This window comes from Talpa europaea (genome assembly GCF_964194135.1).
Source record: "Talpa europaea genome assembly, chromosome: 10".
NCBI classification, from domain to species: Eukaryota; Metazoa; Chordata; class Mammalia; order Eulipotyphla; family Talpidae; genus Talpa; species Talpa europaea.
This window is the reverse complement of record NC_140077.1, coordinates 69,017,856-69,087,769: the sequence shown is the minus strand read 5'-3', so window position 1 is coordinate 69,087,769 and position 69,914 is coordinate 69,017,856. Positions and strand designations below refer to the sequence as shown.

The 69,914-nt window shown below is 55.1% G+C and overlaps 3 protein-coding genes across 3 annotated transcripts; 2 read left to right on the top strand and 1 right to left on the bottom strand.

Annotated features, from left to right (window-relative positions):
* Positions 1–3,723: 3,723 nt before the first annotated feature.
* Positions 3,724–7,920, top strand: ATF3 (activating transcription factor 3; the record flags this gene model as incomplete). Its single annotated transcript, XM_084245819.1, has 3 exons — positions 3,724–3,963; positions 6,585–6,692; positions 7,723–7,920. The coding sequence occupies 3 exons, from the start codon at positions 3,724–3,726 to the stop codon at positions 7,918–7,920; spliced, it is 546 nt and encodes a 181-aa protein (XP_084101945.1).
* Positions 7,921–13,538: 5,618 nt separating this feature from the next.
* GARIN4 (golgi associated RAB2 interactor family member 4) lies at positions 13,539–15,221 on the top strand (the record flags this gene model as incomplete). Its single annotated transcript, XM_084245499.1, has 1 exon — positions 13,539–15,221. The coding sequence occupies one exon, from the start codon at positions 13,539–13,541 to the stop codon at positions 15,219–15,221; it is 1,683 nt and encodes a 560-aa protein (XP_084101625.1).
* Positions 15,222–44,605: 29,384 nt separating this feature from the next.
* Positions 44,606–54,785, bottom strand: BATF3 (basic leucine zipper ATF-like transcription factor 3; the record flags this gene model as incomplete). Its single annotated transcript, XM_084244460.1, has 3 exons — positions 54,621–54,785; positions 52,132–52,236; positions 44,606–44,791 (listed from the first exon to the last, which is right to left on the bottom strand). Exons 1-3 carry the CDS (start codon positions 54,696–54,698, stop codon positions 44,606–44,608), a joined length of 369 nt encoding a protein of 122 aa, XP_084100586.1. The 5' UTR covers positions 54,699–54,785.
* Between the last annotated feature and the right edge of the window lie 15,129 nt (positions 54,786–69,914).

Below are 69,914 nucleotides of genomic sequence, written 5' to 3'. Positions count from 1 at the left end.
GCCCACATTCTTGCAGCTTCCAGTTAATTCTGTGTTAAGGGGCTAAACTGCCTGAACGACATTCTAAGTCCCTGTGAAATGAGGAGAGTGGGGCCCTGGTGAAATGGCTGCCCGGAGATGTGCGGGACAGCCTTGAGGGACCTTCGATCTCCCAGACAGCGCTGCGAGGGACAGGGCAGGCAGCACGGGTCATTTTACAGACTTGGAGACTGAGGTCAGAAAGGTGAGCAGCTGCAGGTGGGCGTTCAGCGCAACAGGCCTGCCCTCAGGTGACACCCGGCCTTCTAGTGGCTGGGAGACGCGCCCCCTGATGGCTGCAGAGACCCACTGGCCTCCCTTTGCAAGATGTCTCATGAGTTTCGTGGCACAAGACGAAAATTAAAAGTGAAAATTCAGCCTCGTTGTGACTACTAGGAAATAAAACCTGGGAGCAGAATTTCCAGTTAGAGAAATTCATGAGTAAAGTTTCACTTTCTTGAAAATGATGAAACTGCCAACTGTATGACATGATTTCTGATCAGAAGCTCTGAAGCAGAAGCCCAGGGAGCGCAGGGCATGAGCAGGACGAGTGCCAGGCCCAGGCAGAAAGTCCACCCAGAAACCCCCATGCAGATTCCATGTTCTGAGAGGGGCTCCGGCTTCTGAAAGCTGCCTGAGGATTTCACTTCATTTTCCAAGTGAGAACAGCCTGACACCGACTTGAATCTTGAGAATTAGCCAAGAGGGTCTCAGGAAAACCCACAGATGCAATTTTCTGGGGACTTTTCACATTTTTACAACCCGTTTCCATCCCCAAGTCAGCCCATTGGATGCTTTCAATAAAAGCATTCCACGCCATTGACATGGTCCAGCTTCTTTTATCAGAGCTGCTGGTCTTACACTGTTGGGTGTGGGGATCCCCAACAGCAGATCCCACACCCTGACAGCTCATTAATAAGTTGAGCTGCAGGGTGTGAGAATTCCCAGCACTGCGTGGGAAGCAGGTGTCCCCACTGTAGCCCTAGCACCATCCCCACCCTGTTGGGGTTCAAGATGGTTGGCAAGGGAGGGAACCATGAATGCATGGGAGACTCTTGAGCCTCTGGCTTTAAAAGGTTGGTTTCTCAGAGTTTATCACCTACTCCAGATGCTCCTCCCAGGAACCTAAGATGAGAGGATTAGAACATCATACTGACTCACTACCGGGCTTTGGGGAGAGGACTGTGCCCCTCTCCTGGGCCTCCTTTGTGCTATCCCTTGGCGCCCGAGGGCCCGGAGCACTTACCTCCGTCAGAGTGCCCCAGATATTAAAGGGGGACTGAGAAGCAGGATGCTCTACTCAAAAATGTTTGGGATCAAAGAGTGTGACCACACTGTGCCCTGCCACCTGGACCCCACAGAGCGTCCAGCAGACACCAGTCCCGGCTGAGTGACCCCGGGGGCCAGGAGTTTTGGATCTGCCAGCCACAGCATGTTCTCCAAGACAGATGCATGGATCAGCCCCGCAACTTCCTGCGCAAGCCAACAGGGATCGAGATGGGGTGTCTGCTACCAGCTCTCTCCTGCCGGGGAGAAGGCAGGCGCTGGAAGGGGCAGCATGACCCACGAGTCCATGACCTCGGGCCTAGAGCTGCGGAGCCCAGTCTGGCATTATGTGGGTAAAAGGCCCCCCTCTACCTTCTCCGGGACACGTGCAGCCCTGAGCACGCCCTCAACATGGACAGGCCAACAGGTCATCAGAGAGGTCAAGTGTGACTCCTTGCTCTGCCTCCCCTGTCACTTCAGCTCCAGGACCTACGCCCACCCATACCCCCGAGTTTGCCCCCTGTGGCCGGTTGGTTTCTGCAGTAGCCGCATCCCGTAAGGAGCACTGGACACAACCCAAAATCCAGGACCTGACGCTGCCTCCAACCAACTCTGCGACTCTCTGCTTGTCTAAACCTCTTACCTCAGCTGTAAAATGGGCAGCCCAAGCCCTCTTGTCCACGTGAGGATGAAACGAGCTGATGCACGGGCAGTTCCTGGTTCCAGGAGGTACCTGGTAGATGTTCAAGGTGTGCCAAAGGCCTGGACTCAGCTAGTGACTACAGGGTCCTGGATGGAGAGCCATGCTCCAGGCCTCCCACCACACTCCCCCCAGGAGAGCTGGCCGGAGGAGGGAGAGGGACGTACCAGCAGGAAGAGGATTGTGGCCTCCTATCCCAGAACACCCGTTCCAAGGCCCCACTGGGAGCCTGAACAACTAATACCAAACCCAGATGCACAGTGTTATTTCCTATCAGTACAGACCTAACAGAAAGTTGAATTTGTAAGTCAGGCACCATAAGAGATGAACAAGAACTAAGAATAAAATAGAGCAAGTATAATAGCCTGTCGTAGAAGTCATGTGGAATCTCGTGGTCTCTCTTGAAATATCCTATTGTATGTAGTATTTTTGGACCGCATTTGCCCATGGGTAACCCTTGGAGGATGAATCTGAAGCTGAGGGGGGATTACTGTTTATGGCAGGGAGACATGGGTGGTGGTGCATGTAACTCTTACTATTTCTACCCTTTATTTTCCCCTCATCCCTTTAGGTTCTCTGGGCTGTGGGTGGGACCTCAGAGGCCACTGATAGCCGCCTCCTCCCCAGGACAACCATTCAGTTTTGCCCCTAGGGCTCAGCAGGCATGGGGGTGGGGGTTATAGAGCCCTGGTGGAGACTTCAACCCCCTGGCTCCAGCTCTTGCCAGAGAGGGGCGAGACTCGCTTGAGCTGGGGCACGTGGCTTTTTAGCCCCAGAGCTGGTCCCAGGCTCCCCTCCTGACCCCACGAGGCTGACCAGCACCCCTGAAGGAGTCCAAATTCCTATCTCCCCACTTTGCTTTATTCTGACGTCTTTTGCATCACCGACTGCCACCTTGTCCAGGGTCTCAAGGATTGCCCTTGTGACCTGAGTCCCCCCAAAACCCTGCCAGGGTTTGAGGTAGAGACATACCTGTTACTTTTCCTGTTGAATTTACTTCCCCCCAAGAAATCGGGGGCATTATTTGCTCACTTCAAGGGTCCCCCACTCTACTTTTTCTCCCACTCACTGATAGATATGAGCAAATTTCAGATGCCCTCCAGGTTTCTTCTTGAGGAGAGACTGAAAACAGTGTCGCACAATAGTCTCCCTGCTGTGGGTTGCTCTTCCTCCTGAGCAGCTTGAGGCCATATTCACCACACTCTGGGCACGCAGGGGAACGCTCCTTGGCACCTCAGTGGGCGTTTTATCCTTATCACTGAGCCATGTGTTTTTATTTTTTTTAAAGATTTATTTATTCATGAATACAAAAACTGGGGTACAGGCCAGAGGTGCAGGGGGTGAGAGGATTCACCATAGACAAAGTGGGGAGCGGAACAGGCAGATTGACTGAAATCCACTGCTGAGGGGAGCAGCGGGGAGACAGGAGAGGTCTGCTGCGCCATGTGGGTAGCTCCCTGGCCGGGGATGGAACTCATGCTGCAGAGGCTGCGGACAGCTTCATAGGTTGCGTCTTAACCCCTTGCGCCACCAGGGAAACCCGCTGTGTGTTTTTAAAACCCCTGTGCTCAAGGTGAGGCTGGTGTGAGATGAAAACCAGAAAAGCCAGGGGCTTCCAGGACTGTCCTCTTGGGGGCTCTAGTCTTGGAGGTTGGAGGGGAGGACTGTGAGTGGGGAGACTCCATGCCATGTCCCCAAATCCTTAAAGCAGTTTGGGTTTCTGTGTGTCTTTCAGCAAAATGATGCTTCAACACCCAGGCCAGGTCTCTGCCTCAGAAGTCAGCGCCTCGGCTGTGGTGCCCTGCCTGTCCCCTCCTGGCTCGCTCGTGTTTGAGGATTTCGCTAACCTGACCCCTTTTGTCAAGGAAGAGCTGAGGTTCGCCATCCAGAACAAGCACCTGTGCCAGCAGATGTCCTCGGCGCTGGAGTCGGTCACGGTCAGCAGCAGACCCCTCGAGATGGCGGTCACCAAAGCCGAGGTAAGGGCTTCTCCCATGGGCACCCTCTCGACACTGCCCTCCCTCTGCCGCCCACTGCCCTCCAGGGTCCAGTGTGCACAGGCCTCATCCTCGAACAAAAAGAACAAAACCCAGGAAACCATTGCCTCAGGGAGCATCCCCAAATCAGTAATGTGCAGCGTGAGATGGGCGGGGTCAAGGAGGGAACTGCGTGCAGCAGGAGGGGCCGGGAGTGGTGGGATTGGCTTGCCTTCAATCAGGCGGTTGGGCAGGCCTGGGAGAGAATGGTCTTTGGGCAGTGACTCAAGGAGGAGAGGCATAGTCTTTGGCAAAAGAACAAGAACAGGACCCTGAGGGGCTGTGGTGGGACACGGGGTCAGAGTGGCAGGTGGCGGTGCGGAATGGGGACAGGGAGCAAGTAGGAGCCATGGGAGTGGGTGCAGGGGGACCTGCAGGTCTCGTGGGCCTGTGCTCTGAGAGTGGGCAGCAGGAGCAGTCATCAGAGCACTTATAAATGGGCATCAGGTGCCCACAGCGCTCAGCTTCCATCTTGGAGACCAAGTTGGTTTACTGACCAGTGGGACTGGCAGAGAGGAGGAAGGACTCGGGGTCTGTGTGGCAGTGAGGGAGCACCCATCTGCGGTGGAGGATTGGCGCCCTGCTGCGCCCCGGTGGAGGAGGGCTGGGAGCCCAAAGGACAGTCGGGGCAGAGGTGGGGTCTCAGCACAGGGAGGATATTTAAAGCCAGGAGTCATGTGAGCTCCTCGTGTCCAGTCTGCCACTGTGCAGGTGGGGTTGAGAACTCCCGGGCTGGTGGCCGGACTGCACCCCCAAAACCACAGCCCCTTGGAAGGGGCCCGTCTGTCTCTGACCCTGGCACCGCTGCCTACACAGCCACCTCTTCCCAGACACCTGGGGTCACAGACCAGGAGAGGGTCCGGGAGTTGGTGGCCATGACCTGGATCAAGGTCTTGACCTTGACGGCACGGTTGAGCCGGCAGGCCCAGGTAAAGGAAATGGCCCAGAGACTGAGCTCGAGGCAGCTGGTTCTGTCAGGTGGTGGGAAGACGTGAGCCGGCAGCAGACTGACCTGCTGAGGGTCTGGCCGAGGCCTGTCGAGAGCTGGCCTGTGGGGTGGCCTCGGGGCCAACGGCGGAGCACATTGGGGGCAGCCTGAGGGGCACCGGCTATGTCCCCGCTGGCCTCCAGGAAGGCCCTAGGGCCCAGTCTGACATTGGACATCATAGGACAGGCCTGGGACACCTGAGGACATGTTTTCTAAGTTTCTAATTAAATACGTTGAGGCAACAGGTGAGTGGAGCGGGCGATCCCCGCATGAGGAAGGGAAGCACTGAGAAGGCTGAGCGGTGTGAGCCGGGGTCCTCAGTTTAGTCTAAACCACGCATCTGCCTGGGAGTAAGGCAGAGGCCTCTCCCACATCCCCTGGACTCTGCTTCTCCACACCGCCAGGCCTGCCCAGCAGAGCCAGTGCTGTGCCCCCAGAGGACGCGAGGGACCTGGTGTCCAGGAGCTCCTCGGTGCCAGCTGTGGGGCCCTGTCTTGCTGTCACAGCTGTGACAAGCGACAGGACAGACCCGAAACCATCACCCCTCAGCCACAGTAAGGGCTGCACCCCACTCTTAAAGCGAACCCAGGGCTGGCGTTGCCCCTCCTCCAGGATGCTCCCTGGAAGACCAGCTCTTCAGGCAGGATGGGGCGTGTCCTGAGGGCCCTCAGGACTGACTGGGGGGTGGAGGATGAGCAAGAGATCAGTATTTACTGCTTTACCATGGGCGATTTTAGCTCCCACCGCCCAGCAGCTGCGGGGGCTTCTCCTGAATTCTAGAAGGAGGTGCCGTGAGGCTCCAGGTGAAGTGGAGGGAGATGGTGGGGCTGCCCTTAGGTCGAGTCAAAGCGGCTGGGGAAAAGGTGGCCAGGCTGTTGTAGGGCAGGGAGAGGGCCACCCCAGAACCCCTAAACCTGCCTGCTCTGAATAGTTTCTGCCATCCCCCACATCAAGACAAAACATATAAGACCTTTAATGGAAAGGAACAATTAGGGAACAATACAGAAAAGACAAAGAATATAGTTTCTAAATTAAGTACCCAAAGTTACCTGTTCTCCTAGTGGGTATAAGTTCCACTGAATGGGACTGGCCCAGAGCAAGGCCTGAAAACTGCCGCTGTCTAAAGCACCTTCCAGCGGGGACCCACAGGAAAGGGTCAGAAATAGCCAGGCAAGTCTGGGAGGAAAAGAGCAAAATCAAAATCAAGATAAGTAACGTTCCTGAGATGATTTCAGGGTCTAGGGGGTGGACATATTTATCAAAGGGGGCATGTTTCCTGCTTAAGCGGGTACAGTTACTACCAACTACCAGTTATCAGTGTGACTACCATAATCTTATTTCTAAATCCGAACGCATCTTTAAAGGAAGCTGAATTTTAAGTTACAAATATCACCAGTGCACTCTCAACTAATGGTTGTTTCATTTTCATTGTTCATTCTTAAGCATGGGGTGGGGGCTGTGACTTTCGGAGTCCTTTAGCATCAGGCTGCCTCTGCTTGTCTGATTTTGCTGGCAGTAAGGGCAAGAGGGTCGAAGCCCTTCCTCCCAGTAACTGTGTGCCCTGTGGATTTTCTAGGTCGCCCCTGAAGAAGATGAGAGGAAAAAGAGGCGACGGGAAAGAAATAAGATTGCAGCTGCCAAGTGCCGGAACAAGAAGAAGGAGAAGACGGAGTGTCTGCAGAAGGTGAGCGTGGCCTAGCCCCGGGCTCCTCCTCACCCTATGGCCCAAGGGGCTTAAAAGCCCCCACCCAGAAGTACTTTCCCAAGAAGGGCGTTGTCACTGTTCCCAGAAACGCCAGGGGTGGGAGGAGGCGGCTGCAAAGATTTATCTCAGCCAATGAGACTCAGGCATGGAAGCAGGTGTATGTGAAACCACAGAGTGCCCGGTGCCCACATTCTTGCAGGCCTGGCCCGTCCCCACACGTCTGGCCAGCAGTTCCAGGCCGCAGGCTGCCCGCCCAGTGAAGAGGCTTCACTTGCTCATTTTCCCAAGAAAAGGAAATGCGAGTCCCCTTTGGCTCGCTATGAAAAAGCCTTTAATTAGTCTCTGCAAACAAGTTGTTTCCTTAATCCACAAGCAGCGGTTGCACTTACTTGGATTCCTGTCTGGTTCTTAGCTTAGCTGCCCTTCCTCTTCGCTCATCCCAGAGTCTGAGCCCCTGGCTACCTCTGTGAACCCCCGTCCCTGTGGGTAGGGGTACCCTGGGGCAGCCTCCCCAGCAGCTGTGTCCCCTTCCCCAGTGTGGACCAGCCAGGCCAGGTCTTTACCCCTGTCCATGGCCCCCGAGGCAGTGGTTGTCTCAGCCTGTCAGTGAAAATTCAGACCCTTGTGTGAATTCTTCAGGGGAGGTGAGCTTCTCAGAAATCAGTGACTCACAGAAGCCAGTGCTGGAGACTGATCTCTTTCAGCCCGAGAGGCCTCCGTGGGTCCGGAGGAGCTGTGCCTGGTGCTGGGCACAAAGTGGGTCTGGGCGGTGATTTCTGCTGGGGTTCCTGGCTTTGAGATCACAGCCTGCCTCTGTGGGGGAGACTCAAGGGCCTCCATGTTCAAAAGCTTCTTTGGGGTCTGGATTCCCCCACCTACTGCTGCTGACCCAGCCTGTGGGGCACTGTAGCTGGAGGCCAACAGCCCCAAGGGTCCTGGAGGCCCCTTCCCCACCTAGCCCTCCCCGGAGGCCTGGGCCCCAGAGCTGATGCCTCTGTCTTGCCCCCAGGAGTCAGAGAAGCTGGAGAGCGTGAATGCAGAGCTGAAGGCTCAAATTGAGGAACTCAAGAATGAGAAGCAACGCCTGATCTACATGCTCAACCTGCACAGGCCCACGTGCATCGTCCGGGCGCAGAACGGGCGGACTCCGGAGGACGAGCGGAATCTTTTCATCCAACAGATAAAAGAAGGGACATTGCAGAGCTAAGCACAGGGTGCGGGGGCCAAGGGGGAGTCCTCATCGAACCCTCCTTTTCCATCCAACATCCTGAAGCCATTGGAGATCTGACTTCCTGTGCGCCTCTCAAATCCCAGCAGCAAGGCCTGTCGAGGTGGGGCCCTCGGTGACTCGGGGGCCTCCACTCTGCCCCAGAGTGGACTTGCGGCCAGGGACAGAGTCCCTCTGCCCTCCACGCCAGGATTTAGGCCTGACATAGTGGCCATTCTTGGACCCCCCAGATGGCCCCTTGGTAGGGTCCTGCCCGCTTCTCATCCGGATTCTACCAAAACCAGGACCCCTACCCCTGGATTCACGCAGCAGTGTCTGTGCCTTGGGTGGATGGCGAGGACCACCTCTGCAGCAGCTGCCGCTGTCACAGACAAGGTCGTGGAGTGAGAATGGCACGTAGGAGGCCGAGCAGGCCAGGCTGAGCTTCCTCGCGTATGCGCCATGAGTGGGAGTGGACGTGGTGCAGAACATGGCTCCAGCCGCCTCGTGCTCCTCTCTCGTCTGTGTGCACATCCCGGTGTGACTTCTTCCTGACTTCCTCAGTCCTGGTTTCTGAGTGTGCGAGACGCCCTCTCCCTGAGGGTGCAGTGTCTGACAGGTGGCCGGAAGAGCTGGCTAGCCCCGGCGTCCTGCAGACTACCCAGACATCAGTCACACTCATGGGCAGATGGCGACCCTCAGTGACAAGCTCAGCAGTGGCTTCCCAGGAAGCAAGTCCTGCTCCAGGGGCTTGGGACTCTCGCTCCACCTCCAGGTCGGGGTTCTCGCTGGGCTGGAAGAGCCGAAAAACCTCCCATATTTCTTTCCTTGCCGTCAAAAGCCACCTCCAAGGGCGCTTGAGGCCCGGTGATGCCCAGGCTTTAGCATTATTGGATGTGAATGGCATTGTTTTTGTCACGCAGGTGTTGGTGGCCACTGGCCTGGAGGTCACTTGCTATGGCCGCAGAACTCTGGGCCTCAATTCTGACATTTCTGTGAAATACTCAGAGTGTTTATTCCTATTCAATAGTATTGCTACAGTTTACTGTAAGAGAAGATATTACTTATTTATCCTCGTACTCCTAACCTGTCAAGATAATAAACATTGGACCCAGGCATGGTACATGTCACTGAGTGGTGGCGTCTGTTTGATTAGTGGGTGGGTTGTTGGGACGTGGCCACTCTTCTTCCCCCTGTCACCGGTAGTCTCAGGAGGTGTCTGTAGCATCACATATACTCCAGTTTTGGGCCTTTGTCATTTGAGGTGCTGCAGTCCCAGCCTAAGCCTCAGTCTGTGGCATCTGAGCTTCCATGTCTCGTTGACAGACCCCGAAACACAGCACCATCCACCTCCAATTAGACCCGCTGTGGGCCGTTTAGAGTTCAGATGTCAGCTCTGAATTGCTGAATACCTGACTGTCGGTTCTGTGACTGTCCAGAGGCCTGGCACACACACCTGTGGCTGAGCCTGAGCCTTGGGCACCTTCCGTTCTGCCAGAGAACTCCCCAAGGAATGGCAGGAATGACCTCGTCACCAGGTCCCAGTTGTTGTAAACATGTGCTTCCCACATTGGAATGGGAGGCGGGGAGGAAGCTCCTCCCAGGTGACACGAGTGTGAACATTCCAAGAAAGGCCTTCCACCTAGTTTTCTGGATGCTCCAGGCACACCAGCCACCCCCCAATACCCCGCCCCGCCTTGAGCCTGCGCACCAACATAACAGCCAAGGAATCAAAACCTTTGATTTTGATTTTGATCAAAACCTTTGACACAGTCCTTTGAACCTGTGTCTGGTTCCTTTCAAGCCTCACCTGGTCGCAGGTATTCCTTTGTTGCTTTAATTGCACACCAGGGTTACCTAATCTGTCAAGAGCCATCTGGTGGAAGCTCCCTCATCACCCCTCTTAGCAGATAATCTGCTCACCTCATCTTGGGGGGAGGGGAGTTTGCGTGCATTTCTGTTGGTGGCTCAGGTGCCATGATGAAGCGCAAGGTGATTCTTTTTTTTTTTTTTTAAGATTTGTTTATTATGCATACAAGAACCTGGGTACAGGCCGGATGCGCGGGATTGTGAGAGGATTCACCAGAGAAAGAGCAGGGAACAGAACAGGCTGAGTGACTGAAGTTCACTGCTAAGGGGAACAGCAGGTGAGACAGGAGAGGTCTGCTGCACCACGTGGATATCTTGCCTGCCGGCCAGCTGGGATCAAACCCCTGCTGCAGAGGCTGTGGATAGCTTTACAGCGCTGCACTCAACCGCCTGTGCCATCAACCTGAGACAGCAGCAGATTAGAGAAAGGGGCAGAGGATTTGGCATCTGAGACAAGTGATGCATATGGTTAATGAAGTTTTATTTTTGACAAATGCACTAAAAATAACTTTGTTTTCTGTAGCCAAGGTTATATTTTGATACGTTTATTTTTTAAAAAAAAAGGATGAAGGTGTGTTTACCACCAAATTGTTGAGTTCACCTGAAGGTTGGACGTGGGGGCTGGGAGGATGAACGTGGCTGGCTCTCCACCAGTCAGGCATGCGGCCAGCCGGACAGGGGCTGCTCCTGGGGCCTCCCACAGGGGTGGTGATGTCACACTGGGGGCGCTCCCAGCTCCTGGCCTCAGCCATGGGTCACCGGGCCACTTCCTGAGGTCTGATACTTATTTCAGAGCAGGGAAGGGTTCTGGCCCAGGACCAGGGTTCTGGAACAGAATCCTTTCACTTTCCACCAAGAACCAAGATGGTGTTTTCCGTCTTTATCTTAATTTCTCCCTGTGGGCTTTAACTGGGCCCTGGAGAGCCACCTCAGGGTTTCCTCCTTCCTAGCCCCAACTCTGTAGGCCTGGGCACCGCTGGGCTGTGGGTACAGGGTACTCAGGAATCACAGTGAGTCCACACCTTCCTGGTTAGTCCTCTGCCAGCTCCTCCTGGTGCCCCTGACCCCAGAAGCATCTCTATTCTCTGGTGGAAAACCACTGTGAAGAAGGAATTCATGCAGTGGCAACTACAGAGGGGCCTGATAATGGCCAACATTCACAGAGGGAGCCGACAGGCACAAGGTCACATAGTTGACCTTCATCGAGCTGAAATCTGTGCTTCTGAACTCTAAGGGGGCCAAGCAGGGGGTACATCTAACCAGGGTTCAGCATGATCTCAGTGCTGGGCAAGCACCACCACTACCAATTCCAGAACTTTTCACTTCCCCAGATGGAGCCCCCTCCCCACTCCCTGCACCCCTCAACCCTGACTACTAGATCTGGATTTGCCATTCTGAACAATTCCTATAAATGGCATTGCATACCATGAGGCCTCCTGTATCTGGTTCTTTCCCTGAGCATCGTGCTTTCAAGGTCCGCCCACGTGGTTAGGAAACAGGGTGGTCAGGGTGGGGTGGTAGGCTAGGCTGGAATGGATGCTGGAATGTCCACCCAGGCTCCAGACAAGAGCAACCAGAAAGCCCAAAAAGGCCAAAAGCCAAAACCAAGGGCTGGAGCAGTACAACACCCACTTGTAGGGGCCTGTGGGCTCGAGCCGAACAAAGGACAGTGCCCGAAGGGAGGACAGGTCGCTGTCTGTGGGTTCTCATCCGCGCACACAATTGCACGAGGCTTCAGGCTCAAGGAACAACCCCGGGGTTTATTTTACAACGGGGGAAAAAGAGCTCACTGTGGCCACCAGAAGCACAAGAAGAGCGCCGGCCACCTGTCAACAGAGATGGACCACACTGGCCAGCAGGGGTGGTCACTACTGGTCCCCCAAGGTGGTGTAAGAGACACCCAATATTAATGGCTCTCTGTGAGTTGTTGGGCAACACCAACAACAGCAGCTCTTTGAGACCCCAGGCCAGGGCCCCTGGTGCAACTTTCAGGGCATGAGAGACAGGACCGAGGCCCAGTCTCTGCAAAGGTCTTCAGCTTCTCTTCCTCCCTTGGAGGGCGGATGCTGGACACTTCTTTTCTTCTTCTTTCAAGGTCGGTATCTGGTCCTTCTTTCTCTGGAGGACAGGGACAGTGTCGTCCCCTCCTCTCTCTAGAGGCTGGAGTATCCCTCAGGCCCTCCTGCCTGGCTTACACCCTCTTTCAGGGTGTCCCACCTGAATGGACCATTTTCCAATCCTGTGGCTGATTGGACCACTTAGCACCAATCAGCTCATAGCTCACACCTGGTTGGTCCATCCCATGATCCAGGAAGTATACATAAAAGGGAGGTTGCTGGCTCCCAGGAGCCACAACCAGAACCTGCTTGTGGGGCAGCAGGTGAGAGACCCTCAATGCTGCTACTGGCTCCCGCCACTCAGGCAGCCTCAATTCCAGCATCAGGTGCACTTCTTTTCATGACTGAATAATATTCCACTGTATGGAGAGACTGCATTCCGTTTGTTCATCTGTTGATGAACGGGTCTGAATATTTTAACAAAAAGTATCCTCAAGGAATGACCCTCTACAGTGGGGTCTCAGACATAACGCCTAATGGAAGGTAAGGAGTTGGGGGCAGCATTCTCAGGACTTTCTCTAACAACTGAGAAATCACTTACTCCATGGCCAGCTCTGAGGGAGGCTCTCAGGAGGTGTAGATCCATACTCCCGAAGGTACCATGTGGATATGACTGCAGACCCCTGGAACTGGGGCTCCAGCTCAGGTTACCCCAGCCCAGTTTCACTGGCAGGGAGGGGAGTCTTAGGTGAGAACAAGTAGGTGATCGCGTCTTATCTGAGAAGCCCTGGACGAGCTGGTCCCTGGTCAGCCACTGCCTAAAGCTCTGCCCAGGCCCATCACTCAGGGTGAATCATCGGCTTCTCACAGGGCACTGGTGCAGTCGTTCAGTCCAGTTTGAGCACTGGGTGGGCCTGGGCTCACTCCTTGAGGCACGTCCTGTAGTAGTTCAAGAGAAGGCTCAGAACCGGGGGCTGCTCTGACCAGTCAGCCCCACCTCAGCGCCTGCCTGTGCCCAGGGAGGCAGCTGCACCCCACCTTGGGTTCTCACAGGGACCCCCACCCAGTGCCGAGGGGGAGGCACTTTTCACTGGTCGTATGAGAGGTCGACCTCGTTTACTGAGATTCCACAGGACCACAGCGCCGGTGCCACATCATCTGATACACGTCTACACCTCACGCTCCTGGAGATTTCAGCCAGTTGGCTAAACATTTGCATGTGGGAGAGGAAATTAAGGACCCCCACAAAATATTTCCATCTGAAGACATGTTTATTTGGGCGATCCCTGAGTCCCAGGCATGATCTTTGTGGGGGCCGGGAGGCAAGGGGGCGGGGGCGGGGGTGGATGGCCCTGCCCCAGGGGGCAGCTGAGGTGAGAACAAAGGCTTGTGTGACAAAGATAGGTCACAAAGGGCAGCAGGGGATAAATACGGCCGCGCAGGGGGTCCAGGCGGAGAGGGTGGGCATTTCTCTCACAGGCCTGTGGTCCTCAGCCTTGCGGGGACAGAGCAGGTGTAGACTCAGTCTGTGGTCTGTGCACCTGCTGGGTCCCAACGGCCACCTTCTGCACCCCTCCCCAACTCCTGTCTCTGGGAGGTGCCGATCACCCGATAGAGAGGGGTGAGGCAAGAGACCGCGGGAGCCCTGGTGTAGGTGGGGCAGCACCACCGAGGAGATCAGCCAGAGCTGGCATGGCCACGACCTGCGCGCTACCCTACCACACGGCCAAGAGTGGCTCGGGGGCCGGCATGTTCAACACAGCCATGGGGAAGCTGCAGCGCCAGCTGCACAAGGGGGAGTACGACATCTTCAGGCACGCGCCCATCTTCGAGAGCGACTTCATCCAGATCACCAAGCGGGGCGAGGTGATTGATGTACACAACCGCGTGCGCATGGTGACCGTGGCCGTGGCCTCCACCAGCCCCATGCTCCCCATGCCTGATGTCATGCTGCTGGCCCGCCCGGCCACCGGCCTTGAGGACCACGCGGGCCGGGCCCAGGCCCGGGGCAAGGGCCGCAAGGGGGCCAAGGCCTTGGAGCTCACCAGGCTCCTGCCCCTGAAGTTCGTGAGGCTCTCCATCCATGACCGGGAGAAGCAGCAGCTGCGTCTCAAGTTCGCCACCGGCCGCTCCTGCTACCTGCAGCTGTGCCCAGCACTGGACACGCGGGACAACCTCTTCGCCTACTGGGAGAAGCTCACCTACCTCCTGCGGCCGCCCATGGACAGCCACAGCAGCACCTATGCCCTCCCGGCTGGGGACATGGTATGCATGCCAGTGTTTGAGGAGGAGGAGCTCCGTTTGGGGGAGGCAGATTGCCCAGGCAGGGGAGACCAGGACCAGGTCAGCATCAGGAGTCTCCATGGGGTCCCCGAGGTAGCTGGGGCCACCTCTGCAGCTTTTTCGGGGGGGGAAAGCATCCCCCAGGATACCCCCAAACCCATCCACGTGCACTATGTAAGCACCTCAAACACCAACCTTGCAGAGCTCCCCCAAGACTCAGCCGCAGGGGCCATGACAGAGGCAGTGGCAGCAGGGGTGGTCCTGGACCAGCTGAGCCCAGCCTCCGCGGGGGCTGCCCAGGGCCAGGGAGGAAGCAGAAGCAACACAGCCCCCGCAGGTGCTGCTCCCGCGTGCCTGAAGAGGCTGAAAGCTGCCTTGGCAGGAGCCACAAGCCAGTCCACAGAAGCCATCGTGGAAGTGGTCACGGTTGAGGTGGAACCCACCAGCCAAGCTGTCAGCGAGCCGGCGAGCAGTCCGGGACATCCAGGTGAGGATCGTGACTGCTCCGCCCTGGCCCAGGAAGAGCAGGGGTGTGAAGGGGAGGGACGGCAGCGAGGGTTCCAGGGCACTGGCTCCCGCCAGGGGAGAAGAGAGAGGCGGGAGCGGAGGGAGAAGGAGAGAACGCTCAGGAGCCGGCACCGCAGGGCCACCGAGAGCCACCACAAGGCAGGGGGGGACAAGATGCCGCGAAAGCTCCCCAGCGGCCGGCCCCTTCCCAACCGGAGAGCCTCAAGGGACGACAAGGAGAAGGGCCGCGGAGGCAGCAGGCGGGGCGCCGCACACAAGGGCCTGAGCCTCGTATCGGTCACCAAGGAGTCCAGGTCCTCCCACAAGTCTGCCAGGAGCCTGTCCACCCTGAGCTCCAGTTCCGCCGCCAACAGGCTTAGCAGGGTCGGCTCCTTCCTGCGGAGTGTCAAGGCCAACCTCACTACTAAAGCCCTGGTGTCCTCTTGGGAGAGGGACCAGGACCTCCTGCCCCAGCCCGCAGGGGAGGCCCTCGTCCAGCCGGCAGAGAGCTGCCAGGGGCCCCAGGCCACGGGCAGCGTGCCTCCCGAAGACACGGACACGGTGACCATTGAAGTCCATTCGTAGGCCGGGGGCTGAGCTTTTCTGGCTGCAGTTTAAATAAAGAACCACAGAATCTGAGTGCGCGTGCTGCCCTCTGTCCGGGAGCCTGAGTTTGTGGCAGTGGCGACCTCACAGTGGGCCCTGTGATGTTACCATCTGGGGTCCTGGGGCCCCACACACCAACACACCCCGCACAGCAGAGCCATTGCTGCTCATCTGTCCCAGTCCTGGAGGTGTGCCCCGAGCCAGCCGGAGGCTCTGCCTCTACCTCCTCCCCAGGAGGGGACTCATACCTCCTGCAGCTCCCCAGGGCAGGGAGCGGGTGCAGCAGCACGGGGCACAGCAGCACTGAAACTGGCACCCAAATAATAGTGACCAGCAGTTGCGCTTCTCCTCAGTATAAACTGGCAATGTTCTAGGAGACACCAGGTAGCAGAAGTAACTGGAAACATCCCAAGTTGGGTGGTTTCCATCCATGGGGTTGGAAATACAGAAGGATCTAGAGTGGGATTGTAGAAAGTATAGGGTTCTATACCTGAGGTTCTCCAGGGTGAAAAGGCAGAGACCGGAGGCCCAGCAACCCAGTGATGTGGTGATGAGGCTATTCCATGTGTCCAACTTTGAGTAGTGCCTCCCCTGAGGCCTTTGCTTCCAGTGGGGACGGTAGCCCCAGTTAGTGCACAGACAAATGCTCCGAGAAAGCTTGGGAGACTGTGGCCAAACAGCACCACAGACCCCTCCCCGATGCAAAGCCCTGTCTGAGGTGCAAGCAAAACCAAGAATTCCAGACAATCTGAGGCCAGGCCCTTCCCACCTCCTGTTTCCAAAATGTGACAGGGGCAACTGGGGGCTGGGCACGGGTCCAGACCACCCGGAGCTGTCTGGCTCCCGGGCGTCTACCCCCAGGCGAGGCCAATCCACCTCTTGCCTGGAATTTCAGAGACTGTTCCTGACTGGGAGACCGACCTCCCCAGCTGCTCAGACAATGGCCACAGGATCAGGATGGTCTCCCCACGCCCAGACAACCAGCCCGCCCCATCCCGTGACTCCTGAGGGTGCTGCATGCAGGGTGCAGCCCTTGCTGTCCCAGAGGGGACAGCGGGCCCCAGGGGTCTGTTTCCTCCGGAAAAGCAGGCTCCCCAGCCGGGCAGGAGTTGGTAGTGAGTTATTCTTAAGAAGATGGGAACATGCCAAAGATTAGAGATGAATTGGCCCTGTGAGGAAAACAGCCTCAGAATCATTAACCAGAGCTGGGAGCAGATAGAGCTGCGGGGGGTTTAATGGCTCACTCCCGACCAGCCCTTGGCTGAATGGTGGGGAAGTCTTGGGAATTCCACACAGAAAGAAATGCAATAAAAACATCTGCATGGCACTTAGCCCTCTGAAGCTCTTTAATAACAGCAGGTGGCTCCAGAGCTTCAGGTTAATGGGGTGAGGGGCCCCCTCTCACTTCCTGCAGCACCCACTACCCGCTGGCCCAGTGCTCCACCCCGTATGCAGCTATGGGAGAAGAAGACTGGGTGTGGTCTTCGGGGAACAGGACTCACGTTTGGGGTGGGGGGTCTGGGACCTGGAGCCCTGGCCTCCCAGAGGAATGGGAGCCTGGCAGGGAGCGCCACCAGGCACGAGGGCCAGTGCAAAGCTCAGACTCGAACAGCTCAGCCGTGACAGCGTTCCGGGATGGCTGGTTGCAGGCAGGACAGGAGAACCAGCAGCTGGGCCTCAGGTGGGGCTTGTGAAGGGTTGGAACTCGGGTGTCCACTGATGGGCAGGGAGCCCACAGGAAGCTGCTACAGCCATCCCGGCCATGGATGCGGCCCCCGCCACAGGTCCTTTTCCATCCAGCACCCCGTGTCCTGAAAGACAGGGAGTCACAGTTTGGGCCGACAGGAGAGAGGCTCATGGGGAGCAGGGACGATGGGTTGACCGGAGGTTAAGATACCAGGATAAGACAGAAGAGGGGTGTGGGTCCTCAGAACCCAGAGGTGTCTGGAAAGAGGTTCCCTCTGCATCTGTGTGGGGGTGTTGCCGCCCTCATCCCTGGCTGGGGTTGCCCAGGAGAGCCCCTTGTGGCCATGTGCTGGCACTGCAGCTGGGACTTGAAAGAGGAGGTGCTGGTTAGCACCCTCCCAACTTTGTCACCCCACAACCAGCCTAGTGTTGCCCCAGGTGAGGGCTGTGTGAGGATGTCTTATTCAGGCTCTTGGCGGTGCTGAGGCAGCATGTGGGGTAACCCATTAAATTGGTCCTCTGGGAGGTGGGCTACTCCAGTGTCTAAAAGAAATGTGGGTGGAGATAGCACCAGGTCCCTCCAGACTGGACCCCTCAAGGGACAATTGTTGAGCATTTACTGTGGGCAAGATAGGAAACTAGCGACCGGGAAGATGTCCTCTGCCCCCCTCACCCTCACCCCACACACACGGAGGAGAGATCTGGGCAGAGAGAGGACAGACCAAAGTGCATACACCTGGTCAAGGGAACAGCGTGGAGGAGGAAGAGCAGGGCCTGGGAGAATGGGGGGCTCTGCTCACAGGTGACAGAGAAGTGCAGCATGCCTGGGGTGGGGGGTGAGGGCAGGGATGCAGGGTGAGGGCAAGAATCGGGGGTGAGGGCTGGGGCGGGAGGTGAGGGCAGGGGTTGAGGGCAGGAGTGGGGTGAGGACAGGGAGGAAATTATGCAGCAGGAGGGACGAAGCCACACATGGAGGACAGACTTAGATGCTGCCAAACTCCCTGAACTGCCATCTTAGTCCCTGCACGTGGGACCTGGAATCCAGGGGTGGGGTGCTCAGGGCTGGGTTCTCCAGGAGCAAAAACAAAGAGGTGTCCAGACTCCTCCCTTTGCCACCCCGGAGGACTGGACACTTGACGCACGTCTTCCACCATCTCTTTGCTTTGAACATGAACGTTGTTCATGGCATATGGGGTGAGCTCAGGGCGGGAGACGAGGCCGGCTCCCAAGGCGCCCCTGAGCCCCCAGCCACCGCCGTCCTCACCCCGAGGCCCACAACCATCCTGGCTCCCCGCACCAGAGTGGAACTTCCCTTGCTCTCCGACCCCTTCCCGCATATAACTCCCAAGCTGGACAAGGCTTTCCCGCCCTCCACATCAGTCACGCGGCCTGTCCTAACTGTCTGCACATCGGTGCCCGTAGCCACAGCTGCAGGGACCCCACAGTGTGAAACACCCCGTTATCCATTCTTCTGTGGTTGATGGGCACCTGGCATTTCCAGCATGGGGTGAGGCCTAGAGCCTAGATGTATGGCTAAAATGTACAGCAGCATGAGGGGCAAACACTCGAGTAGACCAATGTGTGCATGTGCCCAGCCACTCCCCAAAGCAGCGTGGGAGGAACTCCTGCGATGTGGGACATTCTGGGTGTTCCCCATGCTCACCAACATTTATGGGTTTTTCAAATCTCCATTTTAGCCCATCCTGGTGAACTCCAGTGCCTTTTTCGTGATAAAATGTACTTGAAAATATAATTTGGTGATCTGTTGTCAGACAGCTCCCCAGCCTGAAAATGTGTAGATTTGCAAGGGCTGCTCATGGCGGCAGGCATGTACCCCAGAATCTCTCCCACCTACCGCCCTGTTTCTGGACCTTGTGTTTTAGAGCAAACTTGCCCCAAACAGTCCTCTTCTGGTTATGCCATGCGTCCTTCTATACCAGGGCAGGGCTTAGCCGGATGATTCTTCTGTTCCTCACAGGATCGAGTCAGGCTGAGCACTTGTCTGAGCTTCACTCACATCTGGTGACTTGGTAGAAGTGGCCAGAAGGTGGGCTCAGCTGGATGGGAGCAGGAATGTGATGGTCTCGGGTCGCCAGCTTGCGTCCCTCAGCAAGTATTTGAAGGTAGCCAGGTGGCAGCTGCTTCTGGCTGAACCTCAGAAGTGACCCAGCATAACTTCTAGCACTTTCCACTGGTTACAAACAAGTCACAAGCCAGCCTGGAGTGAAAGGGAGAGGAACTAGATTCCACGTCTTGACAGGGAAACAGCAAGATGATCTTGTAGAAGAGCACGGCCATGGCAAGATCATCATGATTCTTCACGCAAAGTCCAGTTTATCATCCCGACCCATCCTAACAAAACGAACCTGGCCAGGAAGGACATGAGGGAATCCAGGGTCACCCCCATCTTCCATATCCGCCCTCCCCTTTTCAGCTGCTCTTCTACTCTCCCTCCCCCTCCCTATCCACTCTGTGCCTTCCTTTGCTGTCCCCATTTTGCTGGCTAAGTCCAGCAGGATGCCAACTGGACATTCCCGGCCCTTCCCCTGCCCTGCCCCCTGCCCGCCCCGAACCACAGCTCTGCAAGCTCCGTAACCCCTGGGTGCCTGGGGACGGGGACCTGGCAACCACAGTATTTCACACCCAGAGGGTCTCACTGAGTCCCAGATGCACTTGACAGATGAGGAAGTTGGAGCTGAGTGAGGAGGGACTTTCCCAGGGTCCTCATTCAAGTAAGCAGCAGAGCTCTGGCCGGCACAGCGCAAAAGCGAACCAGTACACTCGCTGCATTTCTGACTTCCTGGAACAAACGGGGCTTGTTTCTGTTTCGCATTCGTCGCTTCATTGCAACGTCCGTTTGACCTCCTGGCCAAGGAGCTGGTGGGCTTCTGTGTCCAAGAAACCTGTCCTAGAATCCAGAGATGACCAGCCCCCTCAGGCCCCTTTCTGACTCTGACATCTGACAGTTTGCAGCCTCTAGACCAGGCTTGAAATTTTCTGGGTCTCTTGGGAAGGTGAATTTATTGGAAACTAGTGATGAAGTTGGGCTGAGGCTAAATCTGAGGTCACGTGGGGCAAGAAGACAGCTCTGCATCCAGGCCGGCGGCCAGCACCTCTGCCCCTTAGTCTGATTCCTTGGATGGCAACTCTGATGACAGATGGTGAGGCCGGAGAGGGGACCCCAGGCTGGCCGCCAGACACCCCTAGCTCCCTGGAAGCAAGAGAAAGAGCTGGAGAGAAACTTAGGACGCTCTTGGGGCTGAGCAGCAGTGATCTGGAGAAAACCTGCTAAGAAATCTCGCAGGGCTCTTCTCGGTCTTTCAGCCACATGCCAACAGCCCTGCTAATCAGAGCTAAACTGAGGATTCCCTGAGGCCGCCCTAGATGAGCCATGAGGGTGCCCGCAGCTGCCTGTGTGGGAGAACAGCATGCATGGGCCTTTGGTCCACAAGGGGGGTGGAAACAACTGTCTACAATTATCGCTTCCCTCCTGGAGTGGGGCCTCCAGGCCTTGTTTCTGTACCCCCGAGTCTAGCATGAAGCTCAGCACATATCCAGAGTTCGGAGATCTTTCTCTTCAGATCCGCAGTGGCCCATGAAGGCAGCCTGGGCTTGCATCCTCCCTGGCCCTGTCCCTTCTCCCAGCAGCTACCGGCCCCACCTGAGGGCAGGGACGGAGCCCATTTGCATGGCTCCCTTGCTGACCACTTGCTAATTCATGCAAATCAAATGCAAAGGACGCAAGCCACTGTGAGTCTGGATTTACCAGAAGTCAGAGGCTCCCCTGACGGGAAGACATAGGGAAATTTTGGAATCTACTTCCTGAGAGAAATTTAAAAATAGAGCGGCCTTCTGCAGGGTTAGGGAGGGACATGGCTGGAAGTCTCAGGGCGGAAGCAACAGCCAGGCTCCCTGGCATTTCCAAGTGACCAGCGGAAGTCAGAGGGAGAGAAAGTGATGCCCACCAAGCCTACCCCTGCTCCTCTGAGCTCTGGCCTGCTCCGCTGCAAACACCCTGCAGTGTGTACCCGCAGGGCTGGGCACCCAGGGTCTTACTTCATCGTTGGAAAAGGTCATTTTATTTACAGCCACTTCCCCTGACAATGCCCAGTTCTGTCCCCTGGAGTTCCCTACGCTGTCCTTCTACTTGTCCTTCATTGGGTCTGACTGGTCAAGTGAATAGAATGTTCTAGAACATGGCAGGGGGCTAGGTGTCTAGATGTTCCTCTCAAGAGGCCTCAGAGGATAGCTCTGGGGTAGGTGGACGCAACACCAGCTGTGGGCACCATCTTTCCAGGAGGAGGGAGAGAGGAGTAGTCCCAGAGGACAGGAGGAAGCAGCCACTACTTCCTGCCCCAACCTGTCAGGCACCACACCAAGTAGCCTTTTCTTTTTTTCTTTTTTTTTTTTTAAAGATTTATTTATTTATTTGCTTGTTTATTTGTTTATTTATTTATTTATACAAGCACTGGGTACAGTCAGAAGCGCAAGAAGGTAAGAGAATTCACCAGAGCCAGAGTGGGGAGCAGAACAGGCAGACTGACGAAATACACTGCTGAGGGGAGCAGTGGGCACAAGCAGGAGAGGTCTGTTGCACCATGTGAGACACTCGCCGGTGGCTGGGGATTGAACCTGTGCTGCAGAGGCTGCAGGCAGCTTTGCAGCCCAGTGCTCAACCGCTGCGCCACCAGGGGAGGCCCCCCAAGTAGCCTTTTCTTAAAGGTTTCAAGAGAAGATTTTCCCAGAATCTACTAAGTGTAATCAATACATGACTGCTGTTCAGCCCAAAGCCATTTCAGTAGGTGTGCCCCCGAGGAAGTAATTTTCTTCTGGCTCCTTCCTCCAGGTAACTGAGAGCAGCTGCTCCTGGCAGCTGGGGTCCTACTCCAGCAAACCCTTAGTGCACATGGTGGCAGCATTTGCACCCCCTTTTCCATCATTCTCCCAATGACCTGGAGCACCGGATACATGATGAAGGTGGGGAGAGCCAAGAGCGCCCTTTACCCTCTGTACCCACACTGGAGATGGCCTGGGGGGAACCTTTACCCACCAACAGTGCGGTGAGGACAAGATCTGAATCCGCATCCATCCTCTCTCACGAAGCTACACTGACTCACAATAGACAAACCCTAACTATACAGAAATATAAACACCCAAGTAATCCCACGGTTCACCTCCCAGCCCTCCACGCCTCTCCCACAACCAAGAACTAGGTTCCCAAAGTTTTGGGAGGAAGTCGGGTTAGCGAAAACACAAACTTAAGCCAGCAAGTGGCAAACATTTGTGGAGTGCGTGCTGCCTGCTGAGCACTAACTGGCTTCTGCTTGTTTGGCGAAACCTTTACAGTGCTCATTCTAAGAAGTCTCCTCCCTGAGAACCACCCCCACCAAGGCTTCACCCGTGGGTGTGGGTCACAAATTTGGAGGACAGAGTCCAGCCTTTGTGAAAACCTGCCAGAGCCATGATCCATGGCTTGCAGCCCCCCACTGCACAATTTTGTCCCTGCCTGTAGCCAACAACAGTGGCGTTAGTGTCACATATAGGCCAGACCGTGAAGGTGGCAAGGAAAACTTAGGTAATTGATCAGTCTCTTCTCCACAGGCGGAATTTAGCCAGTAGGTTTGGCCTGATACAATCAACGCAGGCCAGCTTGTCAAAGAGAGGGAGCAAAAGATTATTGGCAAGAAGGGATACAAAAGAAGAAAAGGGAGTTTCAAATTTTCCATTGAGATAGGAAATCTTGCTGGTATAATTCTCAGGGACTAGGACACCCCTCCCACTTCCCCCTCCAAACATTTCCATCAAGGGTCTAAGCTAAAGAACCAGTTCTTAGAGTTAATACTCCAGCTCTCCCCCTTAAAATGATGATCTCCCTGGAAGAGCACCCCACGCTGTCTGACCAGTCACATCTGACTGTGGTGCAGGAAGGGGTGGCAACTGCTGTTTACTGAGCCCGCATCGTGTGCATGGACGCAGCTGCAGGAGCCGAGACCTCAAGGTCCATCAGTACTGCTATAAGCTGGGCAGGGCCCTGCAGCGGTGAGCCGGGGTACAGCAAGGGTTCCCCACACCCCTATCCTGGCATAGCAGCACCTGGTCACCAACCATCACATGGGCCTGGGACCTGAACCTGTACCCCACTACCAAGTGCCGACTGACCACCGGACCCCCAAGCCAGAGCTTTACCCACGTGGACACCCCTTAGGCCCCCCTGCTTCCATGGGGCCCTGCATCTGGCCCTGGACAGCCATGAGGTGGTGACCTCACCCTTAGCTCTTGCAGATGGGGCAGAGGATCAGCTGGGAGACGGGAGAACCTGTTCTTTCTAGCAATGTGATTCTTAGCCTTGATCCCCACCGGGGTGAAGGATTATCTAATTCTATATTTGAGAAAAGTCTTACAGTCTGAAAAATACATTGTTCTAAATTTCAAATACATTATTTTACCCAGGCTTCACATTTACAGATGAGCAAACTGAGACTAGAGCAGCTTAGTCACGGGCCCTGATGGCTGCAGCAGAAGTGAAACCGGAACCCAGCTCGTCCAAAGTCCTCGCCAGTCTCGGCGCTGGGGGTGCTGAGACAGAGCTGTTCGGGAGAGTTTTCAAGGGAACAGTTAAAAAGACAGATTCCTGGGTCTGACCCAGATTCTGGAATTCCTCCTTGTGGAGGGCTCAGCGATCTGAGCACCCCTCTCTGAACCCCCTCGCTTAACCTCAGGAACCTGACTTCTTTATGGGGGTCTGGCTTGATTTTATCCGCTCGTTCATTCTGATTCTTTGCTTTACTCAAATACATGAAAGTGTCCAGTATTTCTCTTTCTTTTTTTTTTTTAAAGATTTATTTATTTATACAAGCACTGGGTAGAGTCAGAAGCGCGGGAGGGTGAGAGAATTCCCCAGAGCCAGAGCGGGGAGCAGAGCAGGCAGAAGGACCGAAGTACACTGCTGAGGGGAGCAGCGGGCGGCAGGAGAGGTCTGCCTGCCTGCCTGCAGGACCCTCCAACGGTGGCTGGGGAGCAGCCGGAGTTCGAACCGGCGCCGCGGAGGCTTCAAGCAGCTTCGCAACCCAGTGCTCAACCGCTGCGCCACCGGGAAGGCCCACCAGTATTTCTCTTTCTAACTTGCTTTATTTCAAAGAATTCCCTCAAGATCCTTCTAGTTTGCTGTAAATGGTAACATTTTCTCTTTATTACCAAAGAGCATGCCTTGGGGTGGCTAGAACACACCTTCCGGATCCAGTCACCTGCCAGGGGCACCTGGCTCTTAAGTAGCATGGCATAGAGTTGTTTGAGTTCCTGGTTTCATGTCCTGAATGACACTACACAAGGGGAGGCTGCATCGGAAGGTATTTCCATGTTTAGTTTTTCAGATCAAACGCCGTTAGACAAGCTGTTGACACGGTCAGCGAGCCTTCCTCAGGCCTCTGGGGCTCTCCCTGCTCTGCAGCTCAAGTAGGGAGCATTGAGTTGTGGTTCCACCCACAGGTGCATGCGTCACCCCACCTGAGTGTGGAGATGGCCCGGCTCCTCACTTCCAGCTCGAGCTCCAACATCCTGTTTCTCCTAAGTCACAGGCAGGTGTTGGAGGGGAATCTGGGCAGCAGAAGTCGGGGTGCAGGGCATCCTGCATTTTTCAGTTATCCCTTGAGGGCTTCAGTGAGAGTCTGGGATGGGGAGACACTGAAGTGACGAGAGGGTGAAGAGAGCAGTCGGAGGAGGAGGGGAGACACAGGAAAGAGAAAGGCAGAAGAAAAGTTCCAGCAGCTGGGACTTTGGAGGGATTTGCCATTTCTCCTTTCTCACTTCCATGCACCAATCTCCCCACCCGGGCTGCAGGCCTTCTTGATTCTCTTCTCCTCTAAGAAAAGACACTCAAGAAAACACTTAAGGGCCTCGCTGGTGGCACAAGGGCTTGAGCGCAGTGCTGTGAATCTATCCGCAGCCTCTGCACCACGAGTTCAATCCCCGGCCAGGGAGCAACCCACATGGTGCAGCAGACCTCTCCTGACTCGCCTGCTGCTCCCCTAGGCGGTCTATTTCAGTCAGTCTGCCTGTTCTGTTCCCCACTCTGTCTCTGGTGGATCTTCTCACCCCCCCCATACCTCTGGCCTGTACCCCAGTTCTTGTATGCATAAATAAATAAATCTTGAAAAGAAAAAAGAAAATGCTTAAAGTGAACACACACAGACCTTGTCCGCTCCAAGCCGCATCCACAGGGACGCTCATGTCTGTCGGCGGCTCGGGGACCAGGCCCCACATCAGGGAGGTCCCATCCCTGCAGAGGGGCCATGTCCAGCCAGGTGGGTCCCTGAAACTTTTCAGCAGCCCCCTCTTGACCCTACAGGAAAGGTGTGAGCCTGGAACCCGGAGGGGAGCTCAGACCCCCTTCCTCCTCCAGTGGGTTGGCCCCACCGGGACTGTGCTCCCCACGCCTATGCCCCAGTCCTCCCAATGGCACTTGTGGGAGGAGTGGATGGAGGGCAGGAATGAGTGGAGGTGACACAGAGGGGCCAGGGCAGAGGCTGCTGGGAGGAGGGGGCTCCATTCCCACTGACTGACACAGCAGTGAGTCATGGGTGCCACAGCTCCTGGGCCCTCTCTGGAAACCAAGAGCTGAGAGCAGGCCTCAGCTCTGACTCAGGCCCTCTGGCCAGGAGCGGCCTCATGCCCTGCCCATCCCTCGGACCAACAGCCTCCAAGGCCCCAGCCAGATGCAGCCTCTGCAGCCATCCAGATAGGGCCATGGTGGGGGTGGGGGGTACTAGCAGCTGGGAACATGACTCCTGTGGGCCTCTGGCCCCGCTCCAGAGGCTGTGTCACACAGCGAAGGAGGAAGAGGCTCGCCACTGCTCCCCACAAGCATCATGCATGCAGATGCTATCCGGGTCGCCTCAGTCCCAGGAGGCAGGTCTGCTTCACGCACTGTAGCAGAGGAGAAAACAAAGGCAGGGGAAGAAATTCCCTCAAGACCCACAGCGGCTTTAGTCCCAGAGACCCTGGTGGGTTCAAATCGGATCTGCTTACCCTATAAGCCGCCTGCCTCACCAGCCACGAAAAGCCAGGGGCCCTGGAGCCTGGGGCAGGGACCTGGCATCCTGGGCCCGTGAAGTCCACAGCTCAGTCCTTCCCTCTGCCCCCCAAGCGGATGGCAGCAGCTCCTCCCAGGCCTGGAGATAGCTTGGGGTGGGGAGAGGGAGACCCTTTGACACCTCTGGGCATCCCATGGGGGCTGGATGCTCTGGAAGGGGGCCTCCTGGTTCTACCCCAAACCCAAGTGCCTCCTCCCCTTGCTGGGGCCTTGGGAATCAGAGCAACAGCCAGGCTCAGGAAGGACTGAGTGCCGCGGGGGGAGAGGACAGGCAGAGCCATCCTGGAGGAAAGGCCAGCAGGCACTGGCCCTGAGGGGGCAAGCTTGTGACGGTCAGGTGGGAAGTTCAGTCAAGAAGTCAATCTGCCAATCTGCCTGTTCTGTCCCCACTCTGTCTCTGATGAATCCTCTCACCCTCTACACCTCTGGCCTGTACCCCAGTTCTCATATGCATAAATAAATAAATAAATAAATCTTTAAAAAAATTAAAATTAAAAAAATCTAAAAAAAAAAAAGATGGGGCCTCCCCAGTGGTGCAGCATTTGAGAGCTGGTTTGCGAAGCTGCCCACAGCCTCTGTAGCACCGGTTTGATCCCCAGAGGCTCCCGGGCCACCAAAGGAGGGTCCCACATGGCGCGCAGACCTCTCCTGCCGCCCGCTGCTCCCTTCAGCAGTGTACTTCATCAGTCTGTCTGTTCTGCTCTCTGCTCTGGCTCTGGTGAATTCTCTCACCCTCCCGTGTTTCTGATTGTACCCAGTGCTTGTATAAAAAAAAAAGAAAAAAGAAAGAAAAAAACGAAAGAAAGAAAGACGGCTGCTCACACCGGCCCCAGCCCCGTCAGTGTGCTCAGGGGCCTGTAAGGCCACTCCCATGGGCTCTGGCCTCCGTCAGTCGGCCAGAGCTGTGTTCTTGAGCAAGTCATTCACCTTCTCTGATCCTCTCTCAGGAGCCTCCACACATCACAAGGCACTTGTGTGGGGAGGAGCTTCCCAGTGAGCCTGGTGCGGGGTACGGAGAGGAAACTCCCGTGGATGCTTGTTTGACAGACAGTTCTCATAACACCTGATAATGGACTTGGGTTGAAATCCCCGGCCCCTGTCTCCTGTCTCCCTTTTGATTTGTACCTGGGTGGCGGGGGGTCTAGGACGTGCGAGGCGAGTCCTTCTTGATGTCTGCTCATGCACAGATTATACCCACAGCTCCCAAGATGCAAACTAGAAAGGCAAGTTCTGAGCCTCAGAATCTTCTGACGGCTCAGCAGCCAGTATTTCAGTAACTTCCCTACCAATGCTGATGCAGGCTGAAGCCACTGAGTCGAGCTTTTGACATACACATCCTACTTCACTCCCTAAAAGCCTGAGCACACTGTGGATGAGCAATGTGGGGTCGTTAAGGACTTGTCCCTAGCCCTCGACTGGCATGTGAGCCCCGGTCTGTGTCAGCCCCCCAGTGCCTTGTCATATCGCAACAATGCCCCCCAGAAGTGCCAGGTCTTATTCCAGGAGGCAGAAGTGGGGACAGGGCAGCCTGTGGTGAAAACAGGCTCCCTGGCCCGTGACAGGCCTGCTGGCTATTCTTGCATTTTGCCAGCCTGATGGCTGCTGTTTTTTATTAAAGTGGGGACATACTGAGAACCAGGGCCTATCAACCTTGAGCTGGGCGCAGAGGCATCACCCCAATTTGCAATGTTCCCATAGCAGGACCCCTGCCTGGGGCACCCTCACCGTGTGTTTGGCCCCGCTGAGTAAAGCTGTTTTGGAGGCTCCATTTATCTGTACCTGGCAGGTGAAAACCGAGGCCCAGAGGCTCAGGGACAGCAGCTCCAGCAAGGGACTTCCGGAGGCCTGGCTGTACCCACCATTCCTTCCATTCCACTACCCCTCTGAGAAGTAGGGTGTAGAAGCCCAGTCCTCAGAGCCAGGCATAAATCTGGACCTGCCTGCCCCAAGCAGATGCCAACTGGAATACCCACCCCCACCTGCACAGGTGAGGAGACGTCAAGTACCTGAATCAGGGGTGTCCAAGAGAGACTTGTCAAGGCCACACGATGGCGCTGTGTCCCAGGAGACTCGGGGTGCTGCTGCATGATGCCCCCAGACACAGGCTCCTGCCTGGTCCCTGGCTCTGGCTGCAGCTGCTCATGGCGCAGGACTCAGTTGAGGGACTCCCCAGAGACCTAGTCCAGACCCTGCGTCTCCTCTCGTGCACTCTAGCTTCGTTGTGAGCGCCTGAAGACTTTTTTTTTTTTTTTTTGGCAAAACCAATCAAAAAGGACCTCTTCTCTCTTCTTTGTAAGAAACACTGACTTTAAAACAGCCATGGGCGATTTATAATTAATTGTCTGTTTGTTTTTGTTTTGTTGTGTTTTGTATTGTTACTATTTTTCCCCTGATGTCTTATTGATTCCCCTATATTCCTCCTATAAGTAAAACCATCCAATATTTTTGTTTTTCCCTTCTGATTTATTTTACTGAGCATCATCCCTTCTAGCTCCATCCCTGTTGCTGCGAATGGCATGAGTTTATCTTTTTTGATTGCTGAATAGTATTCCATTGTGTATCTAGACCACATCTTCTTGACCCAGTCATCTATTTTTGGGCATTTGGGTTGTTTCCAGGTTTTACCTATTGTAAATAGGGCTGTAATAAACATAGATCAGTGACATCCTGCAGGGGAGGAGGAAGGAGAGGGATCAGAGGGAGGGAGGGGGGATACAGGGGACTGAGGTGATGGTGCAGGGTTGCATTGGTGAAGGGAATTCTATGGGGACTACATCTGGGGGTGGCAGGAAGCAAACATTGTTTAAAAATGAATGATGATACAAAATATAAATAAATAAATAAATAAATAAATAAATAAATAAATAAAACATCCATAGGCGTTCTCTCCTCCTGGCAAACCTAGTTCAAGTGGGTGTCTGCACACCCATATCCCTTTCCACCTGAAACCTTGTGCGGGCGTGTCATGCGCAGGCAAAACGCTGGTTCTGGGCTCAGAGCTGCTTCTTCCACAGCACGTTTGTGATGCCTGTAGACTCTGATCTCCTTGAGCCGCACCTTTTTAGTGATCCAAAGGGAACTAGTCCTAGTACTGCCTCTGGGTGGTTGGCGAAGGTAATCCAGGCCGGCCCGGTCTCCTTGCTCTTCATCCCATCTGGTCTTCACTCTCCTGCACCTCCTGGTCACTGCGGCTTTGATCTTTAGCAGAGTGAAAGCCTGGGAACTCCCTGCTCCAGCCATAGGTCCTTCCACCCACCGCACGTGCTCAGTTCCTGTCCAGGGCCCATTTTGGGATTGTCAAAGGTTTCAAACCTCATTCTGATTACACCTGCTATGGCCACCTGTTTTGCAGCCATCCCAGGCCAGGTAAGTTCACTGGGTTCCAGCAATGTGAAGAATTTTGGAGCCCTCAGCATTCTCTCACAGGCTTGTATGGTGAGCAGGGGAGCAGCCAGCAGGGGACAGTAGCACAGGCCCCTGCCAGTCTTTGTAGCTCTTTACTCTGGGCTCTCTCTGGTGTTCCTCGTGGCTTCTTTCTCTCATAGCCGTTCTGTGGTAGCTACCCCTGAGTAACACCGTCCTTGCACCCCGACCTCCAGGCACAGGTGTGCGCAGGTGTGCACATGCGCGCCCACTCCCAGGTGTCCACAGTCGCGCACGCAGGCCCCACACCCATGCGCCCTCTATAGTAACAAGAGCAAGGACTCAGGTGACAGCCACAGAGGCCAAGGGCGTAAAAGCCCAGCCCACTATATGTCAGTGAGCTTTGATGTCACCCCCAGAATTGTTTAGGGGAGCCCCATCTGGTGAACACAATGGGCTGCTCCCCGGCTCCCTCCCTCTGCATGGGCCTCCTGCTCCCTCATGCACAATAATATTGAAATTACGCCAATTCATACCTATACAGTGGCCTGAGAGTTCAAGTGAAAGGAAGAGGCTGTCACTTTCCATCAGCAGCTAGAAATGATTAAGCCCAACAAGCAGAGCTGGCCGGCAAGAGGCTGGAAGCCAGGCCTCCTACAGCCAGTGGGGAGGCAGCGGGGCACTCGGAGTGGGGGGGATGGTTGGGGGGGCGGGGGGATGGGGGTGAGTGCTGCTCAGTGGACACGCAGACGAGACAGATGAGACAGGAAACAGCTTCTAGCTTATCCTGGGAAGGTTCGAGCAGTCTGGAGAGAAGATCATCAAGCCAGCCACAACACCCCCAGAGCCAATGCCTAATGCAGAGCAAGGCCCCAACAAATAGTTGAAGCCCTCAGAGGCCACGCATGAGGTTAAAGGGAAGGTGCCCTGTCAGGGCAGGTGCGGATGGGGCGGAGCGCAGGGCCGGAGAAATGGCTGCAGGTTCCTGACAACAGCCCAGGCTCTGGAGGAGGCAGAGATGGCAGCTGTGTGCAGACGGAGAGAGCGGAGCTGCAGAAGGGCCTGAGCTGCTGCAGCCTCATGAGGAAACTTCTCATGGAGGAGCCAAGAAAGTGGTCCCTTGGGGTAGGATCCACTCGAGGAAAGACTCAGGGGGCTCCCTGGTGGCCTAGGGGTTAGTCTCAGGCTATCACCCCTATGGCCTGAGTCCATCCCTGCCAGGGAGCTACCCACAGGGCACAGCAGACCTCTCCTGTCTCCCCGCTGCTCCCCTCAGCAGTGGATTTCAGTGGATCCACCTATTCACTCCCCACTCTGTCTCTGGTGAATCCTCTCACATCTCTGACCTACATCCCAGTTCTTCTATGCAAAAAATAAAGGCTAAATTAAAAAAAAAAAAAAAGGAAAGACTCAGGTCTTTCTTCCATGTCTGCCTTGCATGACCAGGGCCAAGCCTTGCAGGCAGGACAGGGACGCAAAGGGTGGAGGGTGTGGTCTGACTGCCTGACCCATCAAGGGAGGTGGGGGGGGGGTCACCTGCTGAGTTAAGCAGATCCTTAGAGAAGCTTCCACCTGACTATTAAGTTCCCTCCAGGACCCTGCGGAGCTGTGTTCCCATGAAGCTGTGCTCCCACATGTCAGTACAGAGCTGAAGACATGTGCAGACAAATGTCGGGTGGCTGAGGTGTGTGCGGTGGGGAGAGCAGCTCACCTCGCAAGCCTTCCTGGAGGAGGGCAGGGTGATGCCATCATTAAAACGGATGCAGCTTGACAAAGAGGGGGAGAGTGTGGTTTGGGCCATAACCTACCTTTCCTGGGCAGGTTCGGCCTTGAGGCTGCCCAGAGCCCCCCGCCAGCTGCAGGGACCTTCTTTGGGGCACCGCCCAGGAAGCAGGCTGAGTTCCTGGAAGACACCATTCTCAGAGAGCACAGTCCCACCGCCCCCTGCAATCTTTCTTAGAAAGCCTACCTAACTGGGGGGCATTAAGCCACAAGAGCACCCAGGGCTTGGGGTGGCCTGATTACCAGCCGGGTTCCGCTCACAGCTGAGGAGGGCATCTGTTGTGGAGGGAAGGGGGCCAGGTGGATGAGCCAAGTGGGGAAGGAGGCATGGGGGCTCCTGGTCTCCTGCTGCTCCCCTGTGCCCCCTCTCCTTCCTGCATCCCCTCAGCCTGGACCCAGAGGGAATTCCAAGCCCCAGGTCCAATTCGCTCCTGGGAATGCCAGAGTTGGGGCTCGGTGGGAATCCTGGCTGGCTTGGAGGGGCTTTGGGTTCGGTTTCATTTGTTTTGGGTCATTCTCTCCCTTTAAAATAGGAAGTCAGCTTTTGCCAAGACTAAAACGAAAAATGAGATTTGGGGTTGGATCAGCACCAGGAGAGATTCAGATGTCATCCTCTGTGGTTTCCTAGGTTTAACTGTGACACAAGCAAGTCACGGCTAATATGGCCGTGTGACGTCAGCAGTGGCCAGTGGGGTGACTGTCTAAGCCCGCACAGCACCAGCCCCATGGGCTGTGAGGGCCTCACAGAAACACTTAAACCAGAAAAAACATAAATGCTGGGTGGAAAGGAAATTTCTCACAGCCGTCGGGAAGGTATTTGTCTTTACACCAACACAGCATAGAAGTTGACACTTATTTTTAAGTGTGAGGGCGAGGAGGAATCTGAGGATCCCTCAGCACTGCTGGGATGCTGGCTGAACCCCTGTCTGCCCTCCTGCGGGTACAGGGGACATCCTATCACAGGGCTCTGAGGCTGGACCAAGCTGTCACAGGAGGTATGGAAGGACGGGGATTCGGGGAGAGAGGGGTTGAACATGAATGGAGAGAGCTTGCAGTGAGGCGCAGGGTCGGGGGGGGGGGGAGTGGGGGGGTGCTTATTATACTGGGAGACAGAGGCAGTCGGGGAGAGGCAGTGAGGAGCGGAGTTGGTGCCCTCACCACTCTCGAACAGCTTCCTGCCCACGTCACATCCAGGACCTGTGTGACCGCTCTGTGGTGCCCAAGCCTCAGTCGTTCCTTAAAGCCATGGGTGATGACTTTTGTGATAGAAGACCAACAGGACTTTTGCTTTTGTTAATTCTTCTTGCCTGCCAAATACTAACTGACACTTGTTCTTCAGCCAGGAGCGTCCAGCAGCCGGCAGCAAGCTGTCCCAGGCCCCCAGAAACCACCCCACTCCCTGATTTTTGCCTCCAACTGAAGCAGGGTGGTTTTTCTGGAGAGGCTGGGGCCTGGGGTTTGGTACGGAGCCTCAGGAGACAGGCCAGGCCAGCACCTTCGTCCCTTTCCTGCTCAGCTGAGGAGCCTCAGTGCGTTTTTACACACGTGTACACAAACCAAGCCAGTAAAGGGAACTACGTGTGTATTTATTTCTGGGCCCCGGGGAAAGATTTCACTTTTAAAAAGGGATTCCTCTGAAAGACACACACACACGCACACGCACACACACATGCACACGCACACGCGCACACGCACACACACGCTTATATATATAAATCACTGCTGTAAAAACTCTGAGCCAGTGCCGAGCCCGCTGCTCCCCTCAGCAGTGTATTTCGTCAGTCTGCCTGTTCTGTTCCCTGCTCTGGCTCTGGTGAATTCTCTCACCCTCCTGCACTTCTGACTGTACCCAGTGCTTGCATAGATAAATAAATAAATCTTTAAAAGCAACAACAACAACTCCGAGCCAGGTAAGAGGAGCACTAGGCACTCGTGTCTGTCCCGGCCCGTCCAGGCAACGGCGCTGGTTCCCCGTGTCTCCAGTGCCTCATGTGGGCCCAGAAAGCACCGCGGGTTCTCTGAGCCACCCAGAAGGTTGGGGCTGTTACTCCCCCATAGCTGAGACTGATGCCAGTTTGGCTCTGAGCTCCTCACCAGGCACTAGGCAGCTCCCATGGAGCCCTGCACCAGGGCCAGGAAGTCCAGGTCTGGCCCTCTCGGCCTCATCCTGGTGCAGGTCTGGAGGACGCAGGTGACGTCCCGCTGGGTGGTTTGCAGATGCAGCTGGAGACTGGACGGGAGCTGAGACCTCCCCACTGGGGGCACCACGCAGCCACCAGATGTGCCAGCAATACCAGGTTGGCACCAGTGCTGTTTTGGCCTGTGACGGTCACCATCATGGCCAGTGGTCAAAGCCGCTCACCAGAGGGATCTCTTTTTACCCTCCAACGGAAGCGAGGCCCCATGGGGTCAAGAAACTCCCCAGAAGGCACCGTGGTCTCTCTGCTTCCCCCAGGAGCAGCAGGACCGACCCTGCTCCCCACTTGGGCCCCCATGCCTGTGCCCTCGTGCCCCTGACCCCCATGGCAACCCACCATGCGGCCCTCAGGGCCTCTCTCTGCTTCTGTTCCTCCTCAGACGTCCCTCCTCAGGAGCCAGCCTGTGCTTTCTTGTTCTGTTTCCTGACCTTTCCAGGGCCCACGTGGGGTCAGGGCAGACCCCAGTTTGAAGCTGCAGCTTCATGGCTGGGAGGGAACTAGCAGCTTCATTTCCTTCCTCGATGCCAACACCTGCAGCAATGCGCATGGAGCAGGTATCTGCCTGCACACCCCAAAACAGGCCCCCGAGTGCCCAAGACCCAGCCCCTCATCATGCAAATGGGGTGGCAGCCATTTGTCTGCTCACCCCCAGAGAGAACTCAAACACGAAGGAAAACCCCCTCCTCCTGCCCAATCTGCCCCATGACTCAGGGACAAGCAGCCTCTCAGCCCCCCACCCCAGGCCCACTGCACCCCACCCGCCGCACAGGAGGGAGGGCAGGGTGGATTGTTGAATTGTCGCATCCACTGCTGCTGGCCAATCCAAGGACTCAGGTCCACCCCAGGTCTCCCGGGATGAGCAGGTTCCCCAGAAGGAGACACTGACCAGACTGGCTCGGGCCTTGGGAAAGCAGGGTTCGTCTGGCTGGTCTGGACCACGCAGGGATGCTTGGTGACAATGCACTGAGGGACCCAATTTACTTTTGTGCCATCGAGAAGGAAACTAATTCCTAAGCAAATGAATTCAATTACTTGTTCACTTTCTCAGTGCATCTATGCAAATACTTCATGAGGGCTAGAAAAACCCTAAAAGTGGCCTTTGTGGTCGAGGAAAAATAGGTAAGATAATCAGCGGCTGCTCCTTAAGCAGTGGAGAGAATTGAGCATTTTCCAGCTATTTTGATTGAGGTCCTGGAAGTGCATGCGTGGATCTCAGCTTGGGCCTCCCCCTTCAACAAAGCAGGTCAGGGGTGTCTGCCTTGGAACCTCGGCCACGGCATCAGTGATAACACCGGGCCTCAGGGCGGGGGAGCCCTGTGCTTTACAACATTTAAATAATTACTTTTTTTAAAGATTTATTTATGCATATAAGAACGGGGATACAGGCCAGAGGTGTTGTGGGGGAGTGAGAGAATTCATCAGAGACAGGGGGGAACAGAACAGGCAGATCAACTAAAATACACTGCTGAGGGGAGCAGCAGGCAAGACAGGAGAAGTCTGCTGCACTATGTGGGTAGCTCCCTGGCCAGGGATTGAGCTTGTGCTACAGCAGCTGCGGATAACTTTATATAGGTTGAATCTTAACCCCTTGCACCACCAGGGTGGCCCTAAATAAATACTTCTTAAGGATTCAGATGGGGGGATGGGGTGCTTCCCTGCTGGTGCAGGAGTTAAAGACAGCGGCTATCAAGCTATCTCCAGCCACTGCAGCATGAATTCGATCCCTGGCCAGGGAGATGACCCCCGCAGTGCAGCAGACCTCTCCTGACTACCTGCTGCTCCCCTCAGCGGTGGATTTCAGTGGCTCCACTTGTTTTGCTTCCCACTCTGTCTCTGGTGAATCCTCTCAACCCCCGGCCCCTGCACGTCTGGCCTACGCCCTAGTTCTTGTATGCATAAATAAATAAATCTTTTTTTAAAAAAGAAAAAAAAAAAAGAATGCAGAAGGCCATTGAGCCTTAGCTGCATGGTTCTGGATCGATGACATGATCCAAAGAAGGACGCCGTTGTTTTGGCTTGGCACGCTCATGCCCTCCCCACTCAAAGTCTGGTCCACAGGTGGAGGCTCGAGAGATACAGTGTCTTGTGCCCAGGTGACTGGCGTCTAGAGCTGAGGCTCGTGGGGGCCCCAGGGCCTTCCAGAGAAGTGCCGTTGGGTGTTGCTTGGAAGAACAGTGACTTTCCCTTTAGAGTTTTGCTTTGTGCCCAACCCTGCCGCAGGGGCTGGTTCTCTGCGCCTGTGCATCTTGTGGGGCAGCCAGCCCTGGGTTTTGGGGAGAGTGGGGGTTGCAGAGAGGAAGCACATATGGGGAAAGACCACATATGGGGTGTGTGCCTGGTCTTCGAGGGGGTGCTTGCCTGGCCTTAGAGGGGGATGCATGGCTGGCTTTTGGAGGGGGTGCATGCCTGGCCTTAGAGGGGGTGCATGCCTGACCTTAGAGGGGGTGCATGCCTGGCCTTAGGAGAGAGTGTGTGCCTGGCCTTATGAGGGGGTACATGCCTGACCTTAGAGGGGGTGCATGCCTGGCCTTACGAGGGGGTGGTGCATGCCTGGTCTTAGGAGGGGGTGCATGCCTGGTCTTAGGAGGGGGTGCATGCCTGGCCTAAGGAGGAGGTATAGGCATCACTTAGGAGAGGGTGCGTGCCTGGCCTTGGCAGCTACCTCTATGGGACAACGAGGGGAGAGAAGCCCTGAGACAAGGCTCTGGGTGGTGGGGTCTGTGGGCAGCAAGGTTAAGGGTCTGGACCCTGAGAGGGAAGCCCTGTCCTGACGGCAGGTGGTAGAGGGGAGAGAAGCTCCTTCTCATCAGGAGCAGTCCGGGGTCGGGGGAAGGGCCCAGGACACAGAACCAGGCTGAGAGCCAGGCCTGGGTCCCTTTGCTAGACCTGAAGGACAGAGGGAGAGAAGGGCGTGCCTGGGCCTCCTGATCTGGGAGGCCAGGCACCCCTTCTCAGCCTGCAGTCCCCAGCCAGACCCCCAGGGCCAAGCCCTTGACATTATGATTTATATGACCAGGATGGGTTCCTCGCCTCTTTGGTCTATCCAGTTCCTAGCCAACCACTTCCCAGAGCCTTAGAAGGCCCAAAGGATTGATTGGGGTGCCCTTTATGCTCTGTCCCTGTGATGATTCCATCCAGGGACCCTATTCAAGGCATCAGGGAGTCCGTGGTGGACACAGCAGGGCAGGATGGAGAAGAGTCAGGTGTACGGGGCGAGGACAAGGGAAAGACACCAGCTCAGCCACATCCTCCCACACAGCCCTCAGCCGTGGCCTGGGCCGGCAGGTGCAGTAACAGATCACACCACAGGAAGTTAGGGTGGCTGCTGCCTGGCGGCCATCCTGGTGGACACCTGGCGGGCATCCTGAGTCTCCACGGCATCTGCTGTCAAGTCAGCAGGTGGGGTCACTGGGCCTCAACACCCCCACACTGGGTCCTGTGATGGAGCTGGAAGTCAGCTGCTCTCTCAGCGGTGTGGACCGTGCTCCCCACCCTCAAGGAGAGCGGGGCCCCACCTGGGCGGCGTGGGGAGCCCAGGGCTAGCCAGCAGTCTCTGGAGAGGCCTGGCACATCCCTCTTCCAGGGAACCCCGGGGACAGGCAGAGTTCACCAGGGACTTTTCAGACACGCTGTTCACCACGGGGTGATACACTCAGAAGGAGAAAAGCGGGTGCTCATCTCCGGAGGGCCATGGCCGCGCGGACGTGCCTGGGCGCAGGCCACTCCTGCTGGCTGGTTTCTGATCACCGACTGTGAAACTCAACAGAAAGGGAAGTCTCCTGTCTCCTGCCGCGTCTCAAATCCTGTTTCTAGACAGTTTCGGTTCTTAAAGCCACAGGATTCCACATTTTCTCATCCTATGAGCTGCAGGCAAGCACGGGGTGACCGCCAACCACATTTGCAGGGCCCGGGTTAGACGGAAATGCCCCGGAGCGCCCCTGAGGCTGAGCTGAGGGCCCCATGTTTCTGCAGGTCTCAGCAGCTTTCTCCTCACTCATGTAAAGAGTTGGTCTGGGCAAGCGCCAGAGCGTGGGACTTCGGCCTTCCTCCCTTCCCAGGGAGACCCTGCCCAGAGAGCCGGGTGCCGGGAAGTGCTGCAGCCCCCACCCCCAGTGTTGGCTGAAGTGTCCCTGTGGCCGGAGAACAGCCTCCGGAGCAGGTGCCTGGTCCTGCTGCTTCTGGGTAGATTTGTGAGCAAGCACTAGTTACATGTTATTAATTCTATAGGCTCTGCCTTTATTCAAGAGGCTGGAGAAGGGGGAAAAGGCAAAGAGGAAAATATGATAAAGGAAAGGTGGAACAGCTTTTGTAAGGGTTCCAAGCATGTGAAGATACATCATCATCGTAATAATAAGAATAATAATGTGATGTTTCCACTGAAAAAGAAGAGAGCAATTGTTCCGTGCGGATATTTTCTCAGAGTCAGACATGGGGACAGGCAGGCCTGAAGAATCTTCCCCCTTGGGGTCCATCACTGTGGATTATTTAAAGAGCAGTAATGAGGGAACGGGGCCAGGATCAAGGCTGGGGTACAGAGTCGGGGATGCTCATAGGAAGAGCAGGTAACCGAATTTGGCAGGGGTCACAGAAGCTCCTGTAGAAAGTGACTGTGAGTCAGTGACATAAGGATGCACAGGATGCAGAGGAGAGAGGAGGAGGAGAAGCAGGGGACATGAGGACCAGACTTGGGATGACCAGGACATGAGACCTGAGAGCGAGTCTGGGGTACAGACCAGAAGTGGGGGATGCAGCCGGCCTTCTCGGGGGCCTGCGTCCACCAAGATGAACCTCAGCCCACAACACAGGATCATCTGACCCTGGTTAAAAATAGGCCCAACAAAAGGCAGAGTCGTAGCTCTACCCAGAGGGCAAGAAAACAGGTGCTCAGGTTCTTCTCCTTGGGAGATAAATAGGAGCTGAGAAGTTAAACCCAGCCTGCAGAGCAGCCAAGATGCAGCCCACTTATTTATAGATTTGAAATATTGAGACGAATGTGCACAGGGAGGTAATCCAGTTTTCCCAGGAAGAGGGAGGAAGGAAAGCAACCAGTTTCCCTGGTCAGGGTGCACTGCACATGCATTGATGACAATGATGCATCGTGACCGGCTGTAACTGCAGGAAGACAAGTCAGGGTCTCCCAGCAAGGCAGAGTTTCCCTAGAAGTTTTTCCAGGGGTCCCTTGTATTCGGGTGCATAATTCCTCTGTGAGCACCGGACAAGTGCTCTAAGAAATATTAGAGGGCCTCCCTGCTGGCACAAGTCGTTAAACACAGTGCTGTGAAGCAAACCGCAGCCTCTGCAGCTTGAGTTCAGTCCCCAGCCGGCCAAGTTGCTGCCCACAGGGTGCAGCAGACCTCTCTTGTCTCCCCGCTGTGCCCCTTAGCAGTGTATTTCAGTAAATCTGACTGTTCTGCTCCCCACTCTGTCTCTGGTGAGTTCTCTCTCCCTCTGCACCTCTAGCCTGTACCCCCAGTTCTTATATGCATAAATAAATAAATCTTTAAAAGAAATACTAGAGGCTGAACTAGAAATGATTGCAGATTGAATAAAAATGTGAGTCTATTTACAACATTTCAATAATATCAGAGACAGCACTCGAGACAGGTTTCCTGTGTGTGTTCTACTGCTCCCCTCTGCCTTCACGCACACACTGTCACTTTCAAGGTCACCATCGCCAGCCTTTGGTGGCTTGGCTGCTGCTGCTGCTGGAAATCCCAACTTTGCCCCAGGAGGCTGACCCAGCTGGAGAGTGACAGGAACAAAGGAAGTGGTTAGGTCCATGCACTGAGGTGGAGGAACAGCAGTGAGAATCCGAGTAAGACGAAGTGATTTCTTTGGGTCAGGAGGGGGTGAGGGCTCCCTCGGGTGGAAACTAGGAAGCAATGGCCAGGCTGGTGCTTACCGTGAGCACTGCGCGGTTTTGGACAGCTGGGGGTGCAGATGAATAAAATGTGGCTTCTGTCCTGGCTGCTGGGACTCTACTTGGGGATGGTCCCTCTTCAACCAGATGGAGACAGGGAGAAAGCCATAGTTGTCCCCAACTCAAACAGAGACACGTCTGGACATGAGAACTCAGAATTGTGGGATAAGGTGACTCTTTAAGGAGTGTGGGGCTGCCTTTCCTCACCTGTCCTGCCCCCAACTCCCTCATACACAGGATGGTATCATTAACACCTGGGTCTGTGCATTAACAACTGTTAACTCCTAATCGTTTGAACAAAAGCTAAGATGTAGACTAGTAATATTGTCAGCAATAACTGTTTTATTATCTTTAATAAACACTTCATTATTAATTCTATAATAAGTGTGTTGGGGGCCTCCCTGGTGGTGTAAGGGGTGAAGACAGAAACTGTAGAGTGATCGGCAGCTTCGATTCCCCGGCCGGCCAGGGAGCAACCCACATGGCGCAGCAGACCTCTCCTGGCTCGCCCGCTGCTCCCCTCAGCAGTGTACTTCAGTCAATCTGCCTGTTCTGCTCCCAACTGTCTCTGGTGAATCCTCTCACACACACACACCCCCAGCACCACTGGCCTGTACCCCAGCTCTGGTATGCATAAGTAAATAAATCTTAAAAGAATAAATAAATGAATAAATGTGTTGGCTTAGTCCATTAAGTCGGTAATTAAGAGAAGTAATTGATTGCTAACAAAGCTCAGCAGTAATTCACACATTCACTGCAAAAATTAGGCTGCGGGGCCTTCTTCCCCATGAGAGCTCAGGACCCTCTGGCCTTTCTCTAACTATCTTGTCTTTTTTATGTCAGAAAGAATTACCTGGCAGATTGAGCCTTCTGTGTGTTTGGAACATTCTGCAATGTCCTTTTTCCACGTTGCAGCTGGTCTAGAGGAAAGATGGTGAGAAAGCAGGGGGCTCAGAAACAGCCCTGTCCCCACGCCAGTGAGGTCCAGGGGGCACCCGTGCCCTGTGACCCACCACGGAGACCCTGAGCCTGCTCCAGAGAGCCTGGTGCGGATGCACAGCGAGGCGTGGTTCCTGAGCGGAGTTCCAGGCCCGCTGCTGCCCATCAGGGTGGTGCGTTGCTGAGAACAAACGCTGCACTGGACTCTTCCTCACGCTGCCCTCAGGGCTGTGGTCAGCTTCTGGGAAGGCAGCCTTTGGTCTGATCCGTGGTGACGTTTGTGAGCTCTTGTGACGACTGTACCCAAAGGTCACGCTAAGCCCAAAGAACAGGTGAGCCGCCAGCTAGACACATTCTGAGTCAGGACTCTGTTCTTCAGGCCCCTGAGCCAGGGTGGGTGGAGCTGGGGAGAAGGAGATGGAGTGGCCCGGCCCATCAACGTGGTCCCAGATAGACCTGGTGGGGCAGCCTCATGCCCAGGTCAATTTCCAAATGAGCAACCAGCAAAGTTCCCTTGCCTCCTCCTCACACCTCGAGTTCCGCGGCATTATTAGGGGCTTCCTGGGGACTCAGCAGAAGTTCCCAAAGCAGGGAGGTTTAGGTTAAAACTCAAGGCCCATCACCCTTACCTCCCTCTTCCCCTCCTCCCTTCCTAGGTCCTCCCTTCTGCTCCGCCCTCTCCCAGGCCCCCTGCAGAGCCCCCGGGGCGAGTTCCTGGACAGCACCGGCAGCCCCTTCCTTCTTGCTCCTGCGGACGAGCCGCGGCGGGTAGGAGCAGCCGAGCGTGGCCGCCCTCGCGCTCGCGCTGATGGGAAAGAGGACGGGGACTTTCGGGCCTCTGGCTTTCCTGTCCGTCAGACTCATCGCTGTCACCCAGGGCGCGGGCCTGATTCAGCGCTGGAAAACCCGCTGCAGGGCGCGGGCGCGGCGGGCGGCCTGCGGAGAGGAAGCGGGCGCGGGGGGGGGGCGTGAAGGAAGGGCTTCCTCCCGACACTTTCCACGCTGAAGGGGCCCTGCTCCGCCCGCGCTCCCCCGGGGCAGCATGCCCTGGCCCATAGACGCCGGCGCAGCGGGCCTGGAGCTGCCCGACAGCTTCCCGCGCCCGGAGTGCCCGCTCTCCAGGGCAGGCGCGGGAGCCCCGGCCCAAGCCAGGGGAAGGATATTCGCAGCCGCGCGGCAGGGGGCCTGGGGCTACCTTGGAGGTGTTTGGCCCCACACCATGATGGCGACCCCGGGGTCCCAGCTCCAAGGTGGAATTAGCCCTGACCCTCCCAAATCCAGGCTCCGCCGCAGTGACAGCCCTCAGCGCGGGGCCGTGTGGGGCGCTGCCCCGTGTTCCAGGGGCGGCCTCGTGTTGGGGCGGGGCCGTGTTAGAGGCTGAGCCCGTGTACGGGGCGCGGCCGGGTGTACAGGGCGGCCCCAGTATTCGGGGCACGTTGTCTGGAGAGCAGAGGAAGCGAGGGCCGTGTGGGGGCCACTTGCTGGGTCCGGGTACGTTGGGACGCTTGACTGCCAGCACCTGGCTGCTGAGTTGCGGCCACGGCAGAGTCGGACTGATGCACAGGTTCCGAGGCTGCCTCTGGCCAGGAGCCTTCCCGGCTGCAAGCCTCAGGGCAGGTGGCAACAGACGTGGGAAGGGAGACAGTGGGCTCCTCTGCACCCGGTGGTGATGATGGCCACTTGGGCGGGGACCACCTGCGGGGAGGGGCCGTGTCTCAGACACCTGAGAGGTAGGAGGACAAACAGGTGTGTCCAAGGGGGAAAGCCCATGGGGTGTGAAGTCCACGCTTTGGGGAGAGATGGTGCCTGATGGAAAGAGGAACTATGCTGCCAAGCAGCAGGTAGAGAGAGGAAGACACAGATGCCGCTCTATAGGCTGTTGGGAAATAAAGGAAGATAAAGCCTGAGAGGCTTTGGGTTTCGCAGGCCCAGCCTGAGCACCCGTGAGCATTGCTGGTAGGGGTGCAGCAGCCAGGGCTTCTGGAGGCAACGTTTGCTCTGGGGAGCTCTTCCACCCCTCCCCCAGCTCCCATTGGACTTCATTTCCCCACCTCTCTTGTAGGCAGGTAAGGCCCGCCCCCAGGGCTGCAGGCTGAAAGCAGGTACTATCATCTCTAAACACAGCCCCTCCCGTCACCCAGACAGAGTGGGGGACTCAGAAGGACCCCAGGCCTGAGGAACACAGAGCCACTAACTGGAAGGAGATGGTGCCGGGAGCCACAGCAGACACAGACCCTTGGGGTCAGCAGTGGGCTGGCGGGCAGCACAACAGGGGTCCGGCAGATGGCAGCCAGGACAGCTGGGGGGCTTGGCAAGCTGAGGAGGTCCTGCGGGATCAGATGGAGGCCCAGACGGAGTGTAGGCAGCACAGGCACAGGCTCCTCCCTGAGGCACAGGTACAAGCTCCTCTTTGTAGCAGGGACGAGGCCCATGCTGGGCGGGAGTCCCATGGGCTCCGGGACACTGGCTTGGAGTCCATCCTTCACTGACGGGCCGTCCAACGGGAGACCAGACCTGCAGGCCTGGGAGCACTGATGGAAGGGCAGGCCCCTTGTGCAGGGCCCCCCGGCAGAACACAGCTTCTCAGAGCTTGGCCACACCTGTCATCTCTCCAGTGGGCTGGGGCAGGCCTGAGTTGACCAGGGTCTCAGCCAGTGTACTCCCTGAGCAAGTACCTTCCCGTCCTGCACTTGTTATAGGACAGGGAGAGGGGCAGCCCAAAACCCCGCAAACCTGCCTATTCTAAATGGGTTCTGCCATTCGCCACATCAACACAAAACATAGGAGACTTTAATGAAAAGGAACTTTAATAAAACTAGGAAACAATACAGGTAAGGCAAAGAATCTAGTTTTTAAATTAAGCACCCAAAGTTACCCATCCCCTCGTGGGTAAAAGTCCATCCAAATGGGATTGGCCCAGAGCAAGGCCCCAAGGCCTGCCACAAGTCTAAAGCATCTTCCAGTGGGGACCCACAGAAAAGGGTCACAAACAACCGGACAAGCCCAGAAGGAAAAGAGCAAAATCAACATCAAGATAAAAGCTGCCATTGTCACCTCCCCTAGGGTCTCTAACCCACATCTGTGTCACCCAGTCCACGACCAAAAGACAAGAACAGTTTCTTCACGTGTCTCTAGGCTCCATGTGCCTCCTCCAGGTCTCCTGGCTCCATCCTGCTTCCTACCTCAGTCTCTTCTTCAGCTTCTCTTCCTGCTCAGCTCCACCCTCCCTTGGGTGGGGCAGGGAACCTCCCCCTTTCCTGGGGACCACCCTGTTACACACTGACCCCACATCTGTACCCAAGGGGCCAAGCTGGCGGGTTAGATAGACTCTTGAGCTAAATCACCCCATGGTCCCTTGAAATGGCCACATTCAGGAGACATGAGCAAGGTTCTACGGCAGCATCCATCCCCTGCCTGGCCTGGGCAGTCATGCCAGGCTCAGACCGGGGTGGCAGTCCCAGGCTTGGGCCAGGGTGACTGTCCTTGGCCACATTCAAGTCAGCGACCGCGGGCTCCCTTGGCCAGGCCCGGAACAGGAGGTTTGTGGGCAGAAGCCAGTAGGAAGCAGGATGGGGTGGCTCTAGCCGTGACGGATCCCTTTTTTCCCTGGGGAAACAGAATTGTGGGGGCACCTGTGTTGCTTTCTCTAGGCATAGACTCAACCTGGTCCTGCTTCTCCTAAAAGAACAGTCGGGCGGAATTTTTGAAAGGAAATTGCTCACCTCTTCTCCGTCACTCAAACATTTGTTCAGATAAGGGGACAGATCTCCCCCATTCAGTGTGACTCAGACTAACAGCCAGTCCCCGGGGTTCCCAGCCCTGGGCCTACTGCTGGGGTGAGGAGGTGACCTGGGCAGCGACAGGGACAGCCAGGTCAGGAAAACCAGCCCCAGGGGGCAGCCCAGCAGGAGAGAATGCCACGCCCACAGCCCCTGCTGGGAGGCGGGGAAGCCCTGCTGGCCTTGGCTTTGAGGGGCCCTATGTGCCCACCTAGTATAGACATGGCTGTGTGGAGGATAAGTGGGAGGAGGGGGCCAGGGGCCACTGGACACCCCTGAGAGTCAGAGGTGAACTATGAGGGAAGAGGTGGCTGTCAGGTGCCTCTAATGTTGAAGAATTCAGCCAGGAGGGAGATAATAACCATCTTTATTATTCAAATTCTAGAGGAAATGGTTCTGCATAGTAGCAGAACCTGCTAGCTGCCAAAGTGGGTCCCTGTTTGACTCCTGAGCCGGCTCCCCAATCTGATGCCGTGGGAACGTGAGGCTGCGCCCATCTGCTGGGGACAAGGTGGGGTACCATGGGGGGGCCCTGCACGAGGACTGGAGGGCGCCTCCTCCAGGTGAGAGCCCGAGGCTCTCTGAGGGCACAGAGGCCACTCTGGGCCTCATCTGGGCAGGCAGCCAGCCACGGGGTCTGGCCGTGGCGGGGGTGCGAAGTTCAGGGGACACAGCAGCAGCGGGCACATCTTCTCGTGCTCCTTCAGCGCCTCGCTCAGGTGCTTCAGCTCATCCCGCAGCTTCCCGATCTCCCTGCGCAGCCCGGCGTTCTCCTGCTCTAGGCACTCGTACTCCTGGGAAGGAGAGGGGCCAATCAGCGCTGCACCGTGTCCCCAGCCCATACCCTGCCCCCTCCTCTACTCCTGTTTGTTTCCTTGCTTCACGTCTCTTCCAGCAGGAGATGGTGGCGGGCCGGGCCTTGTGCCCCAGGTGGCCTCACCCAGGCACCACTTAGAAGGAATACAGTCTTGCCTTGCTCTGAGAAGCGCGTCACGAGAAGCGCGTCACTGGGCCATTTGGAGCTTGTGTCAAGGCTGCAGCGTGATCACACAGAGCTGGACAGCGCTGCCTATTGGGGCACCATCCCCTGTGTGGCCCACATTTTACACAGCATAATCAAGGGACGTGTGCCTGTGAAGCACTATCTTGAGTGTACAATTCGATGAGTCTTAGAAATGGAAACAACTACGTTGATGGAGACCCAGCACATTTCTGTGCCTGGAAGGTCCCTTCCAGCCTCTCAGTAGCAGCCTCCTCACCCCCACTTGCCGATCTGCTTTCTGAAGGTCTCTGTAGGGCTCCCAGGTAAGACCCAGCACCCGGAACAGTGCTGGAACAGAACCGGTGTTTGTTGATGGCACCAGTGAAGCAGTGGAGACATCCCCGCCGTGGCTTCAATCCAACACTCCACTGTCAAGTTTCCACTAAACCCAGGTTGAAAGAGGCTAAGAACCAGGGGTGCAGGAACCCCTCCACTTCGCGATTCTAGATGATATGGAATCTTCCTGAAGCTATTGTAGCCGGACAGCCACTCCTCATCTCTTCTGAGCTGCTCTGTGAATTAGTTCCTCTTTGCACTGATCCAAAATCTCTCTCTCTCCTTCAAACTCCCCTACGGGCTTGGTTCCACCTTATGGAACCACATCGAGTAAATTCAATACTCTTTCAACAGCACAGTTCTTTAAATGTGAGGAGACGGCCCCACACCACTTCCCCTTAGGTGTTCTCTGGGCTCAGCTGAGCTCCTAGAGCTTCTCGTTCCCTCCTGCAGGCCTCCCCGACACACATTCTACACGGCCAGGATCTCTGAGGAAATTCATTCCCGAAGGCAGGGCCAATCCTGAGGTCCTGCTTGGCAGAGGCCACCCCTTCCCACGCTGCTTCTCCGTTGAGCTCGGCTGAACTCAGGGCCACAGCGGCAGGGCCGAGCTTAAAGGTGGGTTTCATATCCCTCCCCTGAGGCTCTTGAATCTCCACTGTGTGGGCTCAGGGGTTCAAGACCCCACCACAAGAAGCAGTGTGAACTTGGTAGGCCAGATGTCTTGTCCTCATCAGCTCTGTCCCCTCCATGGCAGGTCCCACGGCCCAGCAACAGACACCCTCTCGCAGCCGACATCCCGATGAAGAGCCTGCTGTCTGCAGCCATTTCTTGGTGATTCACCCGGTCAGGCTTTGCGTGCAGCTCACACTTCCTGTGCTGGGAACCGGACCTATGACCCCTCACCTCTTCTCTCTTAATTAACAAGTTGATTTTTTAAGAACTATCATTTTTAAAATGTCTGATCTTACAGCCCCAGGGGGCACATGCAAATCCTCAACCTGCCCCTTGGCTAATGCTGTTCTCTGGGCGGCCTTCCTCCTTTGCCGATATAGGCCCAGCTCAAGCCCACCACCTCCAGGAAGCCTTCCCTGACCACAGTCCCTATGGGACGACCTCTCTCGTTATGTGTTCTGTTCGGCCTGGTGGCATGTGCTGCAGTGTCTACCTCAAACAAGGTCCCTCCCCAAAAAGCAGACATACAGAACTAGGGGTCTCTGCACAACACACATCTCCCCTGCACCCTGCCTGCCGGGCCAGTCCTCCTGGCTCTTCTACCACTGCCTACTTCTTCTCGCCCCCCTCTCTGAGCACCTTCCTCCTCAGAACAAAGGGTCTAGGTGGGCTGCTGCCCAGGCCCCCGGGCCACTGCTCTCTGCCTCACCCTCAGGCTCAGTGGCCCAGGTCCCCTCACACCTCAACCTCCCAACCCCCCAGCCCTGCCTCCCCGGCTCCGCCCCCAGCCTGCCCTGCCCACTGCTCTCTGGCTCCCAACACTGGTCCTGGGGCCAGAACTTCCAACCCAAGAAGCTCTCCATGGGCAAGAAGGGGTATGGGTGGGACATGGTGTGGGGGCCTGGGCATCCTGGGAACCGCCTGCAGCCACAGGGAGGTGGTGGCTGTGTGGAGTGTGGGCATACACAGCACATGTCACACACACACACCCCCCAGCCACCCGCAACTGGACATGCTCTTCATGTCCAAGGACTCGGAGACTCTGCAGCTTCCCATGCGCTTTTGTTAACCTGATTCCAAGAACAGCGAGGTATCTCCATGAACAGAATATTCCAAAGTGCCTTCCACAGCCCGCTGGATGGGTTTGGGCAACTCGCCAGAGCGGCTTGCTTTACCCAGCCACCCAGCCTTCCTGAGGCTCCACGGTTCCCCGGGCCAGCTCAGCAAGGCTGTGCAGGCCCCACAGGCCGCCGTGGCCCCAGGCACCCGTGGCCCCTGCCGCCCTCCCCGCAGGGACTTTCTTTCTCTTCTGAGATTTAAGGCTCACGCATGAATCCACAGGGGGCTTATGTCCAGCACAGGGAATAGAGGACAGAAGCAAGATCTTCTGCAGCACGACCAGGGCTGTGAAGGCAGAAGAGCAGCGGGTGCTGGGGTGGGGGCTGCCACAGAGGTCAGAGAGCACGGAGGGGACAAGGGAGAGAAGAAGGCCACATCCTCCTGAGAGAAACCACCTGGGCCAGACATGTGAGAAGCAAGCAGAGACGCTTGGATGTTCCCAGAGAGATGCCCCGCCGTGCTCACACCTCTGGGTCTCGATCAGCTGACCCAGGAGGTCTTGGGGTCATCAGGCTGCCTTCCCTGAGTGGGCACTGGTCAGGGCAGTCACAAAGCAGAGCCCTAACTCCCCGGTGGTGCAGCGGTTGAACGCTGGGCTGTGAAGCTGCCCGAAGCCTCTGCAGCGCCGGTTTGATCCCCGGCCACCAGTGAGGGTCCCACATGGCACCTCCTTAGCAGTGTACCTTGGTCCTTCTGCCTGTTCTGCTCCCTGCTCTGGCTCTGGTGAATTCTCTCACCCTCCTGCACTTGTGACTGTACCCAGTGCTTGTATAAATAAATAAATAAATCTTTAAAACAAAAAAAAAGCAGAGCCCTAAAACCAGAGGTGGGGAAATCACCGCAACCCCAGTGTGCCCCGCAAACAGGTGCCAAGGTGACTCTGGACTGGGGTGCTCTGCATAGCCCCCAGGAACACGGGAGCACCTGGACAGGGGAGGGGGTTATGCTGCATCTAGTGGGCAAAGACAGGCCCTACAGTGCCCTGGGTCCCCACCACCCAAGTGCCAGCCCTGCCCAGGGGGAGAGACTGCTCTGTGCATCTGAAAGAGGCTGGCTGGGGTTGAGGGGTCGTCTGGGGGTGCTGGGGACACAGAGCATCTCCGAGGGGGAGGAAGGGACCTGGAGCTGGTAAAGACACAAAGGATGTGGGTTCCAGGGACCAGAGAAAGAAATGAGGAGAGAAAAGCCCTCGGAGGACACGCCCCACACTGGCCCCATTTCAGGAGCAAGAAAGCCAGACTCGGCCAGCCCCGCGCTGCTCTGCAGCCACGCAGGCGGGGGCCCTCCTGACCGCAGCTGGGCGACGCTCCGCTCCGCTCCGCTCCGCTCCGGCAGTGGCCGCAGTTCGGCTTGGGCTGGGCGGGCCAGGTCCCGTTTCCCCACTGGCCCCCATCTATTCCTTCGCCTGACACCCCAATGCTTCCCAGCAGCGGCTGTGAGTGAGCGTCACAGTTTCTAAACTGGGGAGGGACGAAGCATTTCTCTTAGAATTTTCAATATCTGGCAAAACCGTGGTCTCAGACACCACAATCATATTGCCCAAGAAATGTGTCAGTTTGTGACATTTGGGGTTCCCAAGATGGCACAGCTGCCTTCCTTTTCTGACTCAAAATTCTTTCTCATTCTTACGCTTTGGGGGGCCCAGCCTGAGCCAATCTTGCTTGCTTCTGAGCCCTCTCCCAGGGCGTCCCAGGCTCCCTCTGTGATCATGGACTCGGGGGGCGTGTGTGAGTTCAGAGATGAGTGGGGTCAAAACCCCACGGTCAGCACGTGGAGGGAGGCCTTGAAAGCACAGAGCCATGCCTCTCCCCACCACGGTCTTTCTTCCCCGCGGAAGCTCTGCTGCAAGGGAGCCCATCTACCTTTGGCCGCAACCCCTCTCCTCCAAGAAAGTCCCACCTTCACCCACAGCCCAGACTTTGGACTTGGGGGACCTGGTGGCAGGGGCAGTGGCCAGGGTGCTCGAGAGCTGGGGTCAGAGGAGGGTTTCCAGGGCATTGGAGGACAGGTGTGCGTGAGCAAGGTGGCAGGGAGAGGTCTGGGATTTTAAACATGTTCTGCTCTAAATACCCCCCTGCATGGTATTCCAGAAGGGCCATACCCTCTGAGATACATGACCAGTCTCACCCCTAGCTGGGGGAGTGAGCGAGGCCTTCATGGCGCTGTCCATGTGCCGAGGGCTCCTCTGAGTGCCCTAATTCCAGACCAGGAGGAGGTTCTGAACACCGTGTCCAGTTCCAAATGTGGCCTGATGGGCCAGGGGCCCAAGGGGCTTTCTTCTGGGGCCCCTAGCTGGGTGCCAGGTGCTCTCACTCGCCCGAGCACTCTCCACCCCACTTCCCAGCGGACATCCTGGCCTCATGGGCACATTTCTTTTTGTTGACCACGCAGAGCCTGGGCTGGAGGGAGGCGTGGACCAGTAAGGGCTGGCGGTTGCTGCCTCTCATCTATGCAAGGCTGGGTGCCTAAGCCCCTCCCTGACATCTCCCCAGATGCTGCATGGAGCTAGTGACAGCTTTGGGGTCTGCACGAGGTAGGCACCACTGCCCTGGCCTCCGGGCCCCTGTGCTTCTCAACCACACCAACCTCGCCTGACACCCTGCCAGTGGGGCCGGCTCTGGGCCACTCCAAGCCCCATACACAGGAGTGGGATGTGTGGCTTCCAGAGGACATCCCATCTCTGGGAAGGCCAGGGAGCCCCCAGACCCTACCCAGTGCTCAGCAGGATCGGAAGGGGTTAAGGAGATACCCCCACCTCCTGGGATCTAGCGTCAGAGCCAAGTGACAGGAATGGAGGGAAAGCAACTTGTTTTAACACCGTGAAATATTCCAGGGGCATTTCTGCTCCTTGTGCATTGAGCGGAACAAAGGCCCTGCCAAGCCCCGCAAGCCTGTGGCTATGTCACCGCACATGGCAAGAGGCCAAGAAGGGACACACAAGAGCTGAACCTTGTGATGGGAGGTTGCCCCGGACTGTGCAGACCGGCTAGGGTCTTCAGATGCCACAAAAGGAGTCAAGGGCTCGGGGGGTGGGGGTGCTGATGGAGATGGGGCCAGGGAAAGCAGCTGACAAAGACACAACTTGGGGGACAGGCCCAGGCCCGCGGAAGCCTCTAGAAGCTGGGAAGGCCAGCAGACACACTCTCTCGAGCCTCCCCAAGGAAGCCAGCCTGTGGACACCTAGATTCTACTCTGTGAGGCCCATTTCAAATGCAACACTAAATGGCAAGAGTAAATCTATGTTCCTTGACGCTGCTGCCGAGGTCATCATGGTTGGGCCCCTGAGATGCCATCCTCGGACACCCTGTGCTTCCAAGAAGAGGGGCAGGGCCTCACGCCACGGGGTCGAGGCCAGTGCCTGCCCACAACAGGGCTCGGGAGGCCTTTGTGTGGTGAAGCTACAGGACGTCGCTCTAGAAAAGGCCTTGTCCAGACAGGCAGTCACCACTACAGGCAAGGCTGCTCCGGACTGACCACCCAGTGTCCTCCGGCGTTTCTGGCACTAATACTCCTGCGTGAGCTAGAAGCTTCTTAAGGGAGGGGCCCTGCTGTGGTCCGAAGGGGCTGCCATATCCCCTGGGACGCAGGGACCGGGAGCCAGGAGCACAGCTGCCGGACAAGGGAAGGGAGAAAGGAGGCCACGGGCCTCGCGCTTCCTCTGTGGAAATTTTAAAGAACCAAGAAAGGCAGGAAAGACCTCCCTGGCCAAGTCTGAGGACCTTCTTTCCAGGGCCGCCCTCCCTGCTCCAGGAGAAGGTCTGACATGGTGATCTCGGCCACACCGTGGACCTGTGGCAGCAGGTCACCTGCCCTGAGAGCTTATGTCGCTCCCCCCCATACCCCACGGGACCTCCTGTGCCAGGGCCTCCCCCCGCCGGGTGCTGTGAGGGCAGCATGTGTGAGGATGGTGCCGGAGAGCCGAACTAGAACCCTCAGTGCCTCTGCCCGACTGTGCAAAGCCAGGGCTTGGGCTGTCCAAACCCCTTCCCCGCGAGGGGGCTCCCTTCCCCTGAGATTGTGCAGAGGGGAAACGCTGCTGAATGGGATTTTTGCAAGCGCCCCAGGTTATTTGCACCCTAGCAGCCCTCCGGGACCCCCCAGGAGCCTGAGCAGATGCTGGAGACCTGGGACAGGATGGAGGGCTCATCCCTGAGAGCCATCAGCACTGGAGCGGACGTGGGGAGAATAGGCCGGAGATGAAACCCCTGACCGAGGGCGGCCAGCACCCCTAGTCCACAGCGCACCTAAGGAACAGACAGAGAAACTGTAGAAAACTGTGGTGAGGAAAGCCGGGAGGAGCGAGAAAGATGGTATTTGAGAAGAAATGAAAGAGAGGTCTTCAGAAGGGGAGGGCGATGGTGTCAGATGCCCCATCTGGCAGAGACCCCGGGCCAGAGAGAGGGGTGACCCTGCCCGGTGGAGCGCTTCTGTGGGAAGTGTGTGTGCATGTGTGTGCACGTGTGTGCATGTGTGTGTGCATGTGTGAGAAGGAACATGAGTGTATGGGTGTGCATGTAAGGGTTTGTGAGTGTGAGCAGATGTGTGCATGTGAGTGTACGAGTGTGTGAGTGTGCAAGTGTGTATGAGTGTCTGAGAGAAAAAGACTGAGCATGTGTATGAAAGTGAGGGTTTGTGAGTGAAAGTGTGAGCATTAGTGTGAGTTGTGAGATTGTGGTGTTTGTATTAGTGTGAGTGTGTATGAGTGCACATGTGTGACTGAGAGTGAGTGTGTGCAGGTGTGCGTGGCGTGCCTGTGGGGGCCAGGCGGGAACAGCATGGAGGACAGGGGGCTGGGCCCTTAGCGCAGAGAGAGGGCAGCAGCCTGCGAGGGAACCAGCCTCGGAGGTTGGTTTGTTTTATACACTTGCTTGTGAGCAGTGTCCAGCGGTGAGGGAGACTGGGAGATGCCAGGAGGGAGCTCACCCGGCGGGCAGCCGAGGGGTGAGTGTGGGCGTCCTAGAGACTGCAGGTGACCACAGGGCCACCCGGGCCAGAGGGCAGCAGCCGTGACAGCCATCTCACCTCATGGAGCTTGTCTGCCTTCTGGGTCTGCTTCTTCCGACTTCTCTGTGCAGCGACACGGTTCTTCTCTCTCCGCCGGACCTTCCTGTCATCATCCTCAGGGCTCTGCGGGGCACACGGCCAGGCATGAGGAGGGGCCCTCACCCCAACCCTCTCCTCTGGCATCACCATTGGGGCCCTGCTTCACAGCAGCCACTGCAGTGTGGGTGGCACCTCTGGAGGCACAGAGGCCCCCCCAGCACCCCCTGAACTGGGCCACGCCCAGCCTTCCTCCCCAAGACCACCCACAGGCTGTGCCGCGTCTGCCTGTTAAAGGATGAGGAAGAAGAAACTCCAAGAGGTTCAGAAACTGCCCCCAGGTACCAGCTCCTCAGTGGGGAGTGGGAAGTGGAACTCAGGTCTCAGGGCCCCCAACGGATGGGGAGACCTTCACCCACCTCCACCCACCTCCACCCACCTCCACCCACAGGGCGTGTGCCTAGAAGAGCTGCCATGTCAACCCCCTTCAGAGAGAGGGAGCAGCAGAGGCATCACCCTGGAACCTTCTCGGTCCGGCTCCCACCTCTGCACGCAGGCACCTCTGATACTAAGTGCAAATCACACACACATGTCGCATCAGGCCACCACCCCCGCCACACCCCCCGCGGCCCCAGGGCCACTCCCATAGGCTCATCTGAACAACGCTTGACTGCCAGTTTCCTTCAACAGGTCAGAGCGAATCAGAAAGCAAATGTGTGGTGTCTCTTGAAAGTTCTCAGCTGCGTGTGGGATTGACCAAACCTGAGAGAGGCAGGCGGGAAAATGACCACCCCTGCAAAACCACTTTGCTCGGTGACCGAAAACACAGGGAAGTGGGCAGCGTTCGCTTCCTGGGCCTGGTGAGAAGATTCTGAGGGGCAGCATCGTGGGGCGGGGGCCCTAGTTCATGGGGTCCAAGCCCAGGAATGCCACTCAACTGTCACTATTCGGGAAAAGCAAGTGTGGATAACGTGGTCTTGCATTCCAAATAAGAGACACACCTCGAGGGAGACCAGGTAAGGCATTTTCAGCCCATGCAGCTAGCAATAGAGAAGAATAAATAGTCTATATAAAAATAACATAAAAACAGGAGCGGCCTGGAGAGGGGTTAACGGAACAGGCATGCAGAGACCAGTGTAGTCTTCCAGAGGCAGGGAAGTCGCGGTCCACAGAACCAGAACACGTCGTGGGGGCTGGGCGGAGGGTGGACTGCAGCTGGAGGGTCACCCAGGACGGTGCTCCCTCTTACAGTCAGTACGGCCTTGGGGAAATGACTTCAATTCTCTGAGTTTTCATATTTCACGTTAGGTGTGACTTGGTCATTATGCCCATGATTCTTACCTGTGTGCCCACGTGCCAGGCACTGGGGAGAGACACAGGCCCTGGACACAGGGTCACAGATCTTTAACCATTGCTGGGACGGGTGTAGATAAAACGGGATTAGATCCCGGAGCTGCCAGGGTGCCCTCAGTAGCCCCTGTTACAGTTGCTCTTTGGGGCTTGCCCGGAAATCATACCACTTTGCTCCCCAACAGCAAGGGCACAGGGGCAGCCTGCCCCCGCCCCTCTACCCTGGACTCATCATCTCTCACAGGGCACACCCCACCAGCCAGCAGAAACATGTGATCAAGACAAAAAAGGGGGGCAAAGAGTAGGGATCCTCAAATAATACTGACCACATCTCATCTAGTGCATATACATCACCAGGCGGATTTACTAGACTCATTTCACAGGTGGGGAAACTGAGGTTTGTTGACCTCAAGCAAAGACTGAGCCTGTGTGTGGCAAAGCCCAAGTCCCAGCTGGGATGAGTGTGTTCTGGGGGGTAACACTACCTGCCAGGGGCACCCCACGAAAAATCTCGGCCAGAAAGCAGCTGAGTGGGTGCCCCCAGGGCACCGCACCTTCCTGACTAAGTTGTAAATGTGACCGGGATGGCGCCGGTGGACTGGAGAGACCTGGGGTTTCCAGCGGCACTGGAGTGGAGTCCACCCTCTGTGGGGGGAGCCCCTCGCACCTCTACGCTGACCGGGCCGAGTTCCCCATTTGGCAGCAGCAGGAGGAGGTAGAGCTATCCCCTCTCCACGCCCTGGGCTCCACTAGGAGGCCAAGGAAGGGCCGCAAGCACAGGGACGGCGGGCCACCCAAGCGGGTGGGGGGGGGGCGCCCACGTGCAGGGGAGCAAGGACATACGGGCCCAGAAAGGGACATGGGCACCTTAGCGTCCCTCCAACCAGGGCACGGCAGCCGGATCCCCATCTCGAATGCCGCGGGCACCACGCGTAAAGGGGGAGGGGAGGTGCAGAGGCGCAGACCGGTCCCCGGAAGGCCCTTGCGCCCCCACACCAGCGCCTCTCCCGCTCCCGCAGCGCCTTCAGCCCTGCGCTCAGCAGTCACCCGACACCCACTCTTCGCGCACCCGGCACCCCCATCCCGCCTCCCCACGCCCCTCCGGGAGCTCCAGTCTCTACCTGTGGCGGCGGCTGGTTCCCTGGCGCCCCGACGCTCCTCTGCAGTACTCCGCCGGCGGCCGGGAGCCCCTGCGACATGCCGGGCGCGACGCCGGCCGCACGCCCAGCCGCGCCGCGCAGCCGGGAAGGGGAGCGGCCCGGGGCCCTAGCCCTGCAAGCCCGCGCTGCCTAGAGGTGTCCGCCGGGACCCCGCATCCCGCCCGCACCTGCCACGCGCGCCCCGCCCCTCGGCTCCCGCTCTCCGGCGCCCGCTCCCCGCCGGCTGACCCCACCCGGCCGCCGCCGTCTCCCCGACGCACGTCCGCCCCGCCCCGACGCCGCCTCTCCCCGCCCTCCCGCCGCACCTCGGGGTCCCGGATCCCACCCCGGAGGCTTTCCGGGGGGGCCCCCGGCGCTTCGTAGAAGTCACGTGGCGGCTCCGAAACTCCGGAGGGAAAGCGCAGCCCACCTACGAGAGGCGCCGCCGGGCCGCTGGGGGTCGGGGAGGCGCGGCGCGGCCTTTGGGGTCCTCCGACTCCCTCGGAGAACTGGGGGTGAGAAACACAAGTGGGTGGTTTGGGGTTGGTGGTTTTTTCCCGGTCCCATCGCTACGTCTGCCTGCGCATCGGCCCTGCCTCCACAGCTCAGGGGTCACAGTCCCCGGGGACTTTCTCCGCGCGCCCCGCCCCCGTCCCCACTCTCACCCCTGCGCGGCCGCGGAGGCACGGGCCAGGCGGGGAGGGACCTCGCGCTACCCAGGCCCGGGGCGCACCCGGAGACGCGCGGGCGCCCCGGGGTCTTTTTGCCGGGAGAACCTTCTCTACAGTTCCTCGGCCCCCGCCCCCAGGCCGTGGGAGGGAGCGCGGCGGGGCGGCCGGGAGGTGAATTCCCTTGGAGGAGGCCGGGAAAGGGAGGTTGTCAGGACTGAAGTGGTGACTGGGCTGCCTGGAGAGGAAATCTGCCCCGTGGACGTCACCACAGACAGACGCGGGGATCTGGACCCCAGATCCTTTTCCTTTTCCAAGATTAAAGCGCCAGATGCGCTGCCTGTGGGTGAGGACGGCGCCTTCTCCAGCTGAGCTGCGAGCGGACACGGCGCCTTCCTCCACCCGCCTGCCGGTTAAAAGATGCAAAGCCAAGCCGCGCGCTGCAGGGTCGCGGCGGAGAAAACAGCGAGCGGTTTCGAGCCTGTGGTCGGCTGTTACCGGCGAGGGGAAAGAAGAGGCGACCGCGACCTCGGCGGGGCGGGTGGGAACCGGCCGGGGGCGCAGACGTCGGAGCGCGTGCGGGCGCTGGAACCGTCGGGCTCGTGCGCGGCCGCGCGCATCCGGGGGGCACCTGGGACGCCCAGCCTGGGGCCCGCGCCCCTCCGCGGGGATCTCTGGCGCGCGCACAGCTCCCGGAGCCGGCTGGGTCAACCTGGCCGCCGCCCGAGGCCAAGCGCGAGGGTGGGGCTGGGTGTGGTGCTTGGAGGGCTGGACCCGCTGCGCCGGGCGGAGGTCTCCGCCTCGGGTCGGGCAGGGGGTCGCGGAGGGATGAGGGTGGACACAGGCTTTCGAGTGACCGAGCCGCGCCCCACGCCATCACCCCATCACCCCATCCCGGCCCCACGGCCGAGCACCGGGCGCTCACTGGCTCGCTCCATTTATCTCCTCAACCTCCCGGTTTCTCTGCTCATCCCCGGGGCTCTTTTGCATCCCGCCTTGCCCACAAGCGTGCCCAGTGAGTCTGCGGTGGATCAGCTGAAAGCCCCTGACTTGCAAACGTAGGACGCTGAGAAGGCGGGAAAACCTGTGGCTCTCGGGCTTTCAGAAGCGCGCGGGTTCCGCAGAGCTGCTGACGTCGAAAGGTCACGGTGAAAACACCCCGGGCATTTGGAGCACCACCTCCCTTCATCCTGGGGGTGCGGACAGCACCACATTCCACATAAGTCACAGGGGCCCCTTGTAGCTGGCTCCTCGGGAGCCTGGGATTGCCCCCCCCCCACACACACACACCCAGCACACAGAACAGACCCCGAACCACCGTCTGCCCTCATTCAAGGGGTTCTTCAAATACGTTGAGAAGGAACAGTTGACTACCTAGCATTAGCGAACAGGTCAATTTGACCTAAATATGCTACATGAAAATGCGTGGCTTAATTTAACATTAAAAATCAAGGAGATAAAGAGGGATAAAGTCCCTTATTAGAGCTCTGGAATAAGACAAGCCCAAGAGGGGTTGTCTTTGGGGTTCCCAAGGGGGTCCCACCATAGGTGAGATCACAGGGGAAAGAGCTGAGCTAGATCAGAATGTGAAATAGCGCTGGGTGACAACATCCGCAGAGATTGAGAACAGATGGTGAAAGTAGTCACAGTAAATATGATAAAGGTTTAAAGTCTCAGCTGTACATACAGTCCATGAAAAGACAAAAGGAAAATAAAGAGAGAGCCTCTCACAGGTAATACATCACATGAACTGGCATTTCCCAGCCAAGTACAGAATCAAGAAATAGATATAGGAAAACACCTGTCAAAGCAAGAGACCATGTAAAATGTTACATTAGCAGAATAAAAAGTGGTCATCAATGCTGGTGAGAGTAGGTGAAATTGGTACTTTCTTTCACAAGCATCACTGTAAATTGGGACAAATCTACTGGAAAGCAATTTTATTTTAACTTTCAAGGCAAGACTTCTGACTTAGCTTTTTCACTTCTGGAAAGTCATCCTAGGAATATCATTGAAAAGACAAAAGGAAAAAAATTAGATGCACTAAAAGTTGACACTAATGTTTTTAAGAGCAGAAAAAATTGTCAGCAAAATATATCCAGTTATGGGTAAGTGTGCAAATAAAACATGATGGGCAAGCACTGGAACACCGCCCATCTTTAAAACAAGCATATGCATGGATTTGCCACATGGGAGACTTATTGGATATAAAGTAAAGTGAGAAAAAAATCAGGGAACATGAGCTACCAGCGCAACAAGTTTGTTAACGCGTCCATAATACCTCTGTACTATGCCCTGCAGAAGTGGTTAAGTTGGCCAATTCTGTGCCACAATTAAAAAAAAAGAAGAAGAAGCATGTGCAAATGAGAAAGGACGAGGATAGAATACACTAAGGTGCTGTTTTTTCTGTCCAGGTGGAGAGACTCCAATAGTGACCTTCACTTGTCTGTTTAAACTTTTTTTTTAATGCTTTATTGGGGCCTCCCTGGTGGCCCAGGCGTTAAGACGCAACAGATGAAGCTATCCACAGCCTCTGGGACACGAGCTCGATCCCAGGCCCGATCCCGGGCCAGGGAGCCACCCACATGGTGCAGTAGATCTCTCCTGCTCCCCGCTGCTCCCCTCAGCAGTGGATCTCAGTGGATCCGCCTGTTCTGTTCCCTACTCTGTCTCTGGGGAATCCTCTCACCCCCACACCTCTGGCCTGTACCCCAGTTCTTGTATGCATAAATAATCTATAAAATAAAATAAAATAAAATGTTTATTGACACCTTAAAGCATTTTGTTCTTAGATGTGACCCTGCCTGCCGCTGCGCCCTTTTGTCACTCCAAAATGCCAATGCTTCTCTGCCCAAGGGGCAGCCCTAATAACAGCCTGTTTTCTTGACTTCCAGTTATTATTTCTGATTCATTGTTTTCTCTGGAAGTCAGAGGAGAAAGAAAAATTAAAATGAAGAATAAGTAAACAAGCACAAGCATTTCAAATGTCCCTATTTCCCTTCTCCTTTTTCTTTCTCTTTGCATGTTTTCCTTTGAACTGGAGAGAGAAATGATAGAATATGTTTGGTAATTTCCTTAAACTGCCACAGTGACCCTGGACCTCGTCTTTGGGAATGGGGAGGAGGGCAGGAGTGTCACAGTTCAGCGAGTGAGTCCTTTGATGATTCATTTCACAAGAAAACAATTGCCTAAATGCTAGAAAACCCTGTTCCTTTCCACCTTTGCTCTTCTCTTTTAGGGAAACTGACCTTCCAGTCACTGTCTAGCCCTGCTCTTTCACAGAAGGTGGCCCTGGGGCTGGGGGGCTGGGGGACTGCAGAGAGGGGGGCTTGAGGCAGAGTCTGGAGAGTTCACCAGAGAAGAAGCAGGTTTCCCTGAAGAAAGCCAGAGAGGGGCCAATGACATCCCGTCCAGTCTGGGCTGCCGGCACAACCCCTGGGAGGGTGCTGGACCCTGCCAGAAACTGTGGGCAGCTGGAGTTTAGTAAAGAAGGGCTGCAAACCAAGAGGTAAAGTCAGAGGGGCCAGGGGCCAGGGGCCAGGTCATGGGTCGAGCAGTGCCATGGAGACTGTGGCTTCCTACCCAAGTGCGGGAGGACTGGTGGGCTCTGAGCAGAGGTGTGGGGCCGTGGGACATGGGTATCTGCAGGGTTGCAACAGAGGAGGGCAGGATGCCAGCTGGGAGGTGTTGCCAGGTGTTGTCTGGCACCCCTGAGCCAAGCCCAGGGCCCCGCACTGGCACCTGCCCCTTTCCAGGCTCAGGAAATGTAGACAGGGGTGGCAAGTTGCAATGAAATTCACAAAAGTAGGATACTTTAACTCTAGAGGGTTAAGATTGTGGTCTCTTTCCCCCACAACTTGCCCTCAGTCCCTTGGTGTCTGGGGCTATTGGCCCAGCTCTAGGCCCCGGGACCTGGCGGAGGCACATGTAGACATTGGGGTACACATGTGGTTTGCGTCATCTCTGGCTCCAGTCGTGCTGTGGCTGCTGACTGGCTCCCAGGAGCATCCTGTGCCTGTTGGGCTGACCAGCCTGACAAGGGTCGTGTCATCTAGACCTGAGTTTCCCCACCTGCCTCCCATTCTGTCGGTGCTGCCTCAAAACACTGACCTCTCCTGCCGGGACAGAACCCACCACTCGGCTCCTACAGCTACAAAGGGACCTCAAAGGATTTTGTTTTTAGTGGGAGCAGCAAATCCCATAAAGCCTGAATGTGCCATTTTAACCCTATTTGGAAATATGTTCTGGAACATTTTCTAGAAAGGAAAGTACAGACTGCTGTTGGTTTGTACGGAAAGGTCACCATCCTCTGATCTCCAAGTTCGTTTCAGTGTTAAAGAATAAGAGGAAAAGCACATTAAAAAAATAATAATAAAACAAAACTAATGACATGTAGAAAAGGAGATAAAGGAAAGCAATTAAAACCAAAAGAAATTGAAAAAAAAAACAACAATAGAAATTGTTCTCATGTCACCAAGGAAATCATCACAAATTCAAGGCTATTCTTAGGCTACACCTGGATAAAGAAGCAATCGTTCACTCAGAGGAAAAGATGAATGTCAACGGGATGGGTGGACAGACTTTGGACTCTAGCGATCAGTGATAAGGATGCGCAGGTCACAGAAAGAGAATGAATGACATCCAAGGGCCTGCTGAGCTTACTAAAAACATCCTGGCCCTGCTGAGACCTCGCAAGCACAGGAGGACAAGCACCATCAGTTCTAACATGTTTCTGTTGAATCCCCGGAAGAGAAAACAAGAACTGCCCCCAAATACCGCTACCCCTGCAGTGAAAAACAGTTTTTCCAAATCTAACAACAGTTTTCAGCATGTTGTGGCTCTACCCACCTGGCGGGGCGGACAGCAACTATCAGAATATTTTTTAAATCAAATTTTCTTGGCGTAGCACCACGAAGCTCTCCGCAGCCACTGCAGCACGGGTTCGATCCCCGGCCAGGGATCTGACACACATGGTGCAGCAGACCTCTCCTGTCTCCCCGTTGCTCCCCTCAGCAGTGGATTTCAGTGGATCCACCTGTTCTGCTCCCCACTCTGTCTTTGGTGAATCCTCTCACCCCCCCACCTCTGGCCTGTACCCCAGTTCTTGGATGCATGCATAAATAAATCTTTAAATATAAATAAATAAATAAATAAATAAATAAATAAATAAATAAATCTATCTTCATAAATGAATGAATGAATGAATATAAATAAACAAACAAACAAACAAACAAACAAATAAATAAATAAATACAACCCAGTTTCCCTGAAAGCATAGAGTGGAAAAGACTCCCTGCAGCCCGCCCTACATTTGACCATCGAAGGGTTGTCCAGGGTAGCTGGTGGGACCTTATCTCTCGACAGTGTGCAAGAGTCTCCGGGTAGTGGAGAGACGGCCCTCACCAGTGTCAGCAGGCCTCGCCCACCCCCGACGGCCTAGAAGGAGAGATGGGCAAGGCCTCACTCTCTTCCTGAGCTGGGGCTTAGTCTCTGTCGGGGCTCCTGGGTGCTCCGACTTCGGATTCGTGGGTTTACTACAGCACCCCGATCTCGGGCCTTCGCACTCCGCCTGGATTATTCCAGCGGCCTCCTGGGTCTCCAGCCCACTGATGGCAGACTGGGGGACATGCAGACACCACAGGAGCCCACTCCTGAATGCACCCCCTCTCACAGCCAATGCGCCTGCGGCTGTGGTTCCCATTTCTCTGGAGCACGCGGATGGACACGTACACCGAAGTGCCTGCACACGCGTGCCGGAAATCACGCCACCGGCCATGCCGACTTGTCGCCCGACCTCTCCGTGACCACAGCCCTGCTCCGCGGCACCTTCCTGCGCTCCTCGGACTCGCTGCAGTGGCCACGGAGCTGATGCAAGCGCAGGGCCCGCTTGCGCGGCAAGTGTTGGAGTAGCCGGGGGGCAGGCAGCTCGGGCGCTGCTCCGGGAATGCCAGGCTGGGGGCTAGACCGCACAGTTTTAGAAGCTGGAAAGTCTAAGATCAACGTGTCGCCCATTTAGCAGGCGAGAGCTCTCCTCCCGCTCACCTCCTGGCTGTCTTCACAGGGCAAGTGGGGGTGAGGGAGAAGCTGGGGCGTCAGGGTGGGAGAGGGTGGAGGAAGAGGGAGAGAGAAACGACTTTCCCCTCCAATAAGGCCACGGTCTTAGGGGACTGGGACCCACTCCTAGTGGCCTCCTTTGAGCTCAGTTACCTCTCAGACCCTGGGGCCAGACAGTCACACTGGGGTCGGGGCTTCAGCACAGGAACGGGGTGGACACCGCCTACCGCCACCGCTGTGCCCACGCGTTTCTGTACTTGTCTAACGACAGCCTTAGGTTTCGTCGTGGACTCTCGGGGGCACGCCAGGGCCTGGGCTGCATCATCTCATGTGAAGCAGCAGCTTCCAAAGCCTTATCTACAACTTCCAGGGAGGACTCATTGCCTGTGCCTATAGGTCACTCCACACCAATTGCAAAGTGACCTGCACTTACAGGTCTTCCAGCAGCAGGGACGCCCCACCGGCTAGTCAGTAGCATTGGTGGGTGGACATGCAGGGTCAGAGACTGGAATCGTCTCTCCAGGCCCTATCTGGGCTCCTGCTAAAAAAGAAAAAAAACAAAAAAAACAGGAAGAGATGATGAGGCCCTTCCTCAAAACGGTGTGTGAGGGGTTGTTTTTAGCCACTTCCCTTCCTTCCACAGACACCCACACCCCAAGCTGTTTTCCTTGTGCCCTGGATTCTGAGGGGCAGGCCACCCAGGAGTACCTCTGGGCACCACCTCCCACACCACAGCCCATCACACCATTCTTGCAAAGTACCTGCCCTGGGTCTCTCCCCTCAACGTCACACCGTCAACCCCTGCTGTTCTCAGGGCAAGCACTCAAGGTGTTTGCGGGTTTTTTTTAAGATTTATTTATTTTTGTGTAGAAGAACTGGGGTGCAGGCCAGAGGTGTGGGGAGTGGGAGGATTCACCAGAGACAGAGTGGGAAGCCGAACAGGTGGATCCACTGAAATACTGCTGAGGGGAACAGCAGGAAGACAGGAGAGGTCTGCTATGCTGTATGGGTCACTCCCTGGCGGGCAGTTGAACTCGGACCATTGCAATGGGCCTTTGAGATAACAACACTGAGACTTAATCCCTAGGCCACCAGGGAGATCCTGAGTTTCCCACTTTTTTTTTTTAAAGATTGATTTATTTTTGCGAAGAAGAACTGGGGTAAGAGGGGGTAAGAGGATTCACCAGAGACAGAGTGGGGAGCAGAACAGGTGGATCCACTGAAATCCACTGCTGAGGGGAGAAGCTGGGAGACAGGAGAGGTCTGCTGCATCCTGTGGGTCACCTCCATGGCTGGGGAGAGTGAGGCCCTTGAGGTCGGTGGTAGTAATGAGGCTTAACCCCTAGGCCACCAGGGAGGTCCCAGTATTTGCATTTTAATAGGGAAAGAAAGAAGGATGCATTTACACAAAGACAAGGAGCACTTTTAAAGTCTACTCTCCAGAAGTGGGGAGGAGCCAGAATCCCAGGTCAGGAATTACCCTCTGGCTCACAGTTCCTTGGGCACACTCACCCAAGATTCAGTCTAGGATGAGCTTTCACTGTGGCAAGTGGCCTTGGACTGAAGAGTCACCTGACCGCCCAGCATAGCCGCCGAGCAGAGGGAGCCAGTGCTCGAGCCTGGCCATGCGGCTGCTCACACCACAGTGACATTTACTACGTCACCCGCCAGGGTTATGGTGGCTCATGGCTGAGCAGGTTGTCCATTAACCTAGTCAAAACCATGAGTAAGATGCTTGTCATCTGTGATTCACTTTAAAAGAGAATTTCACTCACATCCTAAGAAATCACTTCACTCACTTTAAAAAATCATTTCACTCATTTCCTCCCACCACCTGTTAGGGGGAAATGATGTCCTGAGCCAATTCCATACAGGCTTTGTGGACCCCACCCCAACTCCAGACTAAAGCCATCAAGACATTGGGAAAGACAAATCCTGTCACCACCAAAGGGAAGGTGGCTGGGACCTGAGGGTGGAGTTGGGCAGCCAGGTTGGATATAAAAACCAAACACGTGGGCCTTGGGGTGGCTCGCTATCGCTGGCCTCCTGGCTTCACGGCTCCTGGCTCGCGGCCAGCTCTCAGAGTGCTATTTGGGATTCCAGATCGGCGGATCGGGTAGGACACATTTAAAACTTTGTCTCCCACTTTTTCTCCCAGAGCTGTACATTTCCTCATTTGCCCTTCCCTTGTAAGTAAACCTTTTATTAACCTTTCGCGTGTGCGTGCAGTAGAGCACTGATAAGTCCTTTTAAGCGCGTGGGTGAGGACCCACAGTCAGGCACCCCGTTTTGTATCGGGACTGCTCTACAACACACTTACTAATCTTTGATTTCCTCGAAGCACGTTGGATTTCTTGTGGCCTTCAGCTCAGCTGGGCGTCTGTTGCATGAATACACGTCGAATGACTTTCACTGGCGTTGCAACGGGTTTCATTAGAAAGAGAGTGACAGTTTGGTATTCCCCCACCATTCGAGAAACTTCTCTTAATAACAGCCTGTACTCTTGGCTTGTCCAGGGCAAAAGGATTCTTGGTCTGTGTGGGAGAGCCATCCAAAGTCCACTTCTCAGAAGGAAGTGTGCTCATGTATTCCCCTCCGACGGACCTCAACTACGCAAAATCAGATGAATTTTACCCTTGGTTCCTTACTCTGCCATCATTGGTGCAGACATGGGTTTCTCCCAGTTAGTCCTTATTTACTTGTTAACAATGTAACCCACACCCTCTAGACCCACCACCTAATCCAAGACCCAGAACAGGGACAACCCCTCACTTCTGTGCTCCTCCCTCTCCTCTCCTCTCTAAATTCTGTGCTATCGGTTGGTTGGGTTTTTAATTACACCTTTAATTGTTGAGCTATCAGTAGATTCACTGGCAATGAAGTACCTATGCCCTTTAATGGGCTCCCCACAACGGCAAGATGGTACCAGGCTGTGGAGTGAGGGCACCACAGGTGTTGGCATCCAGCGGCCAAGGAGCACGGCTTCTCCCCCGGGCAGCTACTTCCCTGCTCTGCTCAGCCCCCCTCCTGACCCCAGGGACCACCCTGACCTCCGCTTCTCCGTTAATTGTCACATGTGCTATGTAAATACACTCACACGACAGAGACTCTCCTACACCACAGTTCATGACTGACTGGTAGTGTTCCTCGGTGTGGATGGACCCAGTTTCTTTAGTCCCTCGCCCTTGGAGGACATCCCGGCTGTTCTAGTTCTTGGCGTCATGAATAAAGCTGCTTGAAACATTTGTCCATGTGATTTTGTGTGTACAGAAGTTTTCATTCTAGTGGGGAAAAACCCCAGGACTGCTTGGGTCACAGAGTTGTTTCGTGATTAATGTTTCATTTTCTGAGAAATGGACAAAGTGTCTTCCAGAGAGGACACGGCATGAACCGTGAGCGTCCAGAGAGTCTCTGCATGTGGAAGAGCTTCTCTGCTGCGGAGCCGCACTTTAAATGCCCACCCACAGTGTCCATTCCCAAATGGCAGTGACTGGAACATCTTTCTGTGTTTATTCGCCACCCGGATCTGCTCCTGGCCAAAATGCCCTTCAGGGCTTCTGTCCCTTTTACAAATGGGTTCTGTCTCCTGAATAAACACACACACGGGCCTCCCTGGTGGTGCAGGTGGTTGAGCACAGTGCTGTGAAGCTGCCACTGTCTCTGCAGTGCCAGTTCCATCCCCGCCAGCCGCAGAGCAACACGCATGGCGCAGCAGACCTCTCCTGTCTTGCCTGCTGCTCCCCTCAGCAGTGTATTTCAGTAGATCCGCCTGTTCTGTTCCCTGCTCTGTCTCTGGTGAATCCTCTCACCCTCCTGCACATCTGGCCTGTACCCAGGTTCTTGTATAAATAAATAAATCTTTAAAAAATAATAATAAACACACACACACACATACACGGAGTGCAGAGGCCACTCCCCAAGGGCATGCTGTTCTCCACACCGTGCCTTGTCTGCTCATCCTTTTCATGGGGTCTTTGGCAGAACAAAATTTTAAATTTGATGACGTCCCCCTGACCAATTTCTTGTCTTATGAATCATGATTTTGGCATCGAGTCTGAGGACCCGACAACTAGCTCTAAATGCTGAAATTTTCTCTAACATTTCTTTTTCTCTAAATGTTTCATGGTATTACATTTTATAATTAAGTGCGTGACCCAGGTTAAGGGGATTTTCCTGGAAGGTGTGAAACTTAGGTTGATTTTTCTTTTCATCTATTGATGTCCACTTGCTTGGCCCCCATTTGGTTTTTTTTTTTTTCCCCAAAGATTTATTTTATGGGCTTCCCCGGTGGCGCAGCGGTTGAGCACTGGGTTGCGAAGCTGCCTGCAGCCTCTGCAGTTTGGGTTTCATCCCCCGCCGCGGGCTAGGGTCCCTACATGGCGCGCAGACCTCTCCTGCCGCCCGCTGCTCCCCTCAGCAGTGTACTTCGGTCCTTCTGCCTGCTCTGCTCCCTGCTCTGGCTCTGGTGAATTCTCTCACCCTCCCGTGCCTCTGACTGTACCCAGTGCTTGTATAAATAAATAAATAAAACTTAAAAAAAAAGATTTATTTTATTTATTTATACGTAGAAGAACGGGGGGTGCAGGCCAGAGGTACAGGGGCGAGGGGACCCACCAGAGACAGGGTGGGGAGCAGAACAGGCAGATCCACTGAAATCCACTGCTGAGGGGAGCAGTAGGGAGACAGGAGAGGTCTACTGCACCGTGGGGGTGAGCTCCTTGGCTGGGGACCAAACTCAGGCCTAAGTGGTGATAGCCTGAGACTTAAAACCTAGGGCCCTTCCCTCTGCTGAATTGTTTCTGCAACACTGTCCAAAACAGCCGGGCATATTTGGGAGTCTCCTTCTGGGTTCTCAGTGCTGCTCTGAGAGAGGCGGATCCACTGAGATCTGTGTTCATCTCCCCGCCAGCACTACCTAGTCGCATGTAATAAGGCTTGGAATCAGAGAGACTGATACCCCACTCTCTTCCTCTGTTTGAGCTATTGGAGCTCCTTGTTCTTTCCATATAGAATAATCGTGCTGCTTAGTTATCAGAATTGCATTAAATCTGTATATAAACTTGGGGGAAATTGAAATCTTTGCTAGATTGTCTCCAGCCATAAATAGTGTCTCTCAATTCACTGAAATTTTTTTTTATCAGCATTTTAATTTTTAGCATGCAAGTCTGCCCCATGTTTTATTCAATTAACACCTATTTCTTTCTCTGTTTTTGCGTGATTGCATTGTTATTATATTTTTAATTTCAGCATCCATGTGTTCATTTGATTTTTGTCAGCTCATCTTGCGTCCTGTGAACTTGCTGAACTCACCTAGTAGTTTTAGGAATTTTTGTAGATTCCTTGGGATTTTCTTATGCAACACAATCATGTTGTCTGCATAAGAAAAGTTTCATTTCTTCCTTTCTGTGATTTGTATGCTTTTTATTTTCTTGCTTTGCTGCGTTGACTAGAGTTTCCAGCATTATGTTGAATAAGAGCTGTTAAGGCAAACCTCCTTGCCTGGTTCTGGATCTTTGTGTTTGTGTGTGTTTAAGATTTATTTATTTTTGTGTAGAAGAGCTGAGGTGTAGGCCAGAGGTGGGGGGAAGTGAGGAGAAAGGATTCACTAGAGATAGAATAGGGAGTAGAACAGGCGGATCCACTGAAACACATTGCTGAGGGCAGCAGCAGGGAGACAGGAGAGGTCTGCTGCCCGGTGTGGGTAGCTCCCTGACCAGGATTCGAACTCAAGCCTCTGTGGTGATAGCACTGAGACTCAATCTCTAGGCTACCAGGGAGGTCCCTGGTTCTGGGTCTTTGAGAGAAAAACATTCACCTTTCAAGGTACAATGTGAGTTGCAGCTTTTCATAGAGATTCTTTATCAAATTGAGGAAGTTTCCCTTTATTCCTATTTTTCTGAGAGCTTTTTTATCACAAATTCATTAAATTTTGTCTAATACTTTTTCTGCATCAGCTGATATAATTATGTGATTTTTCTGTTTTAGTTTGTTAATGCGGTGAATTGTATTGATTGATTCCCAAATATTGAAACTGCCTTGTATACCTGGAATAAATTTTATTGAACCTGCCTTGTATACCTGGTGTGTAATCCTTTTTCTATATTGCTGAATTCTATTTCCTAATATGCTGGTTTTTTTCTATGGTCATGAAGTAGGTATGGGTCTATGTTTTTCTTTAGTGTGTACTGAAATGGGAAATATCCTCTTTCCTATTTCTTGGAGAAGATTGCATAGAATTAGTGTTCATTATACTTTAAATGGTTAGTAGAATTCTTAATTGAAAACACCCAGCTCTCTGGATCTGTAGGTTTCTTTTCAGTTTTAAAATTATAAATGCTCTGTTTCCATATTGGGTGAGTCGTGGTAGTTTGTGTTTTTTTAGAAATTGGTCCATTTCATCTAAATTGTCCAATCTATGTGTGTGTTCAAAATATTCTTTATAATCTCCTGATATGTGGAGGTTCTCTAGTGATATCCCCTGTCTCATTCCAAATATTGATAAGCTATGTCTTTTTTCGTCACCCTTGCTAGAAATCTTCCATTTTGTGGACAATTTCAAAGCTGATTCAAGGAAGTAGCATTTTTGTTTCAGTGGTTTTCTCTATTGTTTTTCTGTTTGCAACATCACTGATTTTTATTGCTTCCTTTTTTTCTGCTTGCTTGAATCTATTCTGCTTTTCTTCTATTAGTTCTTGAAGTGAAAGCTTGAGTTGTGAATGTTCCTGACACTGCTTTAGCTGTGCCCCACAAATATTGAAATGTTGTATTTCCATTTCCATCTTGTTCAAAATATTTAAATATTTTCCCTTGAAATTTCCTATTTTGTCATGGATTAGAAGAGGTTTAATCCAAGGGTTTGACAGATTTCCTGTTATCTTGCCATCACTGAGTTCTAGTTTGATTCCAGTGTGGTCGGAGAATCCACTCTGCATGAGTTCGGTTCTTTTTAACTTGTTAAGATTTGTTTTATGGTCCAGGCTCTAGTACATCTTGGCAGATGTTTCTTAGGCACTTGAAATGAATGTGTTTCTGCTATTTGTTAGTGATAGAGCTGATCTATCAATCACTGTCAGATATCTAAATTTTGTCTATCTAATTAGGTGAAAATGTTCCTGTCTTATAGTCTTGACTCTATGTTCCTGAGTTCTAGTGAGATCAAGCATAAATTAGATGTTTTCCTTCCTTTCTAACTGTACTTTTTTGAAGACTTTACCAAGTATTCAAACCTATTGCTTTTTCTCTCATTTCTGTCTTTTGGTTTGTCTTTGTTTTTACATGTGTGTGGCCCTCATGGATGCAACTGAATACGGAAGCAGGATTACGTCACTGGGGAATTCCCCGGTGGGACCCCATCTAGCACAGTGCCACCAGCAATCAGACACTGTGAAGCGATCCTCAGCCTCTGCAGCATGAGTTCAATCCCCCCTGGGCAGGGAGCAACCCACATTGCACAAGCAGACCTCTCCTCTCTTGCCAGCTGATCCCTTCAGCAGTGTATTTCAGTCAGTCTGCCTGTTCTGCTCCCCACTCTGTCTCTGGTGAATCCTCTCACTCCCTGCACCTGTGGCCTATACCCCAGTTCTCATATGCATAAATAAATAAATCTTTAAAAAAAAAAAAAAACCTCCAGAGACGCCCCATTTTCTGGCACGTACAGCCCTCAGCCTCACATTTGAAATCTAGAGATGTATGTCCAAGTCATTGGTGCAGCCATGTCAGGGCCTTCTCACCTGCCCAGCCCTTTGTACCTTCCCAGATGCTCTCATCAACCAAAGTCCTGTTTATGATGGATGCGACTTGAATGCTCCCTCTCTGGAGTCATCCTTGTTCATACCAACTGATGGCCTTTTCTATCAGCTTTAAGTCCCATTTTGATGGCTGCCGGGCTTGGAATCACCACATGCACTTCTAGAACCTGCTGTGAGGCCTCACGTCAGCAACTAGACCAGAACTGTCTGATGTTTCCTTTTGCTTATTTCTGGGATTGTAGGCAAAGAGCCTTTGTCAATATCCCAGTTCACATGGTGAGCCAGGTTAAAATTCCATCTCAGTGGACCAAATTCATTGAAAGTAATGTAGTAGGCAAACTGCTAATCTCCTCAGCAAGAGATCAGTTTATGACAGACTGGAAGAAAGAATTATTCAGGAGATGCATAAATCCATGTTATGAAGTGATTTCTATGCAGAAATCAGTTGAATCTAGGAGATGAACTATTTCCTCAGCAGAACAACCGAAAAACACATTTTTTTTTTTTAAAAAACTGACCTGTTTTATTGTGGCAAATTGCAGTGAGTTTTGTACTTTCCTTTCTTCAAATGAGGTGATTGTTTCAGTAGCCTGTGTAATATAAAGGGATTTCAAAAAACAAATACCCACTTTTGTTTTAAGTAAGAACTTGCAGGCAAGTTTCACATAACTTACTGACATAAAAGTATCTGTGAATTTTTCTCTCTCTCATGGGTGTAATTTCATACATCAAGTAATTCCAGTCTTCATTAGAAATTGAACTAGAAATTTTATTTATTTATTTTTTTAAAAAAAAGTGTTTTTTTC